This window comes from Polypterus senegalus, chromosome 1 (genome assembly GCF_016835505.1).
Source record: "Polypterus senegalus isolate Bchr_013 chromosome 1, ASM1683550v1, whole genome shotgun sequence".
NCBI lineage: Eukaryota > Metazoa > Chordata > Cladistia > Polypteriformes > Polypteridae > Polypterus > Polypterus senegalus.
The window spans coordinates 89,041,923-89,102,870 of record NC_053154.1 but is presented as its reverse complement, the minus strand read 5'-3'; the positions used below and the strand labels follow the sequence as shown (position 1 = coordinate 89,102,870).

Genomic DNA, 60,948 nt, shown 5'->3' with positions numbered 1-60,948 from the left:
TGGGCACTACAGTTTAATCTGGTGTAGCCGTGCAAGGCAGTGGTCATGTTTGTTCTTCAGTCAGTAAGAGTCAATTCTAAAAGCTTAAGATTTTCAAACAGTAAAAAGCGCAAATGTTTTCATCCGTTTTATACGTGCTTGCTTTGAACGGAGTCACAAAAAGAAACCTTGACACAAGATTGTAGTTCTCATTACTATAATGGTAGCAGATATGAAAGAGGTTTTCTCAAAGCTTTCAGTCTAAATCTCTATTGGCACTCTCTAGCATGTCACTTCGCTACTGCGCAAGAGTTGCACTTTAAACCCGAGGTGCCCGACTCGTGCACTGTATGTTAACACAGTTATCACACCACGTGAACGGAAGTTAGTTGCCAGTTGAAAATGACTGCCAAATGTCAGACTCCCCCTTTACCAAGTTTTTAATGCTGTTTCCACTAAGGCGGTCTCCAGGCTCTACAATCTTGAGAAAGCTGCACACAAGACAGTATAGGTATCTGTTCTAACTGCTTAGGTAAATGAGTATATCCCGCCTGCAACACTGAAAATCAGACTCGCTTGCAAGCAATTTCATTGCGTCCCGCTGTAACCTGATGGGAGTGGAGACCTCTATCATCATTATCAGTTCATTACTTAAAAAGTCAGAGTTAGGTCCACATACAATTAATAATTAAAGACCCATTACAACTGTCTTCTTTCTAAAATTTGAAAAAGTACTCCGCATGCAGCTTCAGCCTCATCTTACACATCGCAATTTGAGAAATTCCAGACTGACTTCCGCACTGGTCATAGTACAGAAACGGCACTAACCTGTTTAGTAAACAACATTCTGATATCATCTGATGAAGGAAATTCCACAGCCACTGTGTTGTTAGATTTTATGCTCAATGTTTCACACAGTGACCATTCTATTTTATTACAGAGAGTGGGAAATTACATTGGGTTCACAGGCACTACGCTTGCCTGGTTTAGTTCTTATTTATCAAATCGTTACCAGTATGGATAGAAATGTGCTGACAGTACTCCATCATTATACCATCCATCCATCATCCAACCCGCTATATCCTAACTACAGGGTCACAGGTGTCTGCTGGAGCCAATCCCAGCCAACACAGGGCACAAGGCAGGAAACAAACCACAGGCAGGTCGCCAGCCCACCGCAGGGTGCATGCACACACACACACACACACACTAGGAACAATTTAGAATCACCAATGCACCTAACCTGCATGTCTTTGGATTGTGGGAAGGAACCAGAGTACCCGGAGCCCTCAAGATACCAGCTTGCTTAGGATTCCAAGGATAAATAAAATAAGGTGGTCAAGCTTTTAGTTACACGGCCCCAAAGCTAATATAAGAGATTCACTTTCAGTCTCAGCTTTTAAATCCAGGCTGAAGATTCACTACTTTAGTCTAGCATGCCCTGATTAACTGTGCATACCACATTTCTGTTTGCTAGTCATTTGTACAGAAACAGAAATATCACAATATTTTTATACCATTACTAATCCTCTTCTATTTTGTTACTCTTCTCAGTATCTGGATGTGCCACTTGGTGCCACTGCTGTACTGCCCAGCTGCTCTCCTACATATGGAAAAGTCATCTCAGATAAAGGAGCACTAGAATCATTGGATAGAAAGATTCTCTCATCAGATTGGAAGGCCGGCACAGAGTCCTCTATAGGAAATCCACAAGCAGGTAGGCGGCCAGTTGGCAGGTCTCCAGAACTGTGATTTTGTTTTTGACTTTCTCTTGTACAATTTTTATCTCCATTGTTTTCAACTGGCCATAGTTCACAAATTAATGGACGCATACTGTGGGTTTCCATTTAGGTTTAACCAATTCTACCTTGTTCTTTTTACTGTATGTTTTAGCAAATCTGCATTTATATGTGTAGCAATTCTGTACTTAGTAATTAGTATCATCTATACAGTACTTTGAACTGAGAATTGATCAATGGCACACTGCTATGCAAAAATAGAATAAAGTTGTACTGCATTGCAAATATTGCCTTAAAAATCTACAAAATTGATGTAGAATGTTGTAGGTTTACTTACTTAAAACTCATACTAAATCCGCTAGTCTATTGCACCATAAGTTTAACATATTTAGTGAGTAATAACTGAATGATTATAAGCAATTATCACTTAAAATTTACATTCTAGGCTGAAATCGTTTTGTTCTTTTATCTAAATAAGATTTATGTTACCTTAATACACAAAGTTATCAAGTGTTGTGCATCAATTATGGAAGACATGTCCATCCCTTCTTCCATTTTTTAACCCACTTAATCCAGTTAAATACTGCAGGTAACAGACCCTATCCCAACAGTGTTAGACACAAGGAAGGAAGTACATCTGGAGTAGGTCACCATTTCCATGAAGAGCAAGCTCACATACAGGCTTATTTAGAGCACCTAATAACCTATCATGCCTTTTGGGCTACGAGATGAAAGCAGGAGGAAAAACCTGCGCCAACATGGGTAGAAGTTCAAATGAATACAGACAGAGCATGAGACAGAATTCAACCTGAGGATTTTTTCCAACAAATATTCTGAAACTATTATATATTTTTTAAAGTGCACAACAAAGAGCAACACCCATTATGCACAATTACGAGTATAGCAGCATAGAGAGAAAGAGTTTATTTCTCAAAATGGACATATATACAATTATACTGGAGTCAATTTAACAAGTTCCTTAATGCACACACTTTAAAACTAATCCTCATCACAAATAATAGCAAAAATAAATCTCTCTTTCCGAATATTGAGAAGCACAGGACTGTTGCCTCAGCTTTTTAATCGTAATTTCCTTTGGTCATACCCTGGAAGCAAAACAATGGCACTATATATAAGTTTTCTTAATACAGTGATCAAAAGTATTTAAAATAAGTGAAATGTTTGTGTTCGGATAAAACAATTAAAGGTTTTATCCTAACATATTATAATAAATCTGTACTAGCTAACATTTGTAATCAACCTTTATTAAGTTATAGACATTCTCTTAAAATATGTCTTTAAACTATGCAAGTAGAAAAGACAATAAATACCTGGGCATACACCACATATTTTGGATTAACTACTCTCAGACAATCTAGTGGTCCAGCTTCTATCTTAGGCATGATGTGATACCCATCTTATGATCTCTTTAGTGTGCCAACTGGTCCTTTTCATCTGACTTCAGTACTCCACAAATGCATACTTTAAGTGTGTATCAACAACTTCTAAAATGGAACTGTGCTCACACATAATAAAATTGTGCAAGGTAATTTTAAACACTTATTCTAGAAAAGGAAATTCAATGCATTAAAAAAAATTAAATTCAACAACAACAAAAAGTACTGAAGTGAATTCAAAGTGCATACCACACTCATTTAAAGTGGAGTGTTATGTTCTATTGCCTCTCTTTAAGAATTTGCATGTTATACAAAAGCCAATAATAAAAATGTAATCTTATATCTGCTCTGTTCAGAATCATAGCCAACTTCAAGAAAAAAATAAAGGTCTGTGTGATTTTTTTAAAGCCATTTTTGTCCATGAGTTATTTTAAGAAAAATGTCCCTGTAATTGAAATTTGTTTTTTTTTTTTTGCTTTAATAGACACTGTGTATAACATATTGAAGCACCCCTAATACTAGTGCTCTTAAAGAACTTGTAAAAAGAACAAATGCTGAGCCATCCATTCTCTTTTCCATAGGCAAATACAAAATAAAACAAAAATTTTAATTACACTGAAAAAAAATGTAAAAATTCCATGTAGAATCAGTAAGAAAATTAATCGATACCTTACTAAATGCTGGTTATCCATGCTTTTATGTATCTTGCAAGGTTGAGTGGAAGCAATCATTAAACATAATAAATTAGTGATCTATATTCTTTAAGGTTTTTGAGAACATGAAGAGCTGAACAAGCAAGTAAACATAATACACATTATAAAAGGAAAACAATCCAACAATTAATTCAAAGCTTAAAAAGAAAAAAAAAAGAACAATTAAAAAAGCAGCTTTTCAGCACTGAATCGTCATCAGGTCCATCGCCCTATTTCTCTCCATTTGCAGATTTACGCTGATGCAATCCTACTCTAAAACGGCATTCACAGGCTATGTGATTTTAAAGCAATACCACTTGTGATATGACACCTTGCCATTTCCTCATGTTCACATACATTTCTTGACTGCACTTTGAAAGAAATCCAATGCTGGTTGTTGATTTGCTGCTTGATTTACACAAAACAAGTAATATTAGCTCTAATATTTTCAAGAAAATAAGCAAACTACATACATTAAGCATTTATTGCATCAGTCCAAATATAATGTGACAAGACAATGTGATTTTTGGCTGACCTCATAAACTTTTTTCTTTCTCCACATTTTATATTTCTATTGTTTTACTTTAAAAAAATTGATTTTGTGTTTTCAACAGAAAATCATGTTTTTAAATCCTTAGGACGTGCTTTGACCATTTCTGGAAAGATCTGTGTCTATGGTAATTTTTTTCTGGACATTGTAAGTTGAGAACAAATGGGCTCAATCTTATGAAATTCAAAAGATCAAAGTTTGGTATACACATTTAGAACTCTGATAGAAAGACTTTTGTGAATTATGAGTTCAACCCAAAGCTCAAGCTTTGAGCTATTAAAGTTCAAAATTTCACACACAGTAGTCATAGCAGATACAATCTAATCTGTATTTCTTAGAAATTAGGGTTTATGTGATGTCTATTTGTGCGTGGTTGGTGCTTACGTTTTTGTTTAAAAAAAACTTTTCCTATTCCAAGTTTTGAACTTATTCACCTTTACTTTATTATTTGGGGGTGCCAATGGGGTTTCAATTCTTTCTGCTCTTCTCAAATCTTTGATTACATAAACTGTGAGCAAAGGAATTAAGCCTAAACTCACACAGTAAAGGTTGAATTGATTCATTAATTAAACAGTTCCAATTTAGTCCTAAAAACGTAAGGCTGAATATTTCAGATTTGTAGTTTTATTAAAGAACAATTTTTCAAATGGATTTTCCTTTAAAGTGGACCTAAATGTGAAAAATAAATAATTGATATTGCACATTGAATATATTTTGGTAAATGCATACTGTACTAATTTATGAATATGGAGAAAGTCACATGCTTGCCACGTCATATTTTTTATTACTGAATGAAGTGGTACATAAATGTTATTAACAACTAACCTAATTTGAATAACTCTGTTTTATCCAAATTTTCCCAATTGGAGCTATAATTTATAAAGGGTTTTGCATGAAATTGCCTTCTGAGAAACTTACATTTGCCATCTCTTCCAAGGGACATGAACACAGCACAACCCCTTGCTAACTGTTATGTTTCATCAGAGGTGATCCTCTAAGCCACTAAGATAGCTGATCTAATAACTGTCAAAGTAAATTAGCCTGTGTTATAAAGGCTGTGATAATGTGCTCATTTCACAAGTACTTTATTTGCTCACACAATCAGCTTTTACTCGATAATAAATGAACTTTCATAACATAAAAGAAAACTACAACTGATTTGGACAACAAAGATAGGTCTGCTAACAGGAAAGGAGCATTTGAAAGAGAGGGAAGCATCACCCATTGCAGTATGCCATTCTCAATTTAAAATCTGAACAGTTTACTTTATTGTACAGATTCATATTTTTATCATAAAATAGTTTATTTTGAACTTTCCAAAAAAAACTGCTAATTATGCATTTATTTTCTAACGCAATACTGTAAATACTCTACAGAAATTTCATACATCAGAGAAATTGCATGACAGCTTCAAATGCTGTACTATGTCCAAATTTAACACATACTGTAGGTAATCACTGCAGACACAGAACATTCAAGAATATTAATAATCTTAAGAAAAATAAAACAAAAACTGGACACAGACAGTCTTACAGCTGAGCAGTGATACTGCTCAATAAAACTCAAGCAGCCACCATCCCAATGAACACTACACATGACCAAAGGCAACAGAGACAATAAATCACGAGGATGTATATAAAACAAAAGAAAAATACAGTAAAACTGGAGAAAGCCTTATTTCATATTTTAAGCAGCTCCAATTGTAGCATACTCACTGCCCAATAAAACTCAAGCAGGCACCCACCTCAAACCCTGTTCGCCCCCACCGAGTCAGATAATTGATTATAGATGATAAAGAAAGTTCATTACTACAGAGAAAAAAATACCACGAGTAGTTCAGCACTTCTCAATTCTTCATGCAGACTGTCCAATAAAACTTGACCAGCTGCTTATTTCCACCACCAAAAAGGACAGTCAATTACATAAATATAAATAATATGACTCTTGTCAGAGATTCATATGTAATTGACATAAAAATGACTGGCTGTGTTAACCATGGCCAGAGTTTAATTATGTTAATAATATGCAGCTTATTAAGATGAAAGAACTGTTTCACTCTTTAGGAGATGGGATATCAGTCTATCCATATGTCAGTTTTCACCTTATCAATGTGCACACGTGGTGTAACAATTTTAATTAACAATTCAATTGACCATTGCATCTGATAAACATAAGTTCCTCGAACATTGCATTTGAGAAAGAATATTTCTCAGGCTGAAAAGCTTTACAATCAACTGAAAATAAACGATCCACTGGGGCAGATGAAGCTGGAGTTGGAAGATACATGGATGCCAGCTGAGCAAGCTGAGGAAGTGTCACTTGATGTTGCTCCCAAAATGCCAGCGGGTCCGCATCCTCTGGAATACTTGGCTGACTGAAATAGCTTTCAACCTGAGAAAGTGTAGCAGTGGCAGTGGGAAACTGAAGTCGGTGGGAATCAGATGCCATAAATCTGAATAAACTTGAACGCTTTTTTGGAGGAGAAGACAACTCATCTGCTGATGAAGTTTCTGTAATTGTCATGGCCAGAGCTGAAACCTTGTTGGTCAAAATTTGCTTAATGTTACTGGCTTCTTCAACAGTACACCAGTCAAGTTTCCAACGTGGATCCAGAGCAGCTGCCAGAGTAAAGGCTTCTTCATTTTCATATTTAGTCAAATGGCAGTTAATTGAGGCTTTAAGTGTTGAAACCATTTGGGATTTGTAGGTGTTTGACAATTCATCCATTTCGGCACGAAGGCCACGTATACAAGGTAGGATGCAACTAGCAGTAACTTGGGAGTCTTTTTCAGTTTGGTCAGCAGCAAGCTCAAAAGGGCTAAGGATTTCAACAATATCTTTGATAATATTTAATTCATACATGGTGAGTTTATCAGGAATATCAAACTGTTCTAAATCGGACTGATTCGTCTTAAGGATGGATCTGAGCATCTTCAACTGGCTATTCCATCTAACTGCATCAGGACTTTGCTCCTTACTTTCTCCTTCACAGTTTGCAGATTCTAAGCTCAATTGATTTATATAATTGACAACACCGTTAGCTTTGCTGATAATTCCAGACATCTCTCCAGCATGCTTTAACCCATCTTGCACAACCAGGTGAAGCGTGTGAGAAAAGCAGTTAAGGCTCTGAGGCAAGTAAGTGAGATCAACATTTGTATCAAATTCAGCACTATTGTCATTTTCATAAGCATATTGTTGTTCCAAACCAGGAAGTGTAACACTCAATTTGCGGGAGGCATGATTAACTACAACAATTACAACTTTGTCCTCTATTCCAAACCTACATAACACTTGCTGGTAAAACAAAACAATACTTTCTGCATTAGTTGAACTGTCAATTCTTTTAAAAGCAAGCATGACATGCTTAATTTTAAAATTGTGAATATAGTGACCAGTAATGCCAAGAAAAGAAGGTGTATCTCTGCTAGACCATATACTCACTGTCACACAAAGACCCTGAATCTTTGCCAGCTGAGAACTAATTGTAACATGAAGGCTTGTTGTCTTTGCAGGCAGAAGAACACAGCTCAGCTGTTTCTGAGTTGGAAGAACAAATGAAGGTTGAGCTAACTTTAGCAATGTTTTAAAAGAAGGATCCTCCACACGTGATAAAGGCTGTAGAGAATGGGTAAGGAAGTTCACCAGACTATCTGTAAGTACTTGCTGCCGAGGATCAGTTGGTTTCCACGCAGCTTGCTGAGGATTCACATAACGATGGACAGTTGGCTTCACCTTAGTTGTTTCTGCAAGAAGAGGCTCCTTCAGTACCTGGTGAATATCTGCATGATGTCTCTGAAATACAAAAGCAGATCATAAAGGTCACATGCAGTCTAATATTACTAATCAAAAAGTGGAATATTCATATTTGCACATTATGAAAACATTAAGGCACTTTACCTTCATGTGTGTGAAGAAATTGGAGGTTGCCTTGTATGAGCCTGACACCTCTCTACTGCAGTGCTTACACTTCATCTTGAAGTTGCCAAGAGTTGTCACCTGGTCTTGGGCCCATTCAAAATGGTTGAAAATACGAGAATGTGAAGGCATGACTGCTGAATATATTACAAAAGAACAAACCAAAAACCATTAGTGAAATGACGGTTATATAAAAAGTCATCTAAGAAGCATGCTCCTATTAATAACGTTTAATACCAACAACTGAGCATGGCTTTTGCCCGTTGTATTAACTGTTGAGGCCTTGTGATGGAAAGGCTCCAGTCCTCGATGACCCTGGACTGGATTAAGCAGATTTGAAAATGTTGTTACCTAGTTAAATCAAATATTCAATTCTGGATGTTTTCAAACAAGTGGAACGTTTCAGTCATTCCACATGCTTTGTTGTACTATTACACAAGTCTTCAGAATAATCTCCAAAATGAGTTTACAAACAGAATGTAATTGAAGTAAAGAGGTGTACAAGGACACGCAAATCTGAAATTGGACAATAAAATTAGCAGGTTGTTCTACACAAGCAGGGAATTTGAAAGCATAACTTTCTTCCTTGCCATAATATTAGCTGGTTTATTAAAAAATAAAATTAAGCTCCTATTAATATCCCATATCAAAAACAATTGTTTATAAATCTCTTTATTTTAAAAGAAAAGGCAAGCTTACAATTTAAAAGCTGTAGTATTAAGCTCATACTTCCAACGGCTGGAATACAGGGGTCTGTATACATTTTGTTGGGGATTTAGCCTTCATTTTTTATTCGATTTGCCTTACGTATTGTTTACACATTGTCATCTTAATTGTCTGTAACCATCTGCTGCAAAGGTACATTTCTCAGTGAAAAAATACTTTGTTTTCAACACCAGTAATTGAAAGAGAAGTCACTTTTTCTATACACACGCCAAAAACGCGGCTTCCAATAAACGCTCCCGTTTAAATGTTTCTTCCTATATATGTGCAGAAACGTGCTAGACGCAGCACAGAACAGTATTTAACAGAATCTTAATATTCCGTTGCGGCCCAGCGGCTCTCTGTACACTCGGTAGTCACATAATTCAGTTTTCCTCTACTCTTTTTTTCCTAAATGACAGACTGCACGTTTTAATAAATATTTCTCGTAATACGCTTGTTGAGACAGAGTTTTCATATCGCCTGCCGGTTTTCAAATTAAATGCTATGCAAACGGACATAAAATGCTAATAAATGACAACTTTCAAAACAAACACACAAACCTTCTGTCAAAAGCACACAAACAGAAGATGATTACAATACCAGGAAAAGGAGCCTGCAGCCATTGAGGCTCCGCTGTTACGTTCGTGTATGCTGGTAAAATATGCAATTACAGTCAGAAAGAGCCAAAATGGCGTTCAAAGCGCGACGGCTCTCTCGGGCATGAAGCGGATTGGACAAACACGGGCCAATTGTGGCGCAAAATTGAATGAGTGACGGAAATGTGAGCGACTGGTGTTGCCAATTACGCCAGCATCTTTGTGCAGAGCCCACGCTGTCGCACCTGCGCACCTAATGATACGGCTAAGGAACTCAAAAGGTTTTTAAAAGGTTTCGGACGGTTTGGACAAATCTTTAAATCTGACTAGCTGTTTATTCATCTAACTCGTTTATGAGGCAGAGGACGGCGCCTATTTTCATGTATGTAATCAGTAAACGTCTGTTTGCTACCAAAAGCAGGTCAAGTGATAACATTTTAACCAGGTGATATTTTCAGCATCACATCAAAGTCTGTCGCCATTTAGAGGTAAACGCAGTTCTTGGCCACAGTCACTTCGGTGTGCAGCCACTTTCGACTAAGTTGTGTTTAGCTGATGCTCAAAAGTGTGATAATACGGCCTCAGACAATTTTTTTGCAGTGAAGGCTGGTTGTATCAGTCCGCACCCCCACAATATAGTAGAAGTGCCCGTAGTTGCAGCACTGTGGGAGGAGGTGTCACAAAGCAGGAGCTACCAGTCAATCCATTATACATACGCAGCCTTTAAAGACTAATAGCGATTTGTGATTGTGACTCTTTATTGAGAGTGCAGTAACATTATTGCACCTGCTAACAACTTAAAATAGTTTTCCCCTCAGGCTACAGATATTTTGCTTTAGTGGGTTAATTGCTCCATTTTTCTGTATTTCAGCATGGCAAAGTCATAATGAATAATGGTTCTGTGCACCACACAGGAATTGTTAGTAAGAGCATATTCCAATTTATATATACCTGTATATATCTCCATCCATCCATCCATCCATTTTCCAACCCGCTGAATCTGAACACTGAGTCACAGGGGTCTGCTGGAGTCAATCCCAGCCAACACAGGGCACAAGGCAGGAACCAATCCCAGGCAGGGTGCCAACCCACCGCAGGACACACACAAACACACCCACACACCAAGCACACACTAGGGCCAATTTAGAATCGCCAATCCACCTAACCTGCATGTCTTTGGACTGTGGGAGGAAACCCACACAGACACGGGGAGAACATGCAAACTCCACGCAGGGAGGACCCGGGAAGTGAACCCAGGTCTCCTAACTGTGACGCAGCAGCGCTACCACTGTGCCTCCCCTATACATCTATACTAATAAAAAGCAAAGCCCTGACTGACTGACTCACTCACTCACTCACTGACTCATCACTAATTCTCCAACTTCCCGTGTAGGTAGAAGGCTGAAATTTGGCAGGCTCATTCCTTACAGCTTACTTACAAAAGTTGGGCAGGTTTCATTTCGAAATTCTACGCGTAGTGGTCATAACTAGAAGCTATTTTTCTCCATATACTGTAATGGAGTTGAGCTTGATGGCCGTGGGGGGCGGAGTTTCATGTGACATCATCACGCCTCCCACGTCATCACGTGAACTGATTATCAACGCAGTATGTAGAAATCCAGGAAGAGCTCAAAAAAGCACTGAACAAAACATGCATTATATAATTGAGAAGGCAGCGAAACAATATCAAGCGAGCGACTGACATATAAAACCATATTCTTGTGTGCTGCTACTTCGGAAACAAAGCACGGTGTAAACCTAAACTTTAAATTAAGTTCATAGACAGACTGCCGCTGGCGTTTGTAATTTAGTGCCTGCCCATATAAGGCCGTCCGTCAGCGGCAATCCAATAGAAACACTGCCGCTAAATATTCACGGATGAAGGACTGTCCTTATGGAGAGGAAGATGAGATGGTCAGGGTGGTGTTTGGCACAAACTCAGCAAAACTGCGAGAGAAACTTTTAAGTGCCGGGTCTTAACTAACATTACATACAGCCATGGACATCACACGAGATGGCACCAGCACAGCTGGGAACCTTTGATGCAAGAACACCAAGCGGCTCACGTGAACTGACGCAGTGCACAGACAAAAAGCAACAGTTCCAAAGAGTGCTGAACAAAAACCGAATTACACAATTGAGAAGGCAGCAAAAAATATGAAGCGTCTGATACATACAAGCATATTCATAAATCCAGCTACTGCAGAAACAAAGCACACGGTGGAAAAAGTCAATGTCCCGCTAAACGAAGACAGTGTAAAAAAAAACCCGTGCATGCTGTGTGTCACATCTCAGATAAAGAGGAAGACGAGCTGTTTATTGATGCAGTAAGAAACAAATCGATGAATGAAACCTCTTATCTTTACAACGATTGACAAACACGGAATGTAACTTGAACACAACACATCCTACAAATACGAACCTGATTGAAAGAAATAATGATAATCAAATCCTTGATGACAGCAACACTCAATAACACTCACAAAACAATTACTGTATATTGACAATCATGTTACGTTATTTTTAAAATGTTCCCTTTTCTTTTTCATAACTTCTTTAACACACTACTTCTCCGTTGCGAATATATATTGTGGAAGTTGACCCGGACACAGACAGGCAGACACGTTCATGTCACCCACAAACACGTTTTATTTACAATATTTACAACAATTGGTCACTCAGACCCAGTCCAAATAGTGCACACAAACCCCAAAGTCACAGTCCTGGCCACAATGCCTTTCTTCGGGCCGCCTCCACAGCTCTCCTGAGCTTCGTCCTTCCTCCTACCGACTCCAGTGCTGAATGAATGGAGACGTGAGGCGTGGCGGAAGTGCCGGCTGTCCTCCCGGCAGCTCTCCGGGAGCCGTCCTAATTCTTCCCCCCAGCACTTCCTGGGGTAACAGGTCCCCAAGACATTGGGGGGCCTCCTGGCGGTGACCACGGGCCCCTACAGGGTGGAGCTTCCATGCCCTGTACCCATGGCCCCCAAAGCAACCAGGAAGGCGACCCCCACGTGATCCAGGGTGGGCGCAGACCCACATCCGGTCCCTCATGGCGTCCCGGCCGGGTCATGGCCCCTGGCATCCCTGACAATATATATACCTCGATCTACATACTCTCAAATAGACAAGCCACACGCCGTGGCGCAATTGTAGAGGCTTCGCCTCTAGCGCCGACATCCGAGGTTCGATTCCCGAGAAGAGATGCACTGAGTATGTACGCGCGCTTCCCGATTCATTTTATCCTCGCATCTCCTTGGTTTGGGACGTATGAAAAAATATGCGGTTAACGCAGAATCATATTACGTTATTTTTAAAATGTTTACTTTTCTTAGCACAAGCACAGCTGAGAAGCTTCGATGCATGTACTCTATAATGCGTTAAAAAAATAACACATTTAATCACACTTTCAATTCCAAGCAAAGGGGAACTTTTGTCAATGCATGATTTCCTGGTACATCGATTACACTGATGCACACATCACAGCTACAAAAATATTAGAGTCGGAATAAAGCGCGTTCCTACGACTTATCGGAGGAAAATTTCATTTCAAAAGACTACCAGAGTGAAGCCTTGATAAAAGCATGGTTTTGTGCACACTGAAAAGCAAGCAAAATTAGATGCATTACAGAAAGCGGACTTTGTGGCTCTTACTGGGGATCATTGGACTTCCGTGACCGTTAGTAATTCTAATTACATCTAATTACAAAATGTTCAATGATCACACTGTTTTAGCCTAATGTACAAAATAATTTTGGCTAATGTTACTCAGAGTTTAAAGAGTAAGCTGGTCAAATTACCTTTTATGTTTCTGACTTATTTTTTTAAGAAGAAAAACTGCACTTTATGGTGAAATTTTGGTTATTATTATTTAAAGACAATACTATTCTGAAAATGTACTTAAAGTACTTAAACTACCACTTTATTTTTAGGTCTGCCCAATTTTAACCAGGGATGATATTTTTGTTTCTGTTTTGAATTCAAATGCAGTTTAAAAGCTTTTTTTCAGAAATTAAAACAGCTTCAGTTTACAATATTCATGTCCATGTCTATTATTTGATTCTGTCGCCCACTAAAACCCTTTTAAATTAAAAAAACATTTGCGATTTGGGGCAAATTTACGTGTGCGATTACATACGATTAATCAAGATTAATTATTACACAGCCTCTAATTAATTGGATTAATTTTTTTAATCGAGTCCCACCCCTAATATATATGTAGATATATATACAATGGTGTGAAAAACTATTTGCCCCCTTCCTGATTACTTATTCTTTGGCATGTTTGTCACACAAAATGTTTCTGATCATCAAACACATTTAACCATTAGTCAAATATAACACAAGTAAACACAAAATGCAGTTTTTAAATGATGGTTTTTATTATTTAGGGAGAAAAAAAAATCCAACCATAGCCTGGCTCGTGGCTCGTTACACGAGCCAATGCTTGTATTTAGATCTGAAATTTTCACTCATACATTCATCTTATCTTGAATTACTCGTATACAGAGGTGATCGTATCTAGAGGTTCCACTATATATATGTGTGTGTATATATCTATACTAATAAAAGGCAAAGCCCTCACTGACTGACTGACTCACTCACTCACTCACTGACTCATCATTTATTCTCCAACTTCCCATGTAGGTAGAAGGCTGAAATTTGGCAGGCTCATTCCTTACAGCTTACTTACAAAAATTAAGCAGGTTTCATTTCAAAATTCTACACGTAACGGTCATAACGATCGACAACGTCCGCCATATTGAACTTTCTTATTTATGGCCCCATCTTCACGAAATTTGGTAGGCGGCTTCCCTGCGCTAACCGAAACCGATGTATGTACTTATTTCGGTGGAATGACGCCACTGTCGGCCGCCATATTGAACTTTCCAACGTTACTAATTTTCCAACTTCCCTTGTAGGTAGAAGGCTGAAATTTGGCAGGCTCATTCCTTATAGCTTACTTACAAAAATTAATCATTTCAAAATTCTACATGTAACGGTCATAACGGTCAACAACGTCTGCCATATTGAACTTTCTTATTTATGGCCCCATCCTTACGAAATTTGGTAGGTGGCTTCCCTGCACTAACTGAAGCCGATGTACGCACTTATTTCAGCGGTATGATGCCCATGTCGGCCGCCATATTGAACTTTCCAATGTTATTAATTCTCCAACTTCCCGTGTAGGTAGGAGGCTGAAATTTGTCAGACTCATTCCTTACAGCTTACTTACTTATATATTTTCGAAATAGAACCTACTCATATCCAAATTCGAGCTATTGAGCTGTCGCCTGCGTGCCTGCCTGAATAAGTCACCCTCGCTTCGCTCTTACTATTTTACCGTTCATTTAATCATTGCTAGTGGCGGAAAAATTATAAAATGGAAGGAGGATTACACTGAGTATGGCTTTACCAAAACAATTATTGATGGCGAATCGATTATTCATAAAGCTTCAATTGGTGATTTGTTTTTCTGTGTGCTTTAAATTAACTAAAGAGATCTTCATTTAAACCTTGATCTTTGTTTGTCCGCGAATTCCACGCATGCGTAGACCACCTTCCAGTTTAGTACGTTGTTGTTACTCACGGATGTCAACAATGTGCCGGAATAACGAGAGGGGTGGTGGACAGTGTTACACTGGTTACCTCCTGAGGCCTGTTTAGAGAATGAGAGTGCCGAAGATAAAAGGTACGTGCCTACGTAACATATGAATGAAAGAAAGACAGTGGGTAAAATGAATGGCAACGTTACAGCACGTTCCAGAAATTATTATTGTTACGTTGTAGGCGGCGAGTGCTGCACGTCTCACAGTTGTACCGTTTCTTGCTCACATGTCAGTGAAGTGATTCCTATTTATGCTTTAAAGAGCCTGGATACCTATGTGTCCCCCTTTTATAACCAGTGCTCCGTGTATATTGCCTTACTCTTTGGATTGCCACAAAGCAACCTGCGAGATTGGAGAAAGGTTGAGAAGAAATCGTGAGAGGAAACGACAGCGTCGTGAAAACGAGACGGACTGTGAACGGACAGAAGCAGAAATGCTCCTACACCACCACATAATTACTGTTCGGACAGTGATTCAGAGTAGGCCGTTCCTATCAAATCAATGTCCAAGGGTTTTCTTTTGTAATTTTGTTTCCCTTATAAAAAATCATAATGCTGTGCGATGAAGGGCCCAGTTCACGACTGTCAGCTGTGTTTAAACAGGGAGCCCTTCACAGACAACTTTAAGGCCGGAGTTATACTTCACGCGACGCGACGCATGCTGCAGCGGGCGCTTCTGCTACGCAAGCGTTGTAGTGTTTATACTTGCGCGTGTACTTTACGTAAATCTGGAGGAATCCACCAGGTGGCAGTGTGAGATATTATCGCGGTGAGAACATGTTCGGCTTCTCTGTGTTGTGAATTGCCTAAAACACCTACTAAATTCCGATAACACCTTACCGCAATATCTCTGAAAAGGATGTTTATTGATTAAATCCATAAATCCAGGGATGTATGTGTCCATTCCAGGAAGCATTGGGCACGAGTGAGAAGCAGTCCCTTGATGAGGCCTCAGCTCATCGCAAGGTGAATACAAGCACACACATACACTAGCGTCATTTTAGCAGCACCAAATCCCCAAATCTGCATAGCTTTGGAAGGAAACCGAAGCAAATTTTGGAATACAAGCAGGAAATACCAGCAACATAACTCCCTGCGAGACAGCAGTGCTATCACTCCACCACCGTGACACCCCCATGTGTGTAATTATTCCCCCATGTGTGTATTTATTAACAGTATTCATTATTTAAACGAAATTATATGTAAAATGTAACATACACATTTTAATGAATTTCATCATGAAAGTGATATCAAGTATAAATCTAAAGATTCTAAATGTGCAGAGAGTTGGAATATCATACATTTAATTTGTTCTGTTTGGCGATCTATTGCTGCTTTCCGCTGCTGAAGCAAAATGCCGACATACAGATGCATTGGTGGTGCTTTTATATTCAAGCGTCACATATTCCCAATCGTAATGACACGATACATTTTAAAAGTCTCACATACCATCTTTTGTGCCATCTATTTTTTATTGTTTAACTTTACCTGCTGTCAGGTCCAAGAAGCTCGTAGCGATTAAAAACTGGGATGACGCTTACGACCGTCTGCTTTAATGATAAAGTAAACTACGAGGTTAAAGTGGACATTTCGAGATTAAAGCCGAAATTTCCACTTTAATCACAAAATACACGTTTTCACCGTGTACTTTATTTTTTTCTCAGTGGCTCAAATACAACGCTATACATTATGTTGCTGTTGTTAAGTTGTAAAAATTAAAACATAAAAAAGACATATATAAATGACACGATACATTTTAAAAGTCTCACATACCTTTTATCTTTTGTGCCGTCTATTTTTTTTTTTTGCAACTTCACATCGGCTACATAATGTATAGCGCTGTATTTGAGCCATTCATCAAACAGCAAAGTGCGCACATCGATCCCCGAAGGATCTGCATAGAGGCTTGCTGTCACATGTAGATAGTAAACAGAGACTCTGACGTCACGTTCCGACTTTTAGCACACTGCGCCCCCCGACTTTTTGCTGGTACTGCAACTCGCGCACTGCGTTGCGTTAATTTCTGAGGACCTGCTCAGAGGACGCGTGAAATGAACGCTGGGAATGCGTTGCAGCCATGATGCGGGCGCGTACGCATTCTGAGCGTGAAGTATAAATGAGCCCTAACACGCGCAACGTAGTTGGGTGCACATGGCTAGTATATATATATATATATATATATATATATATATATATATATATATATATATATATATATATATATATATATATATATACACACACTATATATATATATATATATTCTTTGTGTGTATATATATATATATATATATATTTCACTGCTTTCACCTTAGCAGAGCCTGGTTTCAGTTCTTTCTTTGTTGCTGTGACCTTGGAAGTGTAGCAGAGGTGCATGATATATAGAAAAGCACACAGTGATCAGTTCAGTTTGTGGACTAAAGATATGCTTTGATAATTCTGGAAGTATATATTTAAGAAAGGCTTAAGAAAAAGGCTGTCTCATTTCCTATGGAATAATTTTGTTATGTATGCCCTTACTTGCTAAAGGTCACACAAGCAGAACCGTCACTGAAGTTGTTGCTCCACTGTAGCATTCTTTGTCTCATACAGCTACTGTACATCTGACTTCTGCTGATGCTTGCCTTTTGCCTTGGACACAAGGTTTAACTAGCTGCCATTTTTTGTTCCCATTGTGTAGTCATACCACCATAACAACTGCAAGTTATGGTTAGCATCTTTTTTCATAGTAATTAATACAGACAAATTAACTTTTTTTCCTTTTTAATTCACTTTGCTCCCTTATATGCAGAACTCAAACGTTCTCTCTCACTAGGCAGGAATTCCTCATGCATACAAATGTGGTCTGGTCAGCTTTTTTCCAATGTCACCCATAACCAAACAACAAAAATGCACCCTAATAGGAACTATATTGTGTATTTAATCCAACATACTGTATATTTTGCATCATTTGAAAACTTTAAAGTAAAGTCTATGTTATTTTTAATAAAATGTAATGTAAGTGACGTCCATCTGACAGAAAAACAAATGGGAAGTTTGCTGGACCCTGAGTGTCCCAGCTTCTTCAGAGTGAGCACAAATTCATTTATTTAAAAAATTCTGACAATATATGTCCTTCTTAAGTTTTTCCTTGACTTTGTTTGCTCTGTTATAAATATAAGTGAGGGTAACTGAATTATGTCACATCATAAGCTCTCGATTAAGACCAAGATCAAGGTTCAGGACCCAGTCATTCAAGAATTTTTGCATGACAGACATATTTAGCATTTTAAATCACGTGGGCAATGACAGTGAGACCTGGAAGGGCGTGATTGGGAGGAATGGCCCCCCCGATCTGAACCCGAGTGGTGTTTTGTTATTGGACTTCTGTACTCGTCACGGATTGTCCATAACGAACACCATGTTCAAGCATAAGGGTGTTCATATGTGCACTTGGCACCAGGACACCCTTGGCCTCAGGTCGATGATCGACTTTGTGGTCGTGTCGTCGGACTTGCGGCCATATGTCTTGGACACTCGGGTGAAGAGAGGCGAGCTGTCAACTGATCACCACCTGGTGGTGAGTTGGCTTCGATGGTGGGGGAAGATGCCGGTCAGACCTGGTAGGCCCAAACGTGTTGTGAGGGTATGCTGGGAACGGCTGGCAGAGTCCCCCGTCAGAAGTAGCTTCAACTCCCACCTCCGGCAGAACTTCAACCACGTCCCGAGGGAGGTGGGGGACATTGAGTCCGAATGGGCCATGTTCCGTGCCTCTATTGTTGAGGCGGCTGACCGGAGCTGTGGCCGCAAGGTGGTCGGTGCCTGTCGTGGCGGCAATCCCCGAACCCGTTGGTGGACACCGGCGGTGAGGGATGCCGTCAAGCTGAAGAAGGAGTCCTATAGGACTTTTTTGTCCTGTGGGTCTCTGGAGGCAGCTGATAGGTACCGGCAGGCCAAGCGGAAGGCGGCTTCGGTTGTTGCTGAGGCAAAAACTCGGGCATGGGAGGAGTTTGGAGAGGCCATGGAGAACGACTTTCGGACGGCTTCGAGGAGATGGGCTCTCCCATCTCTGGGACTGAAGTCACTGAGGTGGTCAAAAAACTCCTTGGTGGCAGGGACCCCGGGGTGGATGAGATACGCCCGGAGTTCCTTAAGGCTCTGGATGTTGTAGGACTGTCTTGGTTGACACGTCTCTGCAACATCGCATGGACATCGGGGACAGTGCCTCTGGATTGGCAGACCGGGGTGGTGGTCCCCCTCTTTAAAAAGGGGGACCGGAGGGTGTGTTCCAACTATAGAGGGATCACACTCCTCAGCCTCCCTGGAAAAGTCTATTCGGGGGTTCTGGAGAGGAGGGTCCATCGGATAGTCGAACCTCGGATTCAGGAGGAACAGTGTGGTTTTCGTCCTGGTCGCGAACAGTGGACCAGCTCTTCACCCTTAGCAGAGTCCTGGAGGGTGCATGGGAGTTTGCTCGACCGGTCTACATGTGTTTTGTGGACTTGGAAAAGGCATTCGACCGTGTCCCTCGGGGAATCCTGTGGGGGGTGCTCTGGGAGTATGGGGTACCGGACCCCTGATAAGAGCTGTTCAGTCCCTGTACAACCGGTGTCAGAGCTTGGTCCGCATTGCCGGCAGTAAGTCGAGCCCGTTTCCAGTGAGAGTTGGACTCCGCCAGGGCTGCCCTTTGTCACCGATTCTGTCCATAACTTTTATGGACAGAATTTCTAGGCGCAGCCAGGGTGTTGAAGGGGTCCGGTTTGGTGGACTCAGGATTGGGTCACTGCTTTTTGCAGATGATGTTGTCCTGTTTGCTTCATCAGGCCATGATCTTCAGCTCTCTCTGGATCGGTTCGCAGCTGAGTGTGAAGCGGCTGGGATGAGAATCAGCTCCTCCAAATCCGAGAGCATGGTCCTCAGCCGGAAAAGGGTGGAGTGCCCTCTCAGGGTTGGGGGAGAGATCCTGCCCCAAGTGGAGGAGTTCAAGTATCTCGGGTCTTGTTCACGAGTGAGGGAAGAATGGAGCGTGAGATCGACAGGCGGATCGGTGCGGCATCCGCAGTGATGCGGGCTCTGCATCGGTCTGTCGTGGTGAAAAAGGAGCTGAGCCGTAAGGCAAAACTCTCAATTTACCAGTCGATCTACGCTCCTACCCTCACCTATGGTCATGAGCTATGGGTAGTGACCGAAAGAACGAGATCGCGAATACAAGCGGCTGAAATGAGTTTCCTCCGCAGGGTGTCTGGGCTTTCCCTTAAAGATAGGGTGAGAAGCTCAGTCATCCGGGAGGGGCTCAGAGTAGAGCCACTGCTCCTCCGCATCGAGAGGAGTCAGATGAGGTGGCTCGGGCATCTGATCAGGATGCCTCTTGGACGCCTCCCTGGTGAGGTGTTCTGGGCACGTCCAACCAGGAGGAGGCCCCGGGGAAGACCCAGGACGCTGGAGGGACTATGTCTCCCGGCTGGCCTGGGAACGCCTTGGGATTCTCCCGGAAGAGCTGGAAGAAGTGGCCGGGGAGAGGGAAGTCTGGGCCTCTCTGCTTAAGCTGCTGCCCCCGCGACCCGACCTCAAATAAGCGGAAGAGGATGGATGGATGGATGAAAAGCTGTAATTCTGGATGCAGTGCTGTAAGAGTGAGTGAATGGAGTCTGGTAATTTCACTCTACCAGAATTCAATGTTAAAGGCATAGTAGAGGAGTCTATGATATGTAGAAAAGTTCACAGTGATAGTCACCCAGTTTATGGACTACTTGTCAATTGTTTTATTGAAACAACTGTGTACTTATAAGGCTGAGCTACACCAACCTCTTCTGCACAACTCCGCTCCTACATCTCTCCTCACTAGTTGTTCAGTCTTCCTTTTTTTTTTTTTTAACATTATCAAACTATTTTTAATACTTACACAAAGGAAGTACTTCATGTTTATGAGGCAATACAAGGGTTCAGCAGTGTAGGCAAACTGAATAACAATTGTCTTTTAACGAAGTAATGAAAGCAGCAGTTCCTGTTATAGTATTAATAAAGTTTACTGATTTTGTAAAAGGAAGAGCAACTAGTGAGGGGAGGTATAAGAACAGAATTGTGAAAGTGTTTGGTGTAGCTCAGCATTATATGTACACTGTTGTCGCATTAAAAGAACTGGCAAGTAGGAAACCTAAAGTCTCTACAGAAATGACACTAGTTACTACTGAAAGAAACACAAAGCAGGGCATATAAAGAAGATTTAGAACTGGATTTGTGTTCCACTACAAGCTAGGCCAGTGTGAATTTCTGCCAGTTTCTAAGATTTTATTTTGAGTATATTTGCTCTTCAGTAGTAAAACAGAAAGTTAGGTTGTGTCATGATACCTTCTGCTGTAGATCTTTGTAAAGTCACCTTTTGGGTGTGTGACCATTTCAAATTCCAGATGAATTATAATTGAGTCTTAAAGAGTGATTGGTTTATGTAAATATGGATACTCTGGAATAGATGTAGCAGCTTAGCAAGGATGGTCATGGTGTCACCCTTTTTCACCATTTAAGACTTACTCTGTGTTTAGATTATGGGTACATTTTTTTTCCTATATCCATCCATCCATCCATTTTCCAACCCGCTGAATCCGAACACAGGGTCACGGGGGTCTGCTGGAGCCAATCCCAGCCAACACAGGGCACAAGGCAGGAACCAATCCTGGGCAGGGTGCCAAACCACTCCAGGACACACACAAACACACCCACACACAAGCACACATTAGGGCCAATTTAGAATTGCCAATCCACCTAACTGGCATGTCTTTGGACTGTGGGAGGAAACCGGAGCCCCCGGAGGAAACCCACGCAGACACGGGGAGAACATGCAAAATCCACGCAGGGAGGACCCGGGAAGCGAACCCGGGTCTCCTAACTGCGAGGCAGCAGCGCTACCTACCACTGCGCCACCATGCCGCCCTTTTTTTTCCTATATGCAAATTAAAATGTACCAAACCTTCTGCATCTCACTTCCATATCAATCCCAGAAACCATCCTGGTTAGTCTTGATAAAGACTCAGCATTTCAACAATAATATATAAAATCTTTCAAAGAATTTGCCTTCTAAGAATTGTAGGGAATTAAGAGTAAGGCCATATATCAAATACACTATAGCTGTATATCCACCAGGCATTACATAACTCAAATAAAAGTCCTTTATTAATCACATTTATCTCATTTAAAATTGTCTAAAATGTGCCTAGGGCAAAACCCAAAGTGCAATTGTTACCATCTTGCTGCAGCATCACTAGGGTACATGTTTTGGGAATGCACTAAATTAACATCATTTCGAACAAAAATGTTTACATTCATCTTAGACAGCCTTGATGTTAAAATCAGTCTTAAGTCATTAATAGCATTATGTGGTGTATTCGTGGATGGATTTAAAGTGCATAGGGAGAAATCGATTGTAATGTCCTATGCCACACCACTAGCATGCAGATGAATTTTGGTCAAACTGGTACAATCCTAACTCACCACCTTCTACACCTCAGTTGGGTAAGTGACATTCTGTATTATCTCAAATTAGAAAAAATCTAATTCTGTTTTTGAGGATCTGTCCAAAACTGTTTTGAAAGCATGGGGAGAATTCATTAATATTATTTTAGAATAAGATAATTCTGGGCCTGTGATTGACTGCCTTATGATATTGTTTTATCATATTTTGAAAAAAGTTACTTTTTGTTTGTTTTTTTTTTTTGGCTCATGCCTGTCTTCTTTTTCTCTCTTTCAGGTTGGGGTTGAACTTTGTTTTGTTTTCCCCTTTACAGTCATTTCAAAGTAAATGTATTGGTTATATTATTGTAATATGTTTGATTGAGTAGTATGCCAATGTTCAAAATAAAACAAAGTTAAAAAAAAAACAGTTTTAAGATTATGCTCTGGATCTACACAGCTGTGAATTGTTTAAAAGGATTTAGAAAACAGATGAATGGCTAATTTCAAGGTATTTCAGTGGCCACAATGCAGTCCAGTATGGATTCATTGGACTGAACTCAAAACAACAGGCCTTTTAGCCCCACTATGCTTGCTGTTTCCTTTTCAAAATATGCATGGACCACAATTTAAAAGGTGTCCCTTTCAACTACAGTAAATGAAAAATTGATCCATGTGTCTATAGTTCATTGTTAAAAAAATGCAGAATTGGTTAACACTTTAGATACTGCAAAAATGAGCCTATTTCTTCTTTACTCTTGTGTAACAAGACATTAACAAAGGCTTCTTTTGGTGGTATGTTTATAAAGAACCATTAAAATGGTTATTCATCTCTGTGCAGTGTATCATTTGATATGCTGTTAAAATGACATCAATATGGAGTTTTCACTGGTCCTATACTGAAGTATGCATTATCAGGAGAAATGTGTCTCACTTAAGCCACTTGTGACCACTCAAAAGTGACATTATTGTAGTAGACTACATTGCACAGATGAATAAACCCCTTACTGATGCTTTTTAAGTGAGATAATCACCAAAATGCTTGATTTGCAGTATGTCTTGTTACAAAAAATATGAATACTAGATGGAGGTTCTAGTGCCTAAACTAAAGTGTTAGCCAAAATTGAATCAACCACATCAATCTGTGCCCTTTGGTTTCAGATGCTGTCCTCCCTAAGTTCAATAAAACCTTGATTATCCGTCAGGGGTCTGGACTGAGGCCATGACAGGTAATAGAAAAGATGGATAACAGAACAACTACTTTAAGAGTGATATACAGTAGATTAGTTTAGCAAATAGTCATTTATTTACAAAACAAAGGTATATTAACAAAAAATGTAGTATTGATGTAATTAATTAATATAATATTGTTACAACGAGTGTAATAAGCAAATACGGTGCAGAGGTACTGGAGTTTTCTACGTTTTACTTGGGAGTTTCTTTCCGTAACAAACAGTGCCCTGTCTTATACTCCGTTATCTGGGTTACAGAGCACATCTCCAAAACAATAAAAGAAAGCTTTCCATATGAATCGGTTTATCTCCTGCCACTCATGTTCTGTCTTTCTCCATACAACAAACACTCCTGCTGATTATCTCCTGACTCCTTACTCAAAACTTCCTTTTGATGCACCTTCCTTTTTCCCCTGACTTCTCCTGTCACACATCTCCAAAGAGTTGTGCCCGCTCCTTACAGCACAATACAATTTATTTTTGTAACAGTAATGGCGTACTGCACGATAACGTGCAGTCAATACATTTGACTTGAGCATTCATAGTTTTCCTACTCTCTCTCCATATGATTAGCATTCGTTTGCTCAGAGGTTGATGTGCTTGCTGTTTGCTGAGCAGCTCTACTTTTCTCCCCCCTAGCGGCCCGCTTCTTCTCTTCTTTCGTTGGCATCTTTTCGTGTTAAAACTGATTAAGTCAGTGTTTGTTGTGCAATTACTTAGTATGTTTTCTTTCATTTTTCACTTAAGCTGCCTCAAGAATGATTTAAGATATGAAGAGGTAGGGGAAGTGACGGCGAAGGTGGTAGGAATGTGAACGGTACCCATACGCATGCACCGCACGGCCGCCCTGCTGGCCGCTGCCAAGTGTTGATTCTACAATAAAATAAAAAGAGGAATAACCTTGGAGGTCAATCATCACCCCAAAAGCGGATAGTAGATGTCACATAGTACATGTGTACCAAATTTCAGGTCAAACGGTTTACGAGCTACAGGTGATTTAAAATCCTGGACAGACAAATGAACAGCCACGGTAGCGAATTATATAAGAAGATAGTCCAAGAATCACACAAAGAGTGCCGCAAAAGGCTTCAACACGCCCTGTCTTTTGACAGCCCCTCAGCCTTTACTCTCTAAGAAGACAAGAAAAAACTCAGAGAAAAAACCCTTCATCTAGTTCCATCACTTACAGCAATCATTCCACCCTTTCTGCTCCACCACAGTGCATGACAAGCTGCCTGCACTTCACAATATACTAAAAAAAATAGAATTTAAAAAGAAAATTACAATACAGAAGAACATTAATAGAGAATAACACCATTTTTCAACATGTTTTTCAATTTTGTCGGTTTCAAGCTTTATATCATTCACTGTTGTTCTTCCTACTCCTTAAGTTAAAACAGTACTTGAAGCATTTTCACTGCTTCGTAAACGTTTAATAATTTCAGTTTTTTGTGACAATTCCAACACCACACGCATGTTTATTGGCCATAACAAGGTATAGTACTGTAGATTAATAATAACGAAAAAGAAAAGCTATGAAATGCTATTAAAACTGAAGGTACGTAACTGACACTGTGATTTCAAAATGCAGCATGACATGTGGTGTTTGGGAAGAACACTATGCACTAGCACAAAGGAGAGTTGCTCCAATGTGCCTAGCTCGCAGTGTACCACGTGACAGTAGAAGAATAGTAATGGGTAAGTTCTGTTTTTTGGCTGTGACAGTTAATGGAGGCTGACAGTTAATCTAGTGATAGATAATTAAGATTTTATTGTACTCCTTCATTATTTTATACTTTTCATAATAGCGAAATGTGTGAATACCGTTCAGTAATATAAAATGCCTCCACACAAATAATGCTGTAGCTAAAGAAGCTACCACCTTAAAAGTCTTCAACTTAAGTTTGATCTTTATCTAGGGTGGCATTGCCCTGAAGTCTGCATGTCTAAATGTGTTCACATAGGTTTCTTCCAAGTCCCCACACAATCCAGTAGTAGTTTGTAGTGTTTGTGCATGTAACCTGCAGTGGACCATCCAGGGCAGCTCACGTAACTGCATCAGCTTCTTTCAGATTGTAGGAACTAGAATATAGCAGATTTAGAAAACTAACTGGCACACACATACAGAATTGAATTACATGTATATAAATGTGAGAATATTAGTTATGAATGGATTATTAAGTGATATGCATCTACATACGTATTGGCATGTATTTATTGATGTCGTACTGGCACAGTGGCTGGACACTGGTCATTCATTTTTTCATGGAGTTTTCATGTTCTTTCTGTGTTCTCATGAGTGGGTGCTCCAGATTTGTTCATTCTCCCTAAATACATCTGAAGCCGACTGGCATCTCTAAATTAACTCAACACAAGGAGATTGAATGAATGTTCCCAGCAATGCAGTGATGCCTAGGCCAGAGTTGGCTTCTCCCTTTTGTTTAATTGTACCAGGATAGGCTCCAGTCCCTTGCAACCCTGAAGACTGAATTAAATGGACCCAGTAAATGGATGGATGCATAAATGGATAAATACTTACTTTTTCTGTTGTTCACATTTATTGCAAATTTTAAACTGAAGATTTATTTACAGTCACAGCAGAATAAGAAATGCAAATTACAAATCAAATATTCCCATAACTGTATGTATATAGTACAACCTCCATCAATCAATCAACATTTATTTATATAGCACATATTCATACAAAAAAATGTAGCTCAAAGTGCTTTACAAAATGAATAGAAAAATAGAAGACACAATAAAAAATAAACATAAGTCAACATTAGTTAGCATAGAATAAGTAAGGTCCAATGGCCTTGGTGGACAGAAAAAACAAAACAAAAAAAAACTCCAAAGGCTGGAGAAAAAAAATAAAATCTGTAGGGATTCCAGACCACGAGACCGCCCAGTCCCCTCTGGGCAATCTACCTAACATAAGTCAAACAGTCCTCTTTGTATTTAGGGTTTTCATGGAAGGACCTGATGATGATGGTCACGTAGACTTCTGGCTTTCAGTCCATCAATGTTGGTGCATCATAATGCTTTGAATAGGTGGTGGTGGCGCAGGCTTATACAGCCTTACAAATAATACCCAGATAATCTGTTAACTTCAATAATGAAAAATTCAACTTCAGAATATATAGGTAACAGATGCCTAAAAGTGGATGACTCGATTATTGCATTTTTAAGTATTGTTCTTCTTGCATCGCCCAGCACACAAGAACACACAGCTCACCTTTAGAAATGACACATCAGTTTAGCTCACTAACAGAGTTACATTAAACCATTCTTTAAAAAGAAACAAACAGAAATGTCATTTAAGCACTGACAAAAGCTATCACTGGTACAAAATAAACAACTCTATCTTGGGGTGTTTAAACTTGGCATCTGATGCAGCATATTCACTATGTACATCTTAATGTGCAACTTATTTTTTTTCCAGCAGAGCAAGGAAAACCTGTTAAATTGAAAGCTATCCTTCATAGAATTTCACAGCATCTGAGATCTTAGAAAGCATTTAAGCTGCTTTGATGGCACAATGTTCAAATAAAAATGTCAAAACATACTCTGCTGTGAATATGAATATACACATCTAAAATAAATAGGTATCTTACCTCCACTTCCATTAAAATAGTTATTTTTATGATCTTTTAAACAATCAAATTCCATCCAAAACATTTTCACATACTGGGAATCTCTTGACAGTACATGAAAAAAAGAAGGTAATATCCATCTGTCCATTTATTAATTAAGCCCTCTCATACACACATTTTAAAACGTCAGAGTGGCTTACAGTGTAAGCTCGTCTTCAGTCTGATGGCTGCGACAGCTTATAAAAATGTCAACTGACGTGAAGTCTCTGCTTAATCAAACTGTGAATTATCTTGGAAGACAGCAGGTGCAGCAGAACACTACAGAAGGTCTTCACACTCTGTGCCAGTTTGGTGTTGCTAGTTAACTTCACTTATCTTTAGGATGCAGGTGGAAATAAAAACAAAGACTGACACAGGGAGGACATATATGTACACTCACTGAACACATTATAAAGTACACCTGTACACATGCTTATAAATCAGCCTATCATGCAGCAGTAGCTGAGTGCATATAATCATGCAGATACAGGTCAGGAGTTTCAAGTAAATAAACACATTATACGCCATAATGGGGTGAAATGTCATCTGAGTGATTTTGACTGTAGCATGATTGTTGGTGCCAGGCAGGCTGGTTTGAATATTTCTGTACAGTTTTGTGTAGAGTTTACTTAGAATGGTACAAAAAAAAAAAAAAAAACTTCCAATAAGTAGAAAGAAATGTCTTGTTTTTGTGAATGGTTACATGAGAATAGCCAGACTGGCTTGAGGTGACATAAAGTCTATGGTAACTCAGATAACCCATCTGTACAACTGTGGTGAGCCCAAAATCATTTCAGAATGGACATCTCAAACGTTGAGGCAGATGGGCTACAACAGGAGAAGACCATGTTAAGTTCCATTCCTTTCAGCCAAAAACACAAAACTGAGGCTGCAGTGGGAACATGCTCACCAAAACCGGAGAGTTAAAGACTGGACAAACGTAGCCTGGTCTGACAAATCTTGATTTCTGCTAAGGCATGGGTTAGAATTGTGCCTCTGCCTTGTGTCAAAAATACAGACTGGTGGTGGTAATGTAATGGTGTGGGGAATGTTTTCTTGGCAGAGTTTTGGCCTGCTAATACCATCACTTGAACTCACTCTAATGGCTACTTCCAGCATGATATTATACCATGTCATAAAGCAAAAGTCATCTCAAACTGATTTAAAGAACATGACAATGATCTTCAGTGGCCTTCCCATTCACAGATCTGTATCCAATAAAATATAGTACCTTTGGATTGTGGTAGAATGGAAGATTTGCAATATGAATGTGCAGCTGACCAATCTGCAGACATTGTGTGATGCATTCATGTCAGCATGAACCAAAGGAATGTTTCAAACATGTTGTGGAACCCATGCCATGAAGAAGTGAGACTGTTTTGATTGCAAAAGAAGGACCTACCCAGTACTAGTACAGTGTTCCTAATAATTTTGCTCAGTGAGTGTGGATTATTATGAACCTCACACAGGACTCTAAGCTTGTGTTACATGTTTCAGCAGACTGATGCCTTTCTGCTTGAAAGAAGCAATTTTTCAAAAGTGTACACATCTCTCATAGTAAACACATAGCGCCACCTTAGTTAGAACTTTTGTCCAGTGAAATTAATTATGCAAGAACACAGTCTCGTTGTACACATATGCTGTCAAACTGAGCAATGCAAAGGAGGAGGGAGTATGAAGGACATATTTAGCCAGCAGGCGCCACTTCCTCAGCTCAGCACATTTCGCTTGTTCTAATAGTTAAGAAATAACCTAATTGCTTTAGAGTGCAGATCATTTAATATTGCTCTGTTAATTTCAAGGAAAAGTGTTATTACTTTACAGAAAGTGTTTAAACACTCATCTGAGTGATTCATTTCCTTTTTAAGTAATGTAGCAACAGCCACAGGCAGTCACCTCATGATCACTGACATCTTTTATCCTTTGTATCTCTCGTAAGAAGGTAAATACAGAATAAACTATGTTCAGCTAAAATATCAAAAATAAGAACAAAATATTTGACAAAGTTATCATTGTTAGGTATGTATTACTGTTCTATAAAGCAAAATTTGCATCAACTGTAAATCTATATTTGCATATGTAAATGGTAGATGCTGTTTGATCCCTTTGATAGTGCAAACTTTACTAGTAGAAAATGAAAGGAAAGAAAAACCTTGCAGGTGTAAAGAGCACAGAACTAAGATTCTGGAAGTAAAATTATTTGAGTGCATTAACAACATTTATTTATATAGCACCTTTTCATACAACAAAATGTAGCTCAAAGTGCTTTACATAATGAAGAAAATAAAAATAAAAGGCACAGTAAGAAAATAAAATAAGTCAACATTAATTAACATAGAATAAGAGTAAGGTCTGATGGCCAGGGTGGACAGAAAAAACAAAAAAAAAACTCCAGACGGCTGGAGAAAAAAATAAAATCTGCAGGGATTCCAGACCATGAGACCGCCCAGTCTATGACTAAGACTATCATACACCCACACAAAGTGATACATCGTGTTTTATTCCACTATATTGAGAGTCAGGTGAGATTGGATACTACAAAACAGGCCTGCACAGTGGCATGCAGATGATCATACAGATGACTAATGTCCTCCTGTTTAATGTTACTCCAAGTTCTTTGCAGCTGGAGGTGCAATTACAACGGTTATCCAATGCAGGCTCAATTACGGGGGTTAGGTGAGCATGCTGGCCAGGGACATAAATAGATAGAGCAGGCTAAGTTGAATAAACAGAAGGTGTGTGCAGGCTTTGGACAGTGGCCAATGTCTCCTCCATAAACAGCAGAGATTAATGAGCAATGTAGCTGAAAGCATTTGTAGCGGTGCCACATAGTTAGTGTTTAAATGTCAGTTCTGTGCGTGTCTCGTTTCATTGTCCCATTGACTGTGTGTATGTGTATCAGTTAATGTTGTCCCCGTAAAGAAGGACGGATGATGGGAGGAGTTCACAATCACTAATCTGGAAAGCACCTGTGTATCAATTAATCAATTACTGCCGTCACTGACTATTTAAGGAGAAAAGAAGGAGACGAAAGGAGAACTAGCACGAGAGAGAGAGAGAAAGAGGAGAACCAATACTGCATTCACGAATACAACCTGCCTGCTGAATCATTTTCATTGCGCTTTGATCCAGTTTGTTTTTCATTCATCCGGACTGCTTTTCAACCTGCTTGCCGCTGAAGACCCCGGGGTCGAATCATCATTCGCCACACGCCGAGGAATCACGGTGAGGTTGTTCCAAACGCCGGGAAATACAAACACTACAATTGCCGCTAATCAGTATCCGTATTCAGGACATTTATTCACGTTCGGACTCAAGTTCACGATCATTCCGTTTGCTAGTCATTTGTCGTTTGTGTGGGTGTGCATTTGTCTTGTGGCGTGTCTTGTCTCATTTAATACATTTATTCCTGTTTAATTTTACATTCTGCCTACTGTGTCTTTGCATTTCAAACCGTCGATTGTGAGGAAAGTTTATCTGTGTAGGAGTACGGCTTGACAGGAAAGGTTTCTCAGTAAATTATCCAGGCCACAGGTCTTGGAGGTGTAGCTGCCGGCTGGGAACAAGGGGTCGGCCGTTACATAAGTGGTGCCCTCTCTGAGGATTCTTTATTTAATTCGATCACTGTCTGCCTTTAAACTTTCCCAAATTAACATGTCTTTAGGGCGTGCCGAGCAGGACGACACCATTGCTTCGCCTCGGTGTGATGATGGAGTAGCGGGCGCGCGTCACGGTCAGAGCGTGTTCAGCGGTGCGAGAGGTGGTGGATTCTTTGCAGTCGCTGTACCTTGAAGATCACCATGGACCTGAGGAGGAAGGCCTGGAGGATGTCTCGCCTCTGTGGGAAGATCTGGCGCAACAAATGACCCGGCTGGAGGAGAAGATCCGCGAGGTTGCGAAGTGCGCTGGCGTGAAGCAGCCTTGCGGGCTCGCATCAGCAGCTCCCAGGAGGAAATAAAAGAATACATCAACGAGCAAGTTCAACTCCTGGGACGGGAAATTGTGTTGTGCCTCCAGAGGCAGGATCGACGCTGGCAAGATTCTCTTCAGAGGGAAGTCCAAAGGTGTCTCCAGAAGATAAGACCGTCGCCCGTCATTCAACGCCGTGCATTATCTCGGGAGGGCGCATGCCTCAATCGGCCATTTGTTCCTGGGGTGTGCCTGTCTTTTCCCAAAGTTAGGGGCTCCATATAATGTCGATGATGTCCTGAACTTTGTGGAGGACGGGAGGCGTACCTGGCCGTTAACCCTCTAACCCGGAAGAGCTAATTGGGGTGATAGGGACATCCCTCTCGGGACCGGTGCGGAGCTGGTGGCTGACGGCCAAGAAGAATATTTTCGACTGGGGATCCTTTCGTCGATCTTTCCTCGCGGCTTTTCTTCCGGAAGACTACGAGACCGAACTGGAGGACAAGCTGCGGTCCATGGTGCAACTACCTTCACAAACCATCCGGGACTTCGCCTATGAATACCGGGCTTTGTGTTTGAAGTGGCGGCCGGCTATGGCTGAAGAAGAGGTGGTCCGCCGCGTCCTTAATGCCTGTAACCCGCGGTTAGCTGGGAGTCTCAGGGGGGTGGTGGGATCGGTGGAGGACTTGGTGAGGGTAGGCTCCCAAGTGGAGCGGGACTGGGGAAACTCAAAGGCGTACTGGCACAAAGTCAGGCCAGTACACGAGAAACCCAGCCCCTAAAACCACAACGAGCCAAACCTTGCCGGTCGGAAGCCGATCTCGCCATTATGCAAGCGAGCACGTCCCTTCTGATCGTCCCAGTGATGCTGCGGGGGTGGCAGATGGATGCGGTGGTGGATACCGGGAGCCATCATACTTTAATCCGCTCAAGCATGTGGGAGAAGATTAGCCGACCGACAGACAAATTAACATCTGCCCCGTCCGTCCGATTTGTATTGGCGGATGGGAGTGAACACAAGGCCCTGGGCAGAGTCCCCTTGAGGTACAGTGTACTCGCCACCACCTGGGATATGGATACGTATGTCCTGGAGGACCAGCACCTGTCAGTTCCGTTACTCCTTGGGCTGGATTCGTTAACCACCATGAGGATGACCATCCATCTCAGTCCCAGGGGTATACGGTACCGGGGAAGGGATATGCGAATTCATTTATAAATCTAAAGAAGATCTGGGCTCTGAATTTATCGGGTTTTACGCAGCAGAGAGGAGTGGCGCAAGCACCTCGGCGGCAGCCACAGTGGAGGGACAACCTGAAGAGGTGAGGCCGGTGCTGAAGAAGTGGGCGAGGTGTGGGCGGAGAAGTTAGGAGTTGCCCGTGGGGTGACCCACATGGTCCACACCTTGGGCGAAGTCCCTATAAGGCACCGAGCTTACGGTTTCTCCACTGAAGAGGGGCGTCATTAAAGAACACCTCGATCGGATGCTCGCTGAGGGAATAATAGAACCATCTTCCTCCTCCTGGGCGTCCCCTGTGGTCCTCGTGAAGAAGCCGGATAATTCCTATCGTTTCTGTGTGGACTACAGGGGGGTTAACGAGAAGACGAGCCTGGACGCATATCCCATGCCCCTGGTTCATGAAATCCTGGAGTCACTGCATGGAGCTGCAGTGTTTAGCACCTTAGATCTCCGCAGTGGCTATTGGCAGGTGCCGATGGGCGAGGGAGTAAGAAGAAGCGGCAGTCATCACCCCTGAAGGCCTGTTCCAGTTCAATGTCATGCCTTTTGGGCTTAAAATGCTGGGGCCACTTTCCAGCGGCTCATGGAGCAGGTTCTGAGGGGTTGATAGGCAAGATCTGCTTCGTGTACATGACGCGTCATTGTTTACTCCCCTTCTATAAATCAACATCTCCGGGATTTAGACACCATCTTCCAGCGGTTTCATCAAGCGCACCTTACGCTGAACATGAAGTGTACCTTCATTCAACCCCACATACGCTTCCTCGGGCACATTCTTTCATCGGAGGGTCGCTGTAGACCCCGAGAAGACCTTGGCCATCCGGGAGTACCCCGCCCACAGATTTGAAGTCGTTGCAGCGTTTTCTTGGGTTAGTGGGGTGGTACCATAAGTTTATTCCCAGGATGGCAGATATAGCGGCTCCCTTGAACCAGCTTAAAAAAGATGTCCCGTGGGAGTGGACCACAGAATGCCAGGGCGGGTCGGCGACTAAAGAGCCACCTACAAGAGCCACCCGTTCTGGCCCAACCAGATCCACAGCTCACCTTCCAGGTACAAACTGATGCCAGCAACCTGGGGCTCGGCGCGTGCTCACTCAGAGAATTAACCAGGCTGAACATGTCATCGCGTCGCCTCACGAGTTTTGCGGGCGCTGAGCTGAACTACTCGACAGCTGAGAAGGAGTGCTTGGCTGTCGTGTGGGCTGTGGAGAAATGGAGACATTATCTGGAGGGTTGAATTGAAGTGTACACCGACCATCACGCTCTGACCTGGGTGTTCAATCACCCGAAGACCTCCTCCCGTCTGACCAGGTGGGTCCTCCGCCTCCAGAATTTTACGTTCAGGGTGACTTACGGAAGGGCTGTGGTAACATCGTGCCGGATGCGCTGTCTAGGGTATCGGAGCCATCGGGGATGGTGTGTTTGGCAGAGGCGAAAAAGATGATCCTCCCTCTGCCAAGGAGCCTTGAAGACCTGGCCCAAGCACAAGCTACCAGTCCATTCTGCCAGAACATCAGGGAAGGGCTGGAGCAACAGCGACTGACCGGGTACACTTTGTGGACCTCCAGGGGTCTTGTACAGGACTATTCCATCCACCCTTGGGGGTCTGCAACATCAACTTGTGGTCCCGGAAGAGCTCGTCCCCGACTTTCTGAAGCACTACCATGACAGTCCTTTAGGTGGTCACCTTGGAAGGACAAAAACTTTATTAAAGATTCTGGGGTTGCGTGGTGGCCGTCTGTCCGGAAAGGCGTGTGCCACCACGTGAAGGCGTGTGTGACCTGCCAACAACTAAAAAACCCACCTGGTAAACCGGCGGGATTACTTCAATCGACAATCGCAGATGGACCAGGAGAGACTTTGGGAGTCGACCTAATGGGGCCATTTCCTATCACCAGCTCGAGGAAGACCGTCCTGATGGTAGTAGTAGACTATTTTTCGAAGTGGGTGGAGCTGTTTGCGTTAGCCGATGCAAGGGCTAACAAAATATGCTCCATCCTGAAGAACGAAATCTTCACCCGCTGGGGGGTGCCAAGAAACATCATCTCGGATCGGGGTCCGCAGTTCACAAGCTCCATATTGGATGAACTTTATGCAGCCTGGGGAGTGAAGAAAAACCTCACCACCGCTTACCATCCCCAGGCCAACATGACGGAGCGAGTGAACGGACCCTGAAGAACATGATCGCCTCCTATGTGGGTGAACGCCATCAGGACTGGGATAAATGGCTCCCCGAGCTCCGGTTTGCCCTGAACACCGCGGTGCATGAAGCCACAGGTGAGACGCCTGCTTTGGTTGCGCTGGGCAGACAGCTTAAGGGCCCACTCGACCGACTCCTTCCCAGCACCCCTAGTCCAGAAACCACCGGTTACAATAATTTGATTAAGGTAGAGGGTTTCGGCGGAGAATCCAAGGGAGGTTGGTGAGTTCGACATCCAGACACGCCAAGCTATATAATGCCCGCGGAGGGAAGCGCACTTCCAGCCGGGTGATTTGGTCTGGATTAGAGCTCACCATCTCTCAGATGCCAGCAGAAAATTCTCCGCCAAGCTAGCGCCTAAATGGTTAGGTCCAGCTAAAATCATTCATCAAACAGGTCCAGTCAATTTCCAGATCCAAAGGGGTATCGGCGCTGCCTCCAAGTTAGACACCATCCATGTGGCCAACCTCAAGCCGTACTTCGGCCCTCCCTTGTCCAAGGTTGGGGGGGGAATGTAGCGGTGCCACATAGTTAGTGTTTAAATGTCAGTTCTGTGTGTGTCTCGTTTCATTGTCCCATTGACTGTGTGTATGTGTATCAGTTAATGTTGTCCCGTAAAGGAGGACGGATGATGGGAGGAGTTCACAACCGCTAATCTGGAAAGCACCTGTGTATCAATTAATCAATTACTGCCGTCACGGACTATTTAAGGAGAAGAGAAGGAGACGAAGGGAGAACTAGCACGAGAGAGAGAGAGAAAGAGGAGAACCAATACCGCATTCACGAATACAACCTGCCTGCTGAATCATTTTCATTGCTCTTTGATCCAGTTTGTTTTTCATTCATCCGGACTGCCTTTCAACCTGCTTGCCGCTGAAGACCCCGGGGTCGAATCATCATTCACCACACGCCGAGGAATCACGGTGAGGTTGTTCCAAACGCCGGGAAATACAAACACTACAATTGCCGGTAATCAGTATCCGTATTCAGGACATTTACTCACGTTCGGACTCAAGTTCACGATCATTCTGTTTGCTAGTCATTTGTCGTTTGTGTGGTGTGTGTTATATGTTATGTGGACAAGGGAGGGGATTTGTATATATATTTTCAGTTTTGCTTTGGGATTGTTGGGGTGGAGGAATATTTGGGTGTGCATTTGTCTTGTGGCGTGTCTTGTCTCATTTAATACATTTATTCCTGTTTAATTTTACATTCTGCCTACTGTGTCTTTGCATTTCAAACCGTCGATTGTGGGGAAAGTTTATCTGTGTAGGAGTACGGCTTGACAGGAAAGGCTTCTCAGTAAATTATCCAGGCCACAGGTCTTGGAGGTGTAGCTGCCGGCTGGGAATAAGGGGTCGGCCGTTACACATTCTAACAGTCCACACCTGCCCAGCCTGGGCCCTGTGAGTTCCAACAAGGGCCCCTGGGTGCGCACCCAGAACTCCCTGATGGTAGATTCGCCTGATTGTGTGAGACAATTGAAATCTGCTGCTCCAAAATTGGCTAATCTGCTAGTGCAAAATCGTGCTGAGATCCAGGATTATATAAGCCCTTTTTCAGGAACAGACCTCAGATCTCCAATAGCATCAAACGGAACTTTAAGCTGGTACTTTGCGATACCTAAAATGCCACAATACCTGAACTCACCATGAGATATGACAGTTCTTTCAAGTTAAAAGCCAATCGACCATTTCCTGTTACTGTACATGGAGGCTAACTTCAGTAGTTTTGAATCCTTTCCCCCTTGCTTTTACCCTTGCCCTAAAACTTCACACTTTCAATTGAATATTTTAATTATTTTTAAACATAAGTAGACAAATTAAGTTCTTCTGCTATAATACTACAACATATGAATGACAAAAGACTTTATAAAAAATAAGTCACTTTTGTTTTTTTTCTTTTTCATGAATGTGGTTTCACATTTCTAAAAGAGCACATTCATTTTAACTTTTATTTTTTTTTTACATTGATCAACAGAAAAGAACTTTAATGTCAAACTAATCCAAATTAATCACAATATAAAATAATTGATCACATAAGTATTCATGCCTTCAAGTCAGCATAAAGCATAAGGTAGATGTACCTTTGGTGACCATGACAGCTTTGAGTCTGTGTTCACAGGTCTCTGTCAGCTTGCACACCTGGACACAGCCATGTTTTGCCATTTTTCTTTTTAAAACTGCTCAAGCTCTGTCAGGTTGCATTGTGATTGAAGTTGAACAGATTTTCACAAGTCCAGCCACAAATTCTCATTGGGCTGAGGTCTGGACTCTGACTAGGCCTCTCTAGGTCATCAACATTGTCATTTTTAAGCCATTCCTTTGTAGAATTTAGCTTTATTTTTGGGGGTCATCGTCTTGCTAGAAAACAAATCTTCTTCCAAGCCGCATGTCTCTTGCAGAGTGCACAAGGTGTCCTCCAGGATTTTATTATATTTTACTGAATTTATTTTACTCCCTCAAGTCTTCCAGGGCCTGCTGCAGAATAGCATTCCCACATCATGATGCTGCCATCACCATGCATCATGGTGGGGATAGTGTGTGTGTTTTGATGATGTGCAGCGTTACACAAAACAAGGTGGATAGACTGGAAAAAATGCACCATTTTGGTCTCGTCAAACCACAGAACCTTCTTTCAACGGACTTCAGAGTCTACCATGTGCCTTCTTTACAAATTCCAGCTCAGCTGTCATGTGTTTTTTTTTTTAATGGTGTCTTTCTCTTTTCCTCTCTCCCATAAAGCTGTGACTGGTGAAGCACCTGAACAACAGTTGTTATACTCACAGTCTCTCCAGTCTCATTGGTTGTAGCTTGTAACTCCTTCAGAGGTCTCTTGGTGGTCTCTCTCACTGGTCTTGTTGCATACTCAGTTTTTGTGGATGGTCTGCTCTGTGCAGACTTACACCTGTGTTATACTGTACTCTTTACATTTCATAATGTTTGATTCAACTGGACTCCAATGGGTGTTCAGTGACTTGAATATTTTCTTGTCTCCATCCCCTGACTTGTGTTGTTCAATCACCTTTTCACTTAGTTGCTTGGTGTGTTCCTTTATCTCAGTGTTTCCCAAACTCGGTCCTGTGGCCCACTGTGGCTGCAGGTTTTTGTTCCAACCAAATTCCTAATCAGTGATAACACCTGATAACACTGATCTCATTTAATTAGCTGGTATTATTTTTCTTTTATTCTACATTCAGAAAAGCACAGCAGCATGATTTTTACATTTAAGACATTTAGAAATCTTTTTGCTTTTGCTATAGATTTAAATGCTTAACTCTCTTTTGTTGATTTCATTATATTTTGCGCTCTCTCTGTGCAGTTTTTCCCTTTTGTTGTATCTTATTAATGACAATTATAGATGAGTAAAAAAAAGACACGCTGGCAAACAACACTGAATAGTCAAAGGCTGCAAGTACTTTAGTATCAGACCCACAAATTAGTAAATAATGGATTAATAAAACAATTAGAACACCTAGAAAAGTAGAATGAAAATCAAGATGAAAATACTGTTAAAAAGAAAAAAATACATTATTCCCATATAACCATTTGGTACATTTTAATATATATATATATTTTTTTTAACCAAACTTAGTTTTCTAGTTTCTATATTGTTCCCGAAACACAGAACTTGGGAAATGACACACCACTTCATTAGCCCAGGAGTCCAATTAAAAACAGAAGCTGGTTGGAACAAAAACCTGCAGCCACAGGGGGGCCACAGGACCGAGGCTGGGAAACACCGCTTTATCTTCATTGTGTAGGTTAGGCCAGCATACTGAATCACCTTCCAAATAAGGTGCATTTATACTGCAATCCAATGAAAACCCAGACAGGTGATCTCCATTGAACTAATCACATGACTTCTGAAACCAACTGACTTCACCAGTGACGTGTGTAATACTTATGCAATCAATTATTGTGTGTTTTAAATTTGTAATTTAGGCACAGATTTGTAGCTACTTTGTCATTAAAGTGTAAATCAAATTAAACCCATGGTGATTTAATGTAGGGGCGGCACGGTGGTGCAGTGGTAGCGCTGCTGCCTTGCAGTTAGGAGACCCGGGTTCGCTTGCATGTTCTCTCTGTGTCTGCGTGGGTTTACTTCGGGCACTCCGGTTTCCTCCCACAGTCCAAAGACATGCCAGTTAGGTGGATTGGTGATTCTAAATTGGCCCTAGTGTGTGGGTGTGTTTGTGTGTGTCCTGCAGTGGGCTGGCACCCTGCCTTGTGCCCTGTGTTGGCTGGGATTGGCTCCAGCAGACCCCTGTGTTCGGATTCAGCGGGTTGGAAAATGGATGGATGGATGATTTCATGTTTAAAACAATAAACTGTGAAAACTTCCAACAAGATGAATACTTTTTATAGGTGCTGAATAGAACTGTTATCAGCAGCACTAAAAACGACACATGTAGTGACACATTCAGTGAAACGGGAAATCCATAATCGATGAAATCTGAAATGATGTCTCAGCCATTTAATGCACACAGAGCTGATTCAAAATGAAGTGATTTGCTTTCTAAATTAAAATTTTCCAACACTAGTTTTTATTCAGTTTAATTTATTGTATGTAATACAATGATAAAGAATTAAATGAGCACAATCAGTTTTTATGTCAAAGTGGTTGTATCATATTAAAAACAGTAATTATCTGCTATGTGTTAATTTTAGATTTTCTTCTGTGGTTCACCATTTCATGATTAGACTGCGGGTGAGGGGGAAATAATTAATACTGTGAATATTATTATTAAACCACATTTCCATTCATTAATGCTAATAAAAGATGTGCATATGTAGGACATTTGCAGTAAATTCATATCACTGATAATTCATCAGAATGAAATTCTTGCATTTCACTGAAAATATATATTTTTTAATTATATTCAAGAAATAAGCACCTGCTGTCAACCAAATCCTCTGAATTATGTATGAATTGTGCCGTCCTCAGGCACACCAATGCCAGCACTAACGAGTGTTTGTAACAAAACTAAAAGTCATGGATATACTCCTTTGTGGAGCTTACTTGATTTCATTATCAAAAAAATATTTTGGGTCAAAAACATGAAAAGGGGTTTTAGCAATGAAATTAACATTAAATTTCAGGTTTTTACAGTACTTACTGAGTGACAAACTATTGGTCACACTTTTAAATGAAATAATTATGAAAGAATTGAAATATTTTAGAGCTTGCATTCAATACTTTAAGAAAAATCACGTGTAATGGTAACAAATAAATACACAAAAGCTAACAAGAAACTTGTTGAGGCCATTTTGTCTGAAAGCAGACACGAATCCTGTCCCAATCGCTGTATGTGGAATCTGTATATTCTCCCTTTTTTCTTGTTGGTTTTTCTTTGGATATTCTGGCTTTCACCCAGATGTACACGTTATGTTAACTGGTGCAGACTCTATAGGCGCTTTTCCACTGCATAGTACGGCACAGCACGGTTCAGTACAGCTCACCTTGGTTCGGCTCAGTTCGGCTCGGTTTGCGTTTCCACTGCAGTTTAGTACCGCTTTAGAGTGGGCGGGATTATTCACGTGTCGTTATAGTTGTGCCGCCTCTACTGCCGTGACACCGTGGAACTTTTACAACAACACGCAGACAACGACAACACTTTAGCTTGACGACGCGCAAGGGTAAGCATCTAAAAAAAGCACATCACTAGGTAACTTTTATCACTGTTGCAAAGCATAAAATGAACTTAACTGCCAGTGTAACATTAAAATGCTGATTCTGTATATTACAGATCTTCCACATTTTGCAAAAAAGTCGCCGCAACAGACCATCTGTTTGGACATTTAACCGTGCTTCAGAGTGGTGGGATGTGATTGTTCCCGGTTTTACAAACACTCAGTGGCTGGAGAACTTTCGAATGTCTGAAGAAACATTCATCCACTTATGCAACAAACTGCGTCCAGCGATGGAGAGACGGGACACAAACTTTTAAAGAAAAGAATAGCCAGTGACGCAGTAATGACGATTTTCTCTGGCGAATCAGTGACCAGCAGAGTTTACTCGTCACGTTTTGTAGTAGGTTCGGCGCTTGGAACCTCGGCTGAGGTGGTACTAAAAAAAGGACCAGGTACTGTTCCCAGTGGAAAACCCCCCAAAAGTGAGCTGAACTGAACCGTGTCGTGCCGTACTATGCAGTGGAAAAGCACCATAATTGGTTCCATCAGAGTCAATGTGAGTGGAGTCTGGCACCCATGACCACAAGCATAAAGTGTACTAAGCAGTGTCCTTCATTGTCACTGCCATGTGTCATCAGCAAGAGTTATGTCACCTGCCTCCACCCTAGCATTGCTTGCTGATCTGCACGTGATGGTCCATCTTATGGTTTTGTTTGTTTTAGACTCCATAAGGGAAAGGTGCAAATTACCTCTAAACCAGAGCATAATAATTCTCCAGAACTGGGCTGTACATGGAAATCATTAGTTTCTGCTGAATGGTTGATGATGCAAGCCATGCATCCTTTCCCAAGTTCACAGTGTCCTTCATTGTCACTGCCATGTGTCATCAGTAAGGGTTATGTCACCTGCCATGTGTCATCAGTAAGGGTTATGTCACCTGCCTCCACCCTGGCAGATCACTTTAATTCACCTGCTAGTTAGGCAGCATAAATTCACTAAACCCAATAACAAGATGAGTTTACACCCAACAAAGCTGAGCGAGCAAATACAGCATATAAATACATTAACACACTCTGTTAAACTACAGTATTATAAAATAGAGCAGGGATAGAGGAGAACATATACAAACTAAATGAGGCCATTGCGTTAAACTCTGAGACCCACTTCATCCAGTCTGATGAGGACAACGCTGTAAAGAGCTGGACAGTGTTCCAGTCTGTTACATGGGCACATCCTCACTCAGTGTGCCAGTTTAGAGTACATCAGCTTCAAAGGTAAAAGTTGACAAGGAGCTCCTAACTTCACAGATTCATGGGATTTTTATGGGCAGGAGACCGTGCAATATCTTACCTACAGCTTGTGTGTTTCTTACACCAGAAATTCATTTCTTTAACATTAGTAAACATTACAATATGTCATTCTAGTGGAGTATTTCTCTAGATGATATAAATATAGGTGTTACAAATACAGTAATTTGAAGCCAACTGCAGATTTACTGTTTAAAGGTACAGGGAAGATGTAACGTACTGTGTGTAGAACACATGACATTCGCGTTTTATTCCTGCTAGGCACCTGTAGTGTATGCTTGTGCAAGTTCATATTAAAGGTAGAATTTCTACAAAATGGTTTCCCAGGGGTTCGTTAATATGTTTGCCTAAACGTACAATACATTACACGTTTGGTGCTGTTTTTACGAATTCCGGTGTGACTCCCCTGAAGCTCTGGTTAGTGTTAGCTATGTCTTGTGTGAACATGCAAATCACATTGCGGGCCTCACAGCCCTTTGCAGTCCACAGTGCCGACTGAATCGCTTATGTTTGTTTAAGCGCAGTGCCGCGCTTGCCAATCTGCACGTGATGATACCTCTTATGGTTTTGTTTGTTTTAATAGTCCGGTTTAAGTTCCAACGAATCAAAAGAGAAACGTATGAGTGTTACCTGTCGACATTCGTTGTTTCACAGCCCTTGTTCAGCTTGCGTAATTTTTCACAAACGCGTGCGAAAGAACTGTGAGGTTTAAATCTAGCGCCCTAGTCAGGTGGACGGACGGGTCCACATGGTTTGCATGGGGGTGGCAACAGTTTCAGGAAGGTTCACTTTTGTTGAACGTTTGTCTATTGTTTATCAGGTTTGAATTATTTAGTTTAGTTCATGTTTATGAATTTGTGTTTATTATTTAATGTCCGCCGTGCTGTGAAAAACAATAATTTTAAGGTGTGAGGTCAGAATTCCTTTTAACAGGTGGTTGAGCCTGGGTGTCGAATTCAAAAGGGGGAAATCGAAGCTTCACAAGGTAGGTGTTGATCGCCTCATCTACTGATGGGCGCTGAGAGGAGTGCCAGCTAGAGAGTTTGTTGTAAAACAGGAGCTGCTTAGAGTCCCGGGGGCTGTTCCACGAAGTGAGCTTATAAAATCGAGGATTATTTGTAATAGCCTCGCTTGAGTTAGCCGAACAGTTCACTTCAGGCTCATTGAGTTCCACGAACAAAATTCAGGTGTATTTAATCTCCGCTAATTCAAGCCAAGCTTGATAAGCGAGGCTCGTGCGCGTCCACGCGATATAAAAGGCAGCCTTGTTAATCGATGCTGGATAAGTAAGAATGGAAACTAAGGAAAGAGCTGCGTTTTTTTCGCAGGCGGAGCAAGAATTATTATTACAAGCCTATGAGGACTACAAAGCTATAATAACTAGAAAGGGGAACACGAGCTGTATTATCAAAGCTCGTGAGGCTGCATGGCAGAAAATAGCTGACAAGTTAAATGCGTAAGAACATGATTTTAGTAACTTTTGTGTTAAGGATGTCAAAACTATTTAACAACTAAATGAGAACAAGTTTCAAGCCTTCAAAATGTATAGTCATTAAAATTTCCTTTTACGTATGCATTTTGTTACCAGTTGTAAGGTACTTTAAGGTTATTTTAACACATTGATAAACAGGACAGCATGTTAATTATATGGGTTCATCTTGGATAAAAAGTGATATATAATTGTAATTATTAATATAATTATTAATAATGCTTGGTTTCAGGAGCAACATGAGTGGAACGAAAAGGTCCTGCCAGCAAGTGAAGAATGCGTCATTATTGGCATACGCTCCTGCTGCAGTATTGCCACATTATGCAAAACTGCACAGGCTACTACAATGTCACACGCTCTGTCTGGTGTAACTGAGATGCCGCAGGCAGTTAAACCTGGATTTTAACTGTCCAAATGTCATTTCAATGCGTGCCCTTGTCTTACAATGGGCATGGTTGAAATGTCTTTCTGCTTGTGTTGCAGGATCTGTATATGGTGTGAGACGAAACGGTAGACATGGGTATCCTCTGTCACCAAGCAGCACACCAGGAAAAATTCCTATAATGGAAAGTAGACACATTAGACTGTAGTATAATAAACTATAGTATATTTGTGAATTTTAGTTGACTTGCCTTGTCTGAGGCTTTGAGCCAGTGAAGACTCGTGAAAAATTCTGGCATCATGTACTGATCCTGGCCATTTTGCCACAATGTTTGAAATTAGATGTTCAGCAGTGCATACCATCTGAAACATTTTAGGAAATGGTAATGACATACATTGCTAATGTTGGCCGACTACACTTTCACCTCTTGTATATAAATGTGAGATATTATCAGTACTTACCTGTACATTAATACTGTGATATGATTTGCGGTTTATGTAATCAGGCTCTGTTGGACCTGCTGGAGCCTTTATCCTCACGTGTGTACAGTCAATGGCTCCAATGACGTTAGGAAAGCCTGACAAATTAAATTCAGTTACTTATCAGGTAATGATTTATGTGCTGTAAATGAGTAGATGTTTAAAGATTAAGCACCATTAATTCCAAAGAAAGTTTCCTTAATGGCAAGAATTCCTCGGTGGCCAGGAAAGGTAATGAATATATTTAAAAAGGACTTTAATGCAACGCAAACCTTCCTGATTTCACGGCACACTGTAGCTTTGCTTAAATGTTCAGCATCCCCCACACTGTACAGAAATGAACCACTGGCAAAATAACGCAAAGCGATACACAAAGACTGTGCAACCGTAAGGGCTTTAGAGCGACGTGTGTTTTAGAAATGTAAGGTTCTAATAACTGACACAAATATGCAATACTGTGTCTACTAAATCTATAGCGCTTCGTATAAATAATCATCCAAAATGCAACGGATCTATCCTGGGCCGAAGTAATTGTGGAACCTGTTGCCTTAAAGCTCTACGAATGAGCCTCGCTCCCTCATCAACTGGATTATGAATAAATGGGCATGCCAAGCCAAGATTTTATAAGCTCGCTTCATGGAACAGCCCCCTGGTCGGCCACCTGTAAGTGGAAGGTTTATTACACACATGCCAGTAAAGGTGCTGACAGAGACATGGTGAACACGAAGACACCAAACAACATACCAGTATAAAAGAAAAAAGAGGCAGCCGTGTGGTGTAGCGGGTCCACAGCTCACGTCAAAAAGGACACTTTTTAAAATAGATAATCGGGGGGCGTGGTATGTGTGGCCGGAGCGGTTCCCACGTGATTTGTGATGCGGATGGTCCTCACATAAGTGCATAGGTGAGGAGTCATCCGCATCCGTAATTGGCACCGGGAAAAGCTAATTGCCACATCTGATTCCCGTCCCCATAATAAAGAGAAGCGTGAGGCGGCTAGGGAGGGAGGAATAAAAAAACAATGAAAAGAAACGAGAGAAAGAAATGGACAGAGGTTAAGGGAGACGAAGGCTGGAGAGGTGGGGAAGTGGGGAGCCGGTGCAAGCGAGCAACAGCAGGCTCACTTGAGCAGAGGCAGGCAGCTGGAAGGAGAGCCCTGAAGGAATTGTTTGGCTGACACTCGGGATGGATGGATGGGGTCACTCGCGCTGAGCTTTTCAGAGGAGCAGGAGTGACCAGGATCATGGACGGCTCGCCGCGGAAGGCCAAGAAGGCAGCGGCAGTCATGGAGGCTTTGGGTGTGTAGAGCCCCAGTGTGAGCACCCTGGCCGCTAGGGGAAGGAGCCCTACGTAGCCAGGGATCGGAGGGCTACCGGACCAGTAAAGGAGGGAGCTGCATTTTGCTGGTTGGGTGACTCCTGTGTTGGGGGGCCCAGAAAGGAGAAGCAGAGGAATTGCCGGGTTAAAGAAGGATGTACCGGATTTTTAAAGAGACTGCTTCCAGCCGTTATTTTAACCTCGTTTTTTTAAAGGGATTTTTTTTCTTTTGCATTTTAACTTTCACCTATCACTCGTTTTTATGGATTATTTATTTAATGACTTATTTGATGCACTGCACTTTCATTTGGACACTGTTTTTGATTTTGTTGATTTTAAATAAAAGCACTTGGCACTTTTTGCACCATCCCCTTGCTTCATTGTTTGTGCCTCACTGTCCAGCTCCTCGGTGACATTACGGACGGTGTCGGGTTAAAGAGCTCCCAAAACGCAGATGGGAGCGAACCCGCAGCGTCACAAGCCATTCTTCAGACTGTTTAATGAATACTTGTTTGTATCGTAGTCGTCATGAAGCCACCAGCCCACCGTAAACCATCATCGCAGAACTCCTGGCTGTTAATGGATTCTAGTCTCACAGTTTAACATATAAAACAAGTGTTTCTTCGATTCGCCTTGTTCACATTCTGCAGCCACTTTTTAACTTCAGCATTGGATGCCAACCCCTGAAAATGCAGCAATCCCATCTCAGAGTGCTACCATTCACATTTTTAAATGTGGGAGAAAAGCCATGCTAACACGAACATGCAATGAGCAGGCTGAAACGGAACCTCGGTCTACCGAGCTGTGAGACAGCAGTGTCTCCCAACATTTGCAGGCGTGTGTTCACTTGGTTAGTCACAAATGCAGCAGCAAGGCTCAGCAGAAAAACGAGAACCTCCAGAGTTAGAGCCAAATTTACAACTCTCCGTGGATTTGTGCATCGACTCCCCTTTACCTGGATGACCCTGGCAGCGTATGTCAAGTTTGCATGTTCCTCACTGTCAACATTCATTTTCTGTGAGTTCTCATGCTTTTCAGCTGGAGTTTCACTTTTACAAACACTACCAGTGCACCTAGAAGATAAGGGGAAGATCATGGAAAGGGACATGGCATGCGACTCTGCAGCTTTAGTAACAGCACTAGAATAGCTGTAACTAGTTTAAGAGCTGTTACTTTACAAGGTGTTTCCTGTAGCCGGAACAGCAGGATGGTGATAGTTCTGAAAGTGCAGGTGTGGATCAGCCATTGCAAAAACACACCGGTTATAAGGCTTTACTCTTATTTGGGGTGTGTGTGTCTTGGACTTTCCATCTCAGTGCTTGTTACATTATTATTCTTGATGTCGTAATGAATGGCTCTTTAGTACTTCATGAAAATGACATACAGTGCATCTGGAAAATATTCACAGCGCATCACTTTTTCCACATTTTGTTATTTTACAGCCTTATTCCAAAATGGATTAAATTCATTTTTTCCTCAGAATTCTACACACAACACCCCATAATGACAACGTGAAAAAAGTTTACTTGAGGTTTTTGCAAATTTATTAAAAATAAAAAAAAATTGAGAAAGCACATGTACATAAGTATTCACAGCCTTTACCATGAAGCTCAAAATTGAGCTGAGGTGCATCCTGTTTCCCCTGATCATCCTTGAGATGTTTCTGCAGCTTAATTGGAGTCCACCTGTGGTAAATTCAGTTGATTGGACATGATTTGGAAAGGCACACACCTGTCGCTATAAGGTCCCACAGTTGACAGTTCATGTCAGAGCACAAACCAAGCATGAAGTCAAAGGAATTGTCTGCAGACCTCTGAGACAGGATTGTCTCGAGGCACAAATCTGGGGTTACAGGTTACAGAAAAATTTCTGCTGCTTTGAAGGTCCCAATGAGCACAGTGGCCTCCATCATCTGTAAGTAGAAGTTTGAAACCACCAGGACTCTTCCTAGAGCTAGCAGGTTATCTAAACTGAGCGATCGGGGGTGAAGGGCCTTAGTCAGGGAGGTCACCAAGAACCCGATGGTCACTCTGTCAGAGCTCCAGAGGTCCTCTGTGGAGAGAGGAGAACCCTCCAGAAGGACAACCATCTCTGCAGCAATCAACCAATCAGGCCTGTATGGTAGAGTGGCCAGACAGAAGCCACTCCTTAGTAAAAGGCACATGGCAGCCCGCCTGGAGTTTGCCAAAAGGCACCTGAAGGACTCTCAGACCATGTGAAAGAAAATTTTCTGGTCTGATGAGACAAAGATTGAACTCTTTGGTGTGAATGCTAGGCGTCACATTTGGAGGAAACCAAGCACCGCTCATCACCAGGCCAATACCATCCCTACAGTGAAGCATGGTGGTGGCAGCATCATGCTGTGGGGATGTTTTTCAGTTGCAGTTCCTGGGAGACTAGTCAGGATAAAGGGAAAGATGACTGCAGCAATGTACAGAGACGTCCTGGATGAAAACCTGTTCCAGAGCGCTCTTGACCTCAGACTGGGGCGACGGTTCATCTTTCAGCAGGACAACGACCCTAAGCACACAGCCAAGATATCAAAGGAGTGGCTTCAGGACAACTCTGTGAATGTCCTTGAGTGGCTCAGCCAGAGCCCAGACTTGAATCCGATTGAACATCTCTGGAGAGATCTTAAAATGGCTGTGCACCAACGCTTCCCATCCAACCTGATGGAGCTTGAGAGGTGCTGCAAAGAGGAATGGGCGAAACTAGCCAAGGATAGGCTTGTGGCATCATATTCAAAAAGACTTGAGGCTATAATTGCTGCCAAAGGTGCATCAACAAAGTATTGAGCAAAGGCTGTGAATACTTATGTACATGTGCTATCTCAGTTCTTTTATTTTTAATAAATTTGCAAAAACCTCAAATAAACTTTTTTCACGTTAAGGCTGTAACATAACAAAATGTGGAAAAAGTGATGCGCTGTGAATACTTTCCAGATACACTGTAAACCTTTTATTTGAATGCATTCACATCTATTTGAAATTATTACATTTGTGGTGAAGACATAGCTTCATAATTTCCAAGGAACCACAAAATCAGGTTGCTGTAAAATCATCAGGTGCGTACGCACAGAAATGTTGCGTAAGAACTTTTCCACGTTCAAATCGCGATGTATAAAACCTACACTTGGCGTAAAGCCACGCACTTTTCCACGGTACCTCATGCCTTGTCGTACGCAAGTTCTACGCTCGGTTTTGCAAACTGGCGGCACCCAGCGTCAAAGCAGCGCTACTGTTCCTGTGTGGTTACTCATTATTTTCATGACGCGGCTTTATAAATACACAGAAACTAACCGCATATTGTTTATTAGTGTAATGCATCTGATTGTAATTTACTCGTAACAATATAATGGTCCAGGGAACAGCCATACTATTCCAAATACCATAACTGCTTTAGCGTTGTTACTCTCACTTCTTCTTCTTTTTCTTCTTCTTTCAGCTTCTCCCGTTAGGAGTTGCCACAGCGGATCATCTTTTTCCATATTTCTCTCACTGCACCACTCGGAGTATTTATATCACTGTATCTGAGTGTGAATCACAGCAGCAGCTGATCGGAAAGAGAATTATCGGTATACGGCATTAAGGACACGCTGTCTCAGCCACGTACGGCAAAACGTTTCAAAGCCTTTCCTGTACGGACCTCGCAGTTCAGAAACAGTTTCATCTCAAGAACTTTAAATGCAGCCAATCAAGTGCTCCTTGTAGAACTGTTAGGACTTATAAGTACAATCACCCCACTGTAAACTTGCACTATAGTTATAATATCTCACAACCTGGGCCACTTTATAAAGCGTATTTACATATGATGACGATATCATTTTAAGGTGAAATGCAGCAAAATATGTTTGTTAAATTATACAGATAAAACTTTAACTTCATTTAAATAATCTATATTCTTCACTGGGAGTGTCTTTAAGGATAGAATAATTAAACATGTACTACGAAGATATTTCAATGTTCTTTAAACGTTTTGAAGAATCGGCGCTAAGCTTACAGATGGCTTAACGTCTATTACAGAGCTGATTTTATGGCGATCGGTTACTTGGGAAAGAAAAGCAAGGACTCTTGGGCGCCGCCAATATATATTGAATATAAAACAGAAAGAAAATAACAACACAGCTAAAAGCATGCGACAAATTTCGACAAAAGATAAATGCTTGTCATGAGCACGAGGCTCATGAAACACATGTTTAATAATGTGCTTTAGCTCCTATCATCATGAAAATGACATCACGTATACATCTCAGTATTTTAGTTATTCAGAGAGCTGTAATATCACAAATGTAATGGACTCTGTGTCCAGTTGGAGAAAGAGAGCCAGTTTAAGAAGCAAGTAGTGATTCACACACATAGATCACATACGAGTAGAAGATCAAATACAAAACAAAGCATTTAATGTGCTACTTTAATTACGATGTGATTTGAGAAACTGGTTAATTAAACGATTTTAAGATGAATTTTATGATGTTCTACTTTAATGACAAAATAAACTATGTGATTAAAGTGGAAATGTCGAGATTGAAGTTGACATTTTGTGCTTTTTCCCCACCGTGTGCCTTTTTTCTCTGTACCCTAATAAACTTTCATATGACACTCAGACAGTGGGCTTACAACTCTTCTTTTCACGGCAACTTTGATATGTGACTTCTTTTTTATTTCCGGCACTGTGCGATTTTGTGAATGTGAGCTTTCAAGTTTCTCCAACACGCTATGTCACTCGATCAACTTCCTTTTGTTGATTATACCACGGTTTATTTGAATAAATAGTATGTTTTTTCCTTTGCCTCCACTTGGTATTCGCTGAAATTCTTATATTTTCCCTGTGCTTTTCCCATTGTCTTTTCACAGAAGGCTGCGCTTAAGGGCGATTTATATTGATTTGCATATTCAAATAGGCGTAATTCTGGGAGGATTTGGGGCGTTACATAATCGCGTGCCGGCGTTAGTTTTACGCTGATCGGAATTTATGTAGCGGAAGAGCGTGGAAGTTGGAGTACGCACAGATTCCTGCATCTGGATTTTTCTGTGCGTAAGCACATTTCGGCTTTTGTGCTTACGCCATGTTATAGTGCGAGTTCTACGCACGGCCTTATACATGAGGCCCCAGGTCATTGTTAGGTGTAGGATGCTTCATAACTACCTCTCATGTCTATACTGAGAAGGACAGTGCAATTCTTAGGAAATACTCTGAGGCGCTTGATAAATACAGGCACCGCTCTTAATTCCCAGGAATTTAATTGTTCAGCATGTAGAGAACAAAGCCATAAAACCGGTCAAGTACACATATGTCTAGTTGGCCGCCTGTAAAAATACACTCACATGGACATAAATGACCCACTTATAAGAGAGAGGGGCAATGCTGTATGGGTGTCTGACTTGCTCCATCTTTTCTTCAAGTTTGCTCAGCATTGTGAACCAGCAAAAGGGACGGTTCAGTGAAATCCAAGCAAGCCATGCTCATTTCATGCCACACATCCAGGGCAGTGGTCCTCAAATATAGCTCTGGAGGGCCACAGTAACTGCAGGTTTTCATTCCAGCCACATCCTCAATTAGTAGCCAGTTACCAGTTACTGCTGCTAATGGAACTTTTGTTTCACTCTAATTTTATTTGACTTGCTTTTAAGGTTTAAAACACAGGATTTTTCTCTTTCTCTTATGAAGCAATAAAACAATGAGATTGTGAATTTCTATGTGAAGCAAGCCAACAACTGACAAACTAGCACCTGGAGTGTCTATAATACAATATCAGCTTTGATAAAATACTTGAAAAGAAAAATGTGGATATCAGAGAATTAATGATCTATTTAGGTCCATAAAGCTCTCAGAAGAAGAAAATGAACAGTTCTGGAAATGCATGGTGTGGGAAAATGAAAGGATTAACAAGCCACTGAATCGAACAAGTGATATTATTAAGAGAAATAATTGGTTTCTAATACAGAACCTGGTTGGAGAAAAAATGGTAACCCCTCCAGGAACCGAGTTGAAACCCCCCAAATTATCTGCTTATCTTGTTCAGGGGAAAAAGGAAAAAAAAAGCAATCTGGATCTTAAAAAAATAAAATCAATTAAAATTAAAGCTAAGCTGTTCCATAGGAGCAGTAACTAGTTATTAATGAAGAAAGGTGTCTGGAATAAAATAAAAGTCTGCAGCCACTGCGGCCCTCCACGATCCGAGTCAGACACCCCTGTTCCATACACCATCACCTTTCGATTGGCGCTGTTGTTTTTCAGGTACCAACTTCCAAGTACTGATTAGGTTTTTTACGCTACTTTCAGATGAACGGATTATTCCAAAAGATAGAATTTAAGAACATTTTAGATCATGCTGTGCTGATCTAGCAAATAAACCGGTCATCCTGACATATGAACAAGCAAACCACAGCGAATATGGGATAATCAACATTGAAAACTCTTTGACGCCTCTGGCCGAGGTGCGTGGGGTACCAGGCACACTTAAAACCATCCACACGTATAAATACAGCATTTCAACATGAAACTTGAGGACAGTGCCAAATTGCTTCATTCTTTAAATATATTAAGTGTGCTCCATGGAAGGTGGGCGGCACAGTGGATCACTACTGCCTTGCAGCAAGGAGAGCAGGGTGCAAGTCCCGTGTCCTCCCCACGTGGGCTTTGCATGTTTTCCATGTGTCTGCCTCCCTCCATTCAAAGACATGCAGGGTTGGTGAACTGGTGACGCTAAATTTACCTGTGTGTGTTCACCCTGTGATGGACTGGCACCCTGCTTAGGCTCTGTTCCTGCCCTGTGCCCTATGCTAGCTGGATACGCTCCAGCACTCCCTGCAACGCTGGTCTGGATGGAGCAGGTTAGAATATGACATGATATACTCCATGGAAGGTGCCAGACAATTACAGGAATAGAAGTCCACGTCTCAGGTCTCACCATCTTCTCTGTTGGTGTGGACATATTAGGCATTTCTAACTGGACCCATTATGAGACACTGTGGATGGAACAGCGAAGGTCATTTACTGTAGGATGGAAAAAGAAATTTTTAAAATATACATAAATGGAGAACTGTACCAAAAATGAGAAAAATGTAAGATTTCAATTCTTTATTTATACTTTGTTACACTGTAAAAATGTCAACTTTTATTACCATTTATTAATATATTTACATTATACCCATATTGCATTCCTTCTAGTACAATCTAAACATCACTAAATATTTCCACTGTCTTGTGGTGCCTTTAACCTACGAATAAATATCAGCCATTATTTTATATACCACTTATTACAATTGATGCACATCCATTTTAAAAAATTAAAAAAATGCAGCAGAAAATAATCGTCCATAAAAATAAATTCAATTAGTATTTTGTGTTAGAGGGACACTGTTCCAGTTTCTCAGTTGTATAACGGGGGGGAAATCATCGACATTCTCACAGAGCTGAAACTGGTTGGGGGGAGACAACCATACTGCAGTATGTTGATACTCTGTACATGCACGGTAAAAATGTCTCTCCATAATCTACAGGTTCTTTGGATCACATGGATAAATGTTCTGGACATTTAGTGTGTCACACTACAACTCTTAATATCCTACAAGTGTTTTTTATTTTAATCAGCCTATGTTAACATTCACTTGAATTAAATTAAATCATTTTGCTTGCTACAAAATACTAAACCTCTAGTGAAAACTACAAAAAAAAAAGATGAAGGAATGATTAATGTAGAGAAAAAGTAAATGGTATACAGAGACAATAAAAAGCTTCTAGGGATTTAACTGTGTTTAGGCTGATGTCCTGCGTGTGTGTATAGGACTGGCAAAGACGACGTGGGAGCTGACTGAAGTTGCCAGACCTAGCTTTTGCCTTTCTATTTATTGTACAGTTTTCATGAGATTTCTTACCATCCTCACGATATTCACTGAATATGTCGTTTGGATTCTCTCACAATCACCACCTATCATTAATGGTACAGTACGCTCCATCTCGAAAACATTCATCTGGTCTCAATGCAGGAATTTAGACATGAGAAATGATATCTTGCTGAAAGAGTCAGAAAGAAGTATAATTGTGAAATTCTCATTATTTTTTCATATTCTAGTGGAATTAGTAAAACTAAATTGGCACATTGTCAAAAATAATCCGGCTTCCTCAACTGTTTTTCTAAACACAAAATGAGAAATCACATTGGATCCTGATCCAAATTCACGACAGTCCGTCATTCCGTCTCGTTAGAAAGACTGAAGACTCATTACATTTATTATTTGTTACAGTCTTAAGAATGCTAAGATTATTTATAACATTCAATGACAGGGAAAATCATTAGAAATGCAACATTTTTAGGAAAATATACAAAGTAATGCAAGTTTTTATTTGTATTTTAATTTGTAAAGTAAATCTGGATGGCTAAGTTATTTGTTGAAGCAAAACTGCTACATGGTAAAGTGAATTAAAGGAACAATGCATTCGTAGTGTCTCTGTTTGTATTTGTGTGGTTTGGCTTTTTTAAACCAGGAAGGCTGTTTTCCTTCTTTCCGTTCAACTTTAAGAAAATAAATATACTCCATAGCAGAAGATATTTCAACTTGTTGACAAATAATGTGCAAAGTTCAGAAATAATCCTTTCTAGCATCTTTAATATTCTTTAAAATATGTATACAATAAAAAGTCATGTAAAATTGTAAAATTTCCCTAAGTAGATTATGTACATAACTACAAACTGTATTTAAACAGCAGAAATAACAAAAATGACTTAAATTTACAATACAGATTGTAGTTAACTGAAAAAGATGCCCCTACAAAAGTAAACGGGTGCTGTACTTTTTAAAACAAATGAAATAATCGATTAGCTTTTGAATTTTTTTTTTTTTTTTGATACCCTTGGAAAAATAACTTGATGAAGACCACAGTTTACATAATATTATTATTTTTGATTTTTTTTCCCCACAGACATCAAAATAAATTTTTTTACATTGAGAAACTGTTACGCTGTATTTTACTTTTCTTTATTAACTACAAGAATAATTTTGTTTTGCCAATTTATTGATTACTAATATTGTTTATAAGGGCAGTGATACACATTAAGACTGACTTTTGTAGAATAAATCAAAATACTGTAATATAGACTGCTCAAGAATAACATGCTCCAGTAGCCTTACTTTATTGGATATTTCAACTGCAAAAAGCTGATTGCTCCCCTAGGATATTTACACAGAAATCAGTGAAATGCACTGTTCTTGAAACACTTCATTTTTCCAAACCCCAAGCATAATACAAAATAATACAATTTGACATAGAAACAAAAACCTCTTGTTGGCCAAGGAGATCTGAATAAAGCAGAGACTGCTCACTTTATTAGAAATAAAAGTAATTAAATAATTCAAGTGTTATCAAAACAATCCCATCTGTATTGATCTTGTGCCATATAAAATTAATAGGCTAATGATTTTTGTCCCACTTCGAGGAGATCAAATCCCCATCCCTTTATTTGACTTCTGGAGTAACAGTGGAGTCATTTGGACGTGGTGTTGAAAGTAAAGGAACGGGGGAAGTAGCTTCAATGAGAGCAGGGTTCAGAATGATTGGCAGAGACATTGGTGGTACTCCAACCTGCAAGGGTGATGCCAGGGGCTGCAGGATTAATGGGGGCTGAGTGATGGATGCAGTAACTTCAGCAGGGTTTATGTTAACAGGAACAGATGTAGGCACTGCGGATGGAACACAGGGGATCACCACATTGGAAGCTCTTTCAGTACCTAACAGAATTAAATAAATCAAAAAATAACTTTAGTGGCCATTAAAGAGTTTACAAACAATTAACACAAAACTTTTGTTAAAAGGTAAAGCTGGAAAAACAAAATCAAATGTAATATATGACATCCTTTTAACACTACAATTACCGAAGCCTACGAAAAAACTCGTAGATCCGTCCCACCTTAAATCACTTTGAACTTCTCTGTCAGCGTCTTTTGTCCTGTAAATGTGTCAATAAGCAGCAAGCAGCCTGCTATCACATCCCCCCACTGCTGCACGGTTTTCTCAGCTCAAGTCTGTTTACCTGAATGTCAATTGCTTAGAGTTGTATAGAGTGAGTCACAAGTAGGCTGCAGAGCTTCCTGTGTACATATACAAAGTACAGCGACGGCTACAGTGCAACATGCATTCTCTCTCCGATGTAGAAATGTCGTCATCATCTGAGTTCACCTCTGTTATAGCGCGTCTTTATGTGAAAACAGCACTGTCAGGATTGGGGGGAATGTGAACGTAATTGGGAGAATAAAACTGGATTAAAAAAAAAAAACCAGAAAAACAAAGCTAACCTTTACAAGTATTATAAATTTACACCGGCTGTTACAGACTGAAATCAAATGTATGTTTTTATTCTAAAATAGTAAGAATAAGAGCAGCTCACTTCTTAAGACGGACTCGTCCGGGGTTGAACCCATGAAGTTTTGAGCTGAGAAAACTGTGCGGTGGTGGGGGGATATGATAGTAGGCTGCTTGCTGCTTATCGACACATTTACAGGACAAAAGACACTGACAGAGAGGTGCGAAGCGATCTAAGGTGGGACAGATCGACAAGCTTTTTCGTAGGCTTTGGTAATTCTAGTGTTAAATAGCTTATATGCCAAGAGCAGAGAGTTTCTTAGAAAGGAAATCTCTCTAATGTTTTGTTCAATGAAGAAATGTAATTGTATTAAGAATTTTGACTGAAATCATTAACATACCATTTATATTAGGCTTGGCAAACTCGTCGGGTGATGCAGGCCTAGATGAGGTTTGTTCCACTGATGTTGCAGATCCAGCAACAAGGGCGATTTGAGCAGGTTTCTGAGGTGGCACATCAGCTGGCATACTAGCTACAGGCTCTTTATTAACAAACAGAAGCTTGTATTAAAATATGTTAAAGACCAAAGCATGAATTAGATTAATAAAATAAAAGATTAATAAAAATATAACAATAGACTAGTTTATTGAAATTACTTTTATACTTTAGGCATTTTTTTTTTGTTCATTTTTAGCTCACCAAAGATAACTGCATTTTCCGACTTCCTTACAGTCACCACAATAAAAAAGAACATTTAATTCCACATACAGAATGATGCACTGTTTTCTTAGTCCACCACAGTTTTACTATATTTTAGTACTGCATGATCTATATTAGAGTGGTTCTAATGTAGTTTCCAAAACAGATTAACATAATGTACATAAAACATATGTGGATAAACAGTGAGTGGGGAATTATTAGTTGTCAAAGAGTGGGAGATTTGAGGAATGTGGGCAGGACTGCTTAAAGGATAAGTTCAGTATTTTTCAAGTTGAAGCTATTTCTTCATAAACATGATATATATGCATTTGCCTTGCAAAGTTGTGCTCTAAAGTTAAGTGCATTCGATAAATTAAAAAAAAATGACCTGCTCTGGTGCCTTACAATGGAGGGTATGGAGCGAGAAGGGAAAACCTAAAAATATATCAAATGCGTCCATTTTTCAAACCAAGACAATTATCAAGTATTAATCCACACCCTCCATGGTTCTGAAACATGTTTATGACAACAAAAGGGATATGGAAATCATTTTATTGCATATGTCTATATTTTATTATTATATGTACTATATTTTTCTAGTTAGGATATGTTTTCTCATGTAAATACAGAAGTAAATTAAAACAGAGCCAAGCCAGTCATGTGGAAAGAAAAGTTTACTGTGATTTGGTGTTTCGAGAGGAAACCTCCCAGGGATGTGAAGTGCTGGTTTTATTTTAAAAGGGCTGAATCTAATAATATTGGTGTTTATTCAAAAACTACTTTACAATATGTGAGTAACCGTAAGATGTGAAACAATACTTGACACCTATCTTGACTTAAAAAAATGGATGTATTTGGTAAGTTTGTAAGCTTTTCCTCCATGCCCAATACATAGCCTCCAAAGTAAAGCACCATTGTGGGCAAGATATTTTTTTTAGATTTATAGAAAATGCTAAACTCAGAACACAATTTTGCATGGCAAATGCCTATATAGCATGTTTGTGAACTTCAACTTGAAAAGGTTATTATTAAACTTTGCCAAAATAATTTAGTAACCACAACACCAGCATGTCCAGCCACACAGAGTCATTATCTGGTGTAGAGCCGATTGTTGTTGGTAATCAGGATTCATGTGTTCAAATCAAGAACAGTGCATGTTTTTTTTTTTTCTTTGAGAGCCTTTGCCCAGTTCTATACCAATTTTAAAACTTTGTTGAATGAGTTTGTTCACAAGTATTAGTATTAATGTAAATAGATAGTACATTGTTATAATACTAAAATGAAATGACAAAATAAGGGTATAAAATAAATACAATTAAATAAAGGTCATAATGCTATGCACAAATAAAATAATAAGCTCATCTTCTAAGTTAGAGTTTTAAATATCTTAAATTAACATATTTACCAGTGATGACAGTTTGTTTGAAGAGTTCATCTTTCAGTCGAGGTAAAAAGCAATCAATTCTCTCCCAAGTTATCTCCCATAGGTCAGAGTATCCTGTGCGAGAGTCTGTGCTGTGAAATATTCCAGCAGTGTCCATTACCAATAACATGTTCTTTAGAGATTCTGGTATAGCCTCCAGCTAAAGCAGACATTGATAACAGTGTATGATTATTAAATGAGTCACAATATGCTCAGCACTATCCAATACAGTAGCAGTATCCTTCTAAAGTTTTGCTCAAAATGAAGTACAGTAATCCCTCCTCGATCACGGGGGTTGCGTTCCAGAACCCCCCGCGATAGATGAAAATCCGCGAAGTAGAAACCATATGTTTGTGTAGTTATTTTTATATATTTTAAGCCCTTATAAACTCTCCCACACTGTTAACATTATTAGAGCCCTCTAGACATGAAATAACACCCTTTAGTCAAAAGTTTAAACTGTGCTCCATGACAAGACAGAGATGACAGTTCTTTCTCACAATTAAAAGAATGCAAATAGATCTTCTTCTCTTCAGGAGCAGAGAATTTCAGAGGGAGAGAGAGAGAGCTCGCAAAGAAAAGCAAACAATCAAAAAATCAATACGTGTGCTTTTAAGTTTGTCACGGCATTTTTTATAGGAGCGTCAGTATCTTCTAAGCAAACAGCCCCTCTGCTCACATCTCCTCCGTCAGGCGCAGAGAACGTCAGAGAGAGAGCGAGATTAAAGCAAACAATCAAAAAATCAATACGTGTGCTTTTGGAAGCACCGTGATGAAGCGGCATTTCTTAGAGGTGCCTCCGTATCCACTAGGCAAACAGCTTCTGTGCAAACAGCACCTCTGCTCACAGCCCCTCTGTCAGGCGCAGAGTATGTCAGAGAGGGTGAGAGAGAGGCAGAGACAAGCAAACAATCAAGCTTCGCATGGGATGCATATCTTATAGCATTGAGGAGTTTTAGTTAATATGTAATACATGCTCTGATTGGGTAGCTTCTAAGCCATCCGCCAATAGCGTCCCTTGTATGAAATCAACTGGGCAAACAAACTGAGGAAGCGTGTAGCATAAATTAAAAGACCCATTGTCCGCAGAAATCCGCAAACCAGCAAAAAATCCGTTATATATATTTAGATGTGCTTACATTAAAAATCCGCGATAGAGTGAAGCCGCGAAAGTCGAAGCGCGATATAGCGAGGGATTACTGTATTGGTAAATTTTGTACTTTTATGATTATGTGTTGGTATTCATGAACACTGCCACAAAAAGTACCACAGAAAAGCTCTACAGTGCCTCAATATTCTTTTAAGTAAGAATTAAGGGAAATGAAGTAATGTCAACATACACTAACTTATGCCAAAACATGGTTATGACTTACTGTATATCTATGAAAGGATATGTTTGGTATTTTACAAAGTCAAAAAGTTATTTTTTCACAATTGCGTCATACTTTATTCTCATTTGTTACAAAACTGGTAAGTGTTGCACTATTTATAAATTGCTTCCAACACTAGAATCCTTGAAGCCTACGAAAAAACTTGTAACCTCATACCACCTTAAATTCCTTCGCACCTCTCCATTAGCGTGTTTTGTTTTGTAACAAAGATGCAAGATTTCACCATCTTAATGTGGACTATGTTTATAATAGAATATAGTACTGGATGTACACTTCATAAACAAAAATGTATCTTTTTTTCCTAATAGCAGTAAAACACCTTCAAAAAACAAATGTGATAAATAAATCTTACTACTTTTGTGTTACCAGAAATATTGCAATAAATGTCCAAAAAAAGAAAAATAGTTTACCAGCAAATCACTGGATCCTGCATGCATGTATTTATCCATGAAGTCCAATATAGTAAGCCAAAGTGCAGCAAATGTTGCTAAAGATAACAATGGAGATAGGTGCTGCAGAAAAACCTGGAAAGAAAAATAAAAACCATATAGAAAGATAATTTTTTAATGTAAGAATGCAAAAGAAAAAAAAAAACAACTCAATTTTAAATGAACTTTTTTTTTTTTTACAAATATGAGGATGATTATTTAGCCAATAAGTTTAAGAAAAAAACTTAACCAAACAGACTTTATAAGCCTGCTGTATTTAACTTAGACTTTTAATTTAACATTAGCTATTGACTGGCAAACACCATTAATCTCGAATGTATTTTGTTTTATAGGGAAAGAGGTACACGATGGATTAAACTGAGAAAATAATGAGTTTTTTAGTTGTATGTACATAGTATAGTTACAAATGGTCTCACTATCACCAAAACTCTCTTCAAGAGTAGATATAAAATTAACGTGTCAGAAACAAGATGCATGAAAACAACCACATTTTGACTGGATACTGTTGAAAGACAATCTAGAAAACCCTGACAAAAGATGTTCAGCACCTTTGTGGACTTACTACAATAAAAAATGAACAGGTACTGTATATCAGTGAAATCTTACATAAAAATACAATTAAGAAAATCACCACTTAAAGGAATACTTTCCCCAAAAACTATACTTTTTTAAACTTATTTTTAACTTTTGAATTGAAGACATCACTCTTGACCAACAAATGAGAGGTGGGTTTCTAGTTTATGATATGAACTGATAGTTCCAATAGAGTCTATTGAACAATAGTTTAGCAAAAAGGTATGTGTTTTGCACATATGGTGCATACAACTAGATAAATGATATGTGGATTATGTGACAAGAGTAACATGAGTTTTTTTCAATGGGCATTTTTCACTGTTTGCCATTGCACAGCATTGGTCACTATTGTCTTTTATTATGTCAGAAACCTTTTTCATATATATATATATAATACATACATATATATATATATATATACATATATTATATATATACATACATATATATATATATATACATACATATATATACATACATACATACATACATATATATATATATATATATATATATATATATATATATATATATATATATATATATATATATATATATATATATATATACACACACACACACACAGTAATCCCTCCTCGATCGCGGGGTTGCGTTCCAGAACCCCCAGCGATAGGTGAAAATCCACGAAGTAGAAACCATATGTTTGTGTAGTTATTTTTATATATTTTAA

The 60,948-nt window shown here is 40.3% G+C and overlaps 2 protein-coding genes across 12 annotated transcripts in view; both read right to left on the bottom strand.

Moving 5' to 3' along the window:
• Window positions 1-4,273: 4,273 nt before the first annotated feature.
• On the bottom strand, window positions 4,274-42,412 carry LOC120529098 (zinc finger BED domain-containing protein 4-like). Of its 7 annotated transcripts, none has more exons than XM_039753124.1 (3): window positions 42,386-42,412; window positions 8,258-8,409; window positions 4,274-8,152 (listed from the first exon to the last, which is right to left on the bottom strand). In XM_039753124.1, exons 1-3 carry the CDS (start codon window positions 42,393-42,395, stop codon window positions 6,494-6,496), a joined length of 1,821 nt encoding a protein of 606 aa, XP_039609058.1. In that variant the 5' UTR covers window positions 42,396-42,412; the 3' UTR covers window positions 4,274-6,493. The 7 variants fall into 7 exon arrangements, with proteins under 7 accessions (XP_039609058.1, XP_039609059.1, XP_039609061.1 ...); XM_039753125.1 differs by lacking the exon at window positions 42,386-42,412 and adding an exon at window positions 9,541-9,719 and having other exon boundaries at window positions 8,258-8,412; XM_039753127.1 differs by lacking the exon at window positions 42,386-42,412 and adding an exon at window positions 9,541-9,719.
• A 10,304-nt stretch (window positions 42,413-52,716) lies between these two features.
• The window catches only part of gbf1 (golgi brefeldin A resistant guanine nucleotide exchange factor 1), a 334,724-nt gene continuing 326,492 nt past the window's right edge, over window positions 52,717-60,948 (bottom strand). For all 5 annotated transcript variants that reach the window (XM_039753120.1, XM_039753118.1, XM_039753111.1 and 2 more), the window contains 4 exons: window positions 59,646-59,759; window positions 57,827-58,004; window positions 56,123-56,263; window positions 52,717-55,150 (listed from right to left, as the gene is read on the bottom strand). In XM_039753120.1, coding sequence (XP_039609054.1) covers window positions 54,879-55,150; window positions 56,123-56,263; window positions 57,827-58,004; window positions 59,646-59,759 — 705 coding nt within the window. In that variant the 3' untranslated portion in view covers window positions 52,717-54,878. The remainder of the gene's footprint in view (window positions 55,151-56,122; window positions 56,264-57,826; window positions 58,005-59,645; window positions 59,760-60,948) is intronic.

Excerpts from the sequence above, each read along its gene's own strand:
- LOC120529098 (XM_039753122.1), bottom strand. The coding sequence starts at position 9,038 with ATGTATACAGACCCCTGTATTCCAGCCGTTGGAAGTATGAGCTTAATA. Across the intron at positions 8,413-8,974 it reads AATACTACAGCTTTTAAATT|CAGTCATGCCTTCACATTCT; the intron begins GTAAGCTTGCCT and ends TAATATATTCAG. Across the intron at positions 8,153-8,257 it reads ATTTCTTCACACACATGAAG|AGACATCATGCAGATATTCA; the intron begins GTAAAGTGCCTT and ends TTTGTATTTCAG.